The 72,089-nt window shown below is 34.0% G+C and overlaps 2 protein-coding genes and 6 non-coding genes across 8 annotated transcripts; 6 read left to right on the top strand and 2 right to left on the bottom strand.

The window, feature by feature from the left end:
* Positions 1-28,654: 28,654 nt before the first annotated feature.
* On the top strand, positions 28,655-34,733 carry LOC125073193. The gene is made up of 4 exons (XM_047683917.1): positions 28,655-28,793; positions 31,596-31,769; positions 32,730-32,892; positions 34,580-34,733. Exons 1-4 carry the CDS (start codon positions 28,701-28,703, stop codon positions 34,657-34,659), a joined length of 510 nt encoding a protein of 169 aa, XP_047539873.1. The 5' UTR covers positions 28,655-28,700; the 3' UTR covers positions 34,660-34,733.
* A 2,373-nt stretch (positions 34,734-37,106) lies between these two features.
* On the top strand, positions 37,107-49,543 carry LOC125072954. The gene is made up of 5 exons (XM_047683590.1): positions 37,107-37,193; positions 38,880-38,964; positions 45,532-45,641; positions 48,737-48,914; positions 49,488-49,543. The coding sequence occupies exons 1-5, from the start codon at positions 37,107-37,109 to the stop codon at positions 49,541-49,543; spliced, it is 516 nt and encodes a 171-aa protein (XP_047539546.1).
* On the bottom strand, positions 39,489-39,560 carry Trnac-gca. Its single transcript has one exon. It is a non-coding gene; the product is annotated as a tRNA-Cys (tRNA).
* Positions 41,497-41,568, top strand: Trnac-gca. Its single transcript has one exon. It is a non-coding gene; the product is annotated as a tRNA-Cys (tRNA).
* On the top strand, positions 44,978-45,049 carry Trnac-gca. The gene has a single exon. It is a non-coding gene; the product is annotated as a tRNA-Cys (tRNA).
* Positions 49,544-66,907: 17,364 nt separating the features above from the next.
* Positions 66,908-66,979, bottom strand: Trnac-gca. The gene has a single exon. It is a non-coding gene; the product is annotated as a tRNA-Cys (tRNA).
* A 1,980-nt stretch (positions 66,980-68,959) lies between these two features.
* On the top strand, positions 68,960-69,031 carry Trnac-gca. The gene has a single exon. It is a non-coding gene; the product is annotated as a tRNA-Cys (tRNA).
* Positions 69,032-70,797: 1,766 nt separating this feature from the next.
* Positions 70,798-70,869, top strand: Trnac-gca. The gene has a single exon. It is a non-coding gene; the product is annotated as a tRNA-Cys (tRNA).
* Positions 70,870-72,089: the final 1,220 nt, after the last annotated feature.

Here is a 72,089-nt window from a genome sequence, read left to right as displayed (position 1 = left end):
TTATTTTTTCTTTTTGTTTGATTTAAACCTCTTTTAAGGCAGTTATTTTATCGCGGGCTTCCACTACACGGTCGTGGATCTGTGTCAGAAACATGTGTAAAAAATTGGGGAATATCATTCAGATTGAAGATTGAAATGCGGCGTTTAATAAGGCTAATCTGTTAGTTTAATGTCTAATTAATCTAGTTGCCTGCGACGTTTATGATATATTTTCGCCATGCTTAATATAACTAAACTATGAAGATATAAAACCAACATAAGAAAACTAATGTAATACGAGACGACGATAAAATAACTTTCCTACTAGCGTTTCATCGTAAAACTTAATGTTGTCTTGAGTAGGCAACTGTTCAGTTTACGTCAATTACGTTGCGCACTAAATTCATTTCCAACGTATTTTGGGCCCTAATTCATTAGGATTAAACGCCAAAGTCCTGTGTCGCAACTTTACATAAAAGCATGCAATTTTCAGAAAGCATATTGCCGTATTCCATTACAGCCTCTGTAACTATTGCAATAAGAACTGAAATTGTCTATGCTAATGATATTTCATAATAAAAAAATAGTATGATAAGACTTATTTTATAATTGAAACAGTGTTTAGAAAATATCGATGTCTGGGTTTAATTCACGTACGTATAATAATATAATACAGATATAGACGTTAACTTTATTCGTGGAAAAGGTTTTATTTCCTTGCCGGTTCTCCTCGATACATAAAATACACAAGAACACGAAGATCATGCTTATCACGTCTATGCCATATGCTATAAGTGGTAGTGCCACACTGCATACCTTCGGGTTGCAGCCGAATGGGCCGGCACGCCCGGGGAAGTACCACTCTCTCACTTAAAATCAGCGTGAAGTGGTAGCTATGTTACCGCGCTTCGTCTGGTATGTGAGAGTCCCGGAGGCCCGATCCCCCCCCCCTAAACATGATGGTTGTGCAGAATTTGGTTACATTACCCCAGGAGGGTACCATCAGCGACTGCGGTGGAGAATCCCTCCCTGGGCATCCATGCTCAGGACGTACACCACCTGAGCAGGGATGCCCAGGCTGCCCTCCGAATTCTGGGGGGGGCAATTTTGCGCTCGCCACTGTTCGGGGCAAGCGGAGCAGGCATCATAAGGCAACCCCTACCACCCTCACTGTGGACTTCTGCAACATAAGGGGACTCAACTCGAACTTGAACGCCGTCCACTTTCACCTTGAGACGGCGAAGCCGGCCTTGCTCTTTCTTACCGAGACTCAGATATCTTCTCCTGCCGATACGACTTTTCTTTCCTACCCCGGATATAAATTGGAACATTCCTTTGTACCACGAGCTGGGGTGTGCGTTTACGTCAGAGATGATATCTGCTCTCGACGCCTCGGCAGTCTTGAAGGACAGGACCTATCAATTAAGTGGCTGCGTGTAGATTGTGACGACCATCCGCGAATCTACGCTTGCCTTTATAGGTCCCATAGCGGTAATGCCGAAACCGACCGACTGGTTGAGCACGTCCAAATGGCTACAGATTCCGTACTGCAGCAGATCCCATCCGCAGAGATCGTGGTTCTTGGTGATTTTAATGCCCACCATGCCGAATGGCTTGGATCACGTACTACTGATCATGCGGGTAGATCTGTTCTCGACTTCGCTTTAGCATATGATTTGACACAACTGGTCACCTCGCCAACGCGAATACCGGACGTGGAGGATCATACACCTTCCCTGTTGGACCTTCTGCTGACTTCTCATCCGGATAGCTATCAGGTTATCGTCGATCCCCCTCTGGGCTCGTCGGACCACTGTCTCGTTCGGAGTACAGTTCCGGTTATGCGGTACTCACGACCTCGTTTCATGGGCTGCCGCCGCGTGTGGCACTACAAGTCAGCGGATTGGGATGGGATGCGGTCCTTCTTTGCCTCCTACCCATGGGGGCAGGTTTGTTTCTCGCTGGATGATCCGAGCATTATTGCCGACTCTGTTGCCGATGTGGTGCTTCAGGGTATGGAACTATTCATTCCGTTTTCTGCGGTGCCCATCGGTGGCAAGTCCCAGCCCTGGTTTGGTCGTTTCTGCAAAACGGCCTCACGCCGAAAATGGGAACGTTACCATGACTGGGCTAACGCATCAGCGTCTCGTGATGTACAGACCAGCGCATTCAGAAAGGAATATAACTCTGCCTCTAGGTCCTTCAAAAATGTGATTGCTAAGGCGAAGACGGAGTACATTGGCAGAATTGGCGAGAGACTGGTGCGTCTCCCTTCAGGAACACGTGCGTTCTAGTCTCTCGCTAAAGCTGTTCTTGGGAATTTCTGTCAGCCTTCTTTTCCATCTCTGCACAAGGACGGTGAATCATTGGCCCATACCGCGAAAGAGAAAGCTGATCTTTTAGGCTCTCTCTTCGCGTCGAATTCGACCCTGGATGACCAAGGAAATTCACCACCAACAATACCGCGATGTGATACCACGATGTCGGAGGTTAAATTCCGGCAAAGTGCAGTTCGTAAAGCACTCTTTTCCTTGGACATTCATAAGTCGAGTGGACCCGATGGCATCCCTCCAATCGTGCTACGGACATGTGCTCCCGAGTTGGCACCGGTCTTAACGCGTCTTTTCCGACAATCTTACGCATTAGGCGTCGTCCCGATCTCCTCGAAGACTGCTTTAGTGCATCCGATTCCCAAAAAGGGTAACCGCTCAGACCCGTCCAATTATAGGCCTATAGCCATCACCCCCTTGTTCTCCAAGGTAATGGAGTCCATTGTAAACTAGCAGCTCCTGTGGTATCTAGAGGAGTACCAGCTGATTAGTGACCGCCAGTACGGTTTCCGTCGAGGTCGCTCAGCCGGTGATCTTCTAGTTTACCTTACTCATAAATGGGCGGAAGCAGTTGAGAGTAAGGGGGAGGCATTAGCAGCCAGTCTGGACATAGCGAAGGCCTTCGATCGCGTATGGCACAAAGCGCTTCTTTCGAAGCTTCCTTCCTATGGGCTTCCCGGGAAATTATGCAGTTGGATTACCAGCTTTTTGGCAGATCGGAGCATCAAGGTCGTTGTCGACGGTGCATGCTCCGACCAAAAATTCGTCAACGCTGGTGTTCCACAAGGCTGCGTTCTGTCACCCACTCTGTTTCTTCTGCATATCAATGACTTGTTGCAAATCAGGAACATTCACTGCTATGCAGACGACAGTACAGCTAATATTTCTCGGGAAAACGTCGAAGAAAACCGGAACAAACTTGTGTCTGAAATCGAGTCTTCGTTAAACGAAGTCTCGAACTGGGGCCGGCTAAACCTAGTCCATTTCAACCCCAAAAAGACGCAAGTTTGCGCGTTAACCGCTAAAAAAACACCATTCGTCGTATCTCCACGATTCGAGAACATTCCGTTAGCCGCCACAGCTAGTATCGGAATACTTGGCGTTGATGTTTCGAGCCTCGTTCAGTTCCGCGGTCAACTGGAAGGCAAAGCCAAATTGGCATCAAAAAAGCTTGGTGTGCTCAGCAAGGCAAGACAGTATTTCACGTCGGCCCATCGCCTAAGACTATACAAGGCGCAAATTCGGCCTCACATGGAGTACTGCTCTCACCTCTGGGCGGGTGCTCCCCAGTACCAGCTCCTTCCATTTGACCGTATCCAACGTAGAGCAGCTCGAATTATCGACGATCAAGCCCTTTCTGATCTGCTCGATCCTTTGGCGTTGCGTAGAGATGTTGGATCACTCTGCATCTTCTACCGAATTTTCCACGGGGAGTGTTCCGAGGAATTGTTTGGATTAATCCCGGCAGCTGAATTCCATCTTCGGACATCTCGACAAAATTCTAAATTTCACCCACACCACTTAGATGTCCGTAAATCCACAACAGCGCGATTTTTAAGGCATTTTCTGCCTCGCACAACCACTCTGTGGAACCAGCTTTCGCCGGCGGTTTTTCCGAACCGATACGACTTGGGAACCTTCAAGAAAAGAGCGTACTTATTTCTTAAAGGCCGGCAACGCACCTGTAACCCCCCTGGTGTTGCAGATGTCCATGGGCGGTGGTAGTCGCTTTCCATCAGGTGAGCCTCCTGCTCGTTTGCCCCCTATACCATAAAAAAAAAAAAAAATGCATAGTGTAAATTTAAAGCTGGTCGAAAGCTTTTCAACCATCTCAATATTTTGGCTCTGCGTAGAGATATGACATTTATCACGGAAAATATTTCGATTTGATATAATTCCGACCGCTGAATTTCACCATCGGACATCGTCTCAGAATTTCAAATTCTACTCTGCGGAACCAAATTTTGCCGACAGTTTTGCCGAACCGATATAACTTGAGAACCTTCAAGAAAAGATCCTTTTCTTCAATGTACTTGCAATCCCTTATGGTCACAGAGTTGCCCATAGGTAGTGGTAAACACTTGCCATCATGTCAGCTTCCTGCTCGTTTGCCACCTATTACATAAATTATGAGGATAAAATGATGAGTGGACTTGACTTGAGAGGCAAAAAGCCCTACCACCAAGATTATATCCTGCAGAGAGACTAGCCTCGTCCAATAGACGTCGGGAATGAAATCCGTCAGGCGGACCATATTTTTTTCTTAAGTTCCCCTAACGATGATAAAACTTTAGTCACTCCACCACCTCTGAATTAATTTCTCAATATTTCCTGTCATAATTCCGTGTTATTTTCCATTAGCAAATTTGATAAAAAATAAAAATTTAAGACTCACGTTTTTGTATCAAAATTTAAGTAGCTCATTTAATATTTATAGAATCTTAACTCTACAGGGATGAACCACGGAATTGAATTGACAGCTCGGCTCTCCCTGTGGTGAGCGTTTAGTAACGCGATTATTAAATAGGCTTATGGTCTAAAGGATGAGGGAATGCGAACGCAGATTCAAGAGCAACATCCATTTTAATTATATTTATACTTAAAGAGAGGGCGAGGAGAAAGGGGGGTTGTGCAGGGCTTAAGTTATCTACGTCTTTCGTTGTAACTCTTACAAAATGTATGCAAAATTTTAAGGCGATCGGTCGAGTATTAATAACGAACGATAATAAAGAACAATTGCTGCTGAAAATTTTAATTGAATGAAATATCAATTCAAGAGTAAACAGTTTCCACGATCACAATATTAAGTATTTGCTTCACAATCAAATTATTTCGATAACATTGTAAATTAACCACGACGATAATACAGGAAAATGAACGCAAGCAATTAGTTTCGTTTTGATAGCGTGCTTACAAAATGTGTATGGTGTCAGTATAAGCGAACTGTATTTTACATATAAGAAACTTATAAGGAATGATATTGAATTTTTAGAGAAGTTTAGGAGCTAATTTAAATTAAAGTCAACCGAACAATTAATACCATTTTTTTATGCATTGTATAAGCAATTAGTCTTAATTGCAATAATATGCTGTTTATTTTAATAAGTCTTAAAAAAACGTGCTGATCAACCGCATCGTTCCTTAGTAGCTAGATACAAGTCCGCAATACCTAGGTTATGGCAAACTCAGTTAGGACGATAAAAAAATATTCCGTCAGTTTTTTTCCGTCGAAATATTTTCAGTGTTTAGTTGCTCTTCAAGTTGGCCTCCGTGGCCCAAATCGGTTAGGACGACATCATCAATACTTTGGGATGGGAAAAATGAGTCACTAGTAATTTCGAGTGGTTTTTTTTAACTAAGAATCTTCTAAAATTGTTTCAAAAGATTCTCAGTTTCGAAAAAAAACACTTTACACACACTACTGACTGATAAAAAAATATATCTTAAAAATAAGTTTGTAGTTGAAGGCAGTTCTTTGTATTGTATGCATGGGTCATCACTTATTCTACCGCTAATAATAAAGTTTGTTGTTTTTTAATTACCCAATACTTATAGTAAACATATATTTTTTTTTATATAACGACTTAATTTTTTTCTCTAATTATAGAATCAAATGTGACACTTGCACCGTATACTAGATGTTTTTAAATTAAAAAATAAGACTCAAGCAATTAATACATAGAAAACCGGACGGAACACCGATCACTGTAGTTAAGCATGAGATTAATTTGGTTTATTAATATTTACTAAGGACCGAAATTGATATCAGGCCAACAACTGGAGATTAAAATCGATCTTTGATATCGTATTAATTGATAGGACGATCTTTAATCCGAATTCTAATTATGAAAATGATAATTGACATTCCTTTTTCAATCAAGCTTTCCTTTTAACGTCCAACCGCCGTTTTACCCCCTTAGTCTTGTGGCTCGATAAAGTTTTTGAGTTTTTCGAAAAAATGTCAGTATTGTTGCATATCGATCGAGAGCACTATCGATAGTTAAGGTGTTAGCGATATTACCGATAGAGTATCGATAGTATTGTCACGTGTCAATACTATCGCTTTTACCAATGGAATTCTTGACAGAGAGCTATCGATAGTATCGATAGTATCAGTATCAAAACGACACTATCGATAGTACTATCGATATCCTGAATAGTTTTCGAGGTCAACTAGCGATAGTTAAACTATCGATAGTTCTGCAAAGTTCAGCCCGGGTGTAATAATGTCCTGCGTAGTTCAAGCGTTCAAGACGACGTTCTAATTATCGCTATTACTAACAACGCAGCTTATCTTCGAATACTCTAATAACGAAATGAATCGCATCGCGTACTAAGTAATTTCAAATGTAAATTTCCTTTAAATATTGCAGCAAAATAATAATTTCTCGCGATCAACGAGAACCGAGCTGAATTAGGTCAATTATTCGGTGTTTTAATTACATTAAGGAAGTAATAACAACTCCCTATCATTCTAAGAATTTATATTAGAGTTTCATTGAAATCGCTCAGAATTTAACGCAAATAATTATTTTTATTATAAATCATATTTTAATGTGATCGTGGAACGAATTCTTATTAATAAAAACAATGATTCGATTTCTGAATAATTTTCAGAATGTGTTAATTAAGAGAAATAAATTTTGAATTTATCAAATATGCTTAAATTAATTTTATATTGAACTTATAATACAATATGGAAACACAAAAATGCACGAACGCAAATTTTGCGCAGATAATTAAAAATAAAATATATATGATGACCAATGTCCTATGTCCCCTAGATTGGGCAGAGGGCGTCCACAGATGTTCTCCATCGCGAGCGGCCTTGAGCTTCACGCTTCACCTCGCTCCACGTCATTCCGATGCTCGTCGCCTCTGCCAACACGGAACGTCGCCAGGTTTGAGTCGCCGGGGTCGGCCACGCTTTCTGTTCCCTTGGGGATTCCAGTCCAAAGCGGAGCGTGTGGCCAATTCATTTCTACTTGCGACGCTAGATCTGACTATATAGGTATATAGTCATTTTATGTATATTTCATTTTATGAAAAAAGTACTCGAACGCACCAATGGTCCAGCTGTCGGTGGTCACAGTCGTCATAAGAAATATATAAAACATCTCCAATGCACCACTAAACTTGGGAACTAGTATGTGTCCTGTCTCTGTATGTAGTTACACTGGCTTACTCAAGATTCAAACAGGAACGCAAAAAAGTTCAAAATTGTTGTTTGGAGAACATCTAATGAGTGGGTGGTATCTACCCAAACGAACTTGCACAAAGTCGTACCAAGAACTACTTCCTCTTTTTTTTTTTTAAATTGAATCTATCATGTACGTATTAGATTACGATCTAATTAATGATATCCATTCCGTTTTCAAATATAATAAAAAAAATTGCCAGTATTTAAATAAACATATAATTCAAATGTTAGTTTTAATTAAACCGCTGTTTATTTTCAATACCAATATTCATACTCGATTTTTATTTTTAAATTACTTAGTAATAAACTCCTTTGAGTTTTATATGCGTAAACTATATGCAGAAATTTAATTATTATTTTGTATTCAAATATCAATATATATTTGTATGAATGACTAGTTGTCGCCCTCCGCTTCACTCGCGTGGGGCTTAACCATCAGGTATTTGTCATAAAAAGTAACCTATGTTCATGCTTTCGTTATATCAAGTTTCATTAAATTTGGTTCAGTAGTTTGGCCGTGAAAGACAGACAGACAGAGTTGTTTCGCATTTATAATATAAGTATAGATATAACTATACATAAATATTAATACAAAAGGTCTACGTTACTAATTGTAAAACATATATTACGATGTTTAATGAATACTGCGAGATAATGCGTATTTCGTGTCATTGACCGATTTCGGCCACAAATTCTCAAGTGAGACTAGCTAAATGAACACGACATATTATAGTGCACGTCATGTGTGCCCAAACCCAGGTGTAATCTCGTTATCCAATGGGACTACAAATCCAACAGACGACCGACGAATAACAGACTAACGGTTTATCTTGCGTTCAGTGGCAAGAGAATGTACATGCTCATGGTGGTAGGTCTATGTGCAAGCCAGTCCGGATAGGTACCACCCACTGATCACGTATTTTACTGCCAAACGGCAAGAAATGATTATTATTTCTTACAGCGGTATTGTCTACGGGTTGTTTCACTTACTATCAGGTAACCCATTTTCTCGTCTGCCTTCGGTCAATAATAAACGTCTAGACTCCGGGCTTTTAGAGAGATATTTTGGACAGAAAACCCCCTATATTTTTTTTACAGATATGGATTGGGTTGGTCAGTTTGCGGCTTTATAGTCTAATCAATAGGGAATATGATCAACTATAAAATGTAAATTTTTCCGGAGTATGAAAACCATTGAAGACACCTGCCAAACCAACATACAAACGTGTTCATTTTAACAGATCCCGGCCAATGAAAAAAACTCATCAAAACTTTTAAAAAGAGTTTCGACAGCCTTAAGATAAAACTTCTTTACACAGAAAAGATAAAAGACCCGATATTTAAATAAAAACATCTTTTAAAACCGTCCAAAGAAATCTTTTGAATCAAACGCCGAGATCAAAGCTTAGATGTTATATTAGTACTCAAGTGTTCTCTTTCATTAAAACGAGTGACAAAGTAAAAATAGTGTTCATTTCCACTAAATCTCGAGAGAGTTAACGTTAAGAAAACAAAAAGTAAATCTGTCGATACGCTTCGTTCACATTAAAGCGAATAGCGGTAACGTTTTATGAAGCGATAGCGATTTTCGAGAAGGTAATCACATTGTCTAAGATACCTTTGCTGATAGACACTGATACCGTAGTAATAGTGTATACTGATGGTGATGACATATCCCATGTGCTTTCAATTATACTGGAGCACTTTCCATATAACCCGTAATAGCGTAAGCCGTAGCCAGATCACATAAAATATAACCAAATTAGCTTCAACCCGCTTGAGCCCAAGCCGGCACCACTGTGACAAAAGTAGAAGCAATTGCATATGTAAATTGAAAGAAGAGTCAAAGTAAATTTAATTTTATAAAATTAAAAAAATAGCTAATACATTTTGTTAATAATTACATCTTAAGGTGAATCTCATCAGACGCTTCCTATTTAGTTCAATTTGCATCTTCCATTTGCACACACAAAGTGACTCGTCTAAGCAAATATTCAAACAAAATTGACAAATGTGTGAATGATTCTTCAGCGAAGCGAGTTTATGTCATCCGCTCCCGCTCGCAGTGTAAACGCGCTTCACTTCAAGTATACCGCAGAAAGTCCACAAGTCTACGGATTTATTACAACAAATTGCTGTATAAGATCTTTTTATCTCAAGACTCGGATCTTGAATAAGCGAGTTAAAGTTACGCTTTTAAATGGCTTCTAGGAATCTTATTTACTTCAACATGAATCAGATGAGAAATGCGAATTAAATGAAGTTAAAATACGGAAATGTCGAATGCTACTACATATGTAAACCAAACTTAGTTGATTTACTACTAAATATAAAGTAACTACTATAAAGAATATTACATAATAATTATTTATATTAAGACCTTAATTATATACAAATAAGAAATAAAAATAGTTACTGTACAAATCATGACAAATTTTGGTAAGAATGAACCACACAACAGCGCGATTTTCAATACATATTCTGCCTCGCACAACCACTCTGTGGAACCAGCTTTCGCCGGCAGTTTTTGCGAACCGATACGACTTGGGAACCTTCATGAAAAGAGCGTACTTATTTCTTAAAGGCCGGCAACGCACCTGCAACCCCCCTGGTGTTGCATGTCCATGGGCGGTGGTAATCACTTTCCATCAGGTGAGCCGAGCTCGTTTGCCCTCCTATAACAAAACAAAAAAAAAATGATTTCCCCGAATCGCAATTCCGATTCTTCGGGAGAAATAAATAAACACGCAACAATTTCATACACTAATGTTCCTAGAAATATAAACTTATATAGTCTTTACACAAATAAATATTTGTAGCGGGCGGAGAATAATGCCTTGGCAGAGGAGGCCAGACAGCCGGGAGTAAGGGTGACAGATTGAGAAACTGGCGGATTATTATAATCTACCGCCGTTTTCTGTATTTGGCCGAGTGAACTGCTATGAATCTACTGTCTTAGATAGTGAGCGAATTAGATTTGCATTAAAACATTTGCAGATAGATATTACATTACATTAACAGCCTGTAAATTTTCCACTGCTAAGGCCTCCTCCCCCTTTGTGGAGAAGGCTTGGAGCATATTCCACCACGCTGCTCCAATGCGGGTTGTCGGAATACACACGTGGTGGAATTTCGTTGAAATTTGACACATGCAGGTTTCCTCACGATGTTTTCCTTCACTGCCGAGCACGAGACAAATTAAGCACATGAAAATTCGGCGGTACTTGCCGTAATCATCGGTTAAGATGCACACGTTCTAAGCACTAGGCCATCTCGGCATAGATATTACCAAATCAGAAACCACTATTATCTGATAATTACTTAGACGAGAGTGTTACAACTAACTAACTAATGATAATCAGAATCTGGAAATTGGTTTACAGTCCTGAGTCTCAAAAATCTTGAGCCGTTTCAAAAATATTAATTAGGCATAATCAATGATTAGAGAAAAGAATATTATAGTTGTTAAAACCAATAAGTTATAATACCATAAAATTAGGAATGAGCACAAATAAAATTCTTTATTGAACTGAATTTTTGGCATATTATGGCATTTATCATGACATTTGTCTAAATCTTTTACTTGATTACTAATAGTGATGTATAACAATGTTAACCTCGATATGATGGTTTTTTTCCTAATTGCGTTCTATATAATTTGGTTTAATTTAAGTGTATATCGTCTCTTGAGCTGACGCAGCTGAAGTCATTCGAAACGATGGCAACATGAATTGAATATAGTTGAGGAATTAAAAACAAATCCAAGATAAAATCCGTTCTGTTATTACGCGAATAAATTAAATTGAAAATGTTCCTTTAAATTTACAGAGTTAGACATTTTAGTGTCTATATTATTAAAATCCTTTTGTAATCATTGGAGAAATTAAATTTAAAATATTCATTACATTTTTTACAGAATTAGATATTTATTTAAGTGTCTATTTTATTATAAATCAACCGATAAACATCAAAGGATGTCTTGAGTATATCACGTAGCGTCGGAAAAGTCGATCCGAAGCAATTACTCGGCTTAAGAAATCTCCTGTGTGGAGAATTAAATTTGACAATGATGCTTACAAACTAGAAAAGACAATTGTACAGATTGTATATTAATTAGTAAAAATCTTTAAAAGAAAATAATGAGATTAAAACAAAAGAAGAAATAAAAAATATGATGAAATGAAAATGGTGCGCCAAGCCCTAGAAGAATTTAAAATTTTTATTTTAACATTTTTAGTGTAGGTAGGTATGCAGGTAGTGGTTAGAACGCGTGCATCTTAACCGATGATTTCGGGTTCAAACCCAGGCAGGCACCACTGAATTTTCATGTGCTTAATTTGTGTTTATAATTCATCTCGTGCTCGGCGGTGCGAATATTAAAGCGGGTTGAGCAAACTATCCAAACCTTAAATACAATTACATTATACAAATTAAGCTTATTAATTAGATTTTTTGAAAATTGTATGTCGCTTTTTATAACGTGAAGACATTGAAGATATTTATAATTTAGATCAAGTAAATTGTTAAGAAAGTTTCGTAATTTTAATTATTACAATTTCACGTATCAATCTTTAAATGCTGCCCAATTTATAATTCTCAGATTATTTATATAAATAGCATTCTTGCCACCATTCCACGCGGTTAAGATTTATACAGTAACTATTTTTAATTCATATTATGTATACATTTAGGCAATTAATGTTATTAATTCTTATGTTAATAATTTTTTTTTAATAGTATTAAAAAATAAATAACACAAACGGACCAACTAAGTTATCTTAGTGTGCGTGACAGCTACGCTTAACGTTTGACACTCGTCACTCGCCAAACGTCATTGTCTCAGTACTTAAAAGCCAGGGGAAATGAAAGGTTCAACCCCAAACGCATTTATGCAAATATTAATGACTTATATTATTCAAAAAATACATAACGATAGCGCGATTCAATCAACTACTAACGCCATCTAATTTTAGATAAAGCAATTAACACATCTTAAGAAGTTATTAGACACAATTATTAAGAAGTTATTAGACAGTCATACTACTTTACTTGTGTGCGCGCACTTAGTGACCAACAGCTGGCCACAATTTTTTTCGATACGTTCTCAGATTTCATTGTCTATCCATCCAAATAAATAATCAAATATGTAATTACATGGATATAGATATAATAAATAAAATTACTATATATACTACAATACATAAGATTAATATCGGTTTTAATCATCTATATTAAATTAAAAATATGTCATTAATTTCTAGAATGTTTCAGGTTCAAATGAATATGAGAAATTTATGTTTATTTAATATTATAGCTACCGCCCGCGGCTTCGCCCACGTGAGGGGAGTGTGTGGGTGTAGGGAAAGCCTTTTCCCTTTTCTGTACCCTTGTAAGCAAAATTTAATAATGATCGGTTGATCAATTAAGCCTTGAAAGCGTAACAAACAAATTTTCGCAATTATTTTTTTTGATTTACTAATAATAGTTAAAATAGTTTTTTTTTTTTCATTTTGATGTTTCTTCCATTGACCAATGATATCCGTTGCACAGCCTGAATTAGTACTTCATCCGTAGCTTTGTGAAGTGTCCTGTAGTATATTTGTTCGAAACAGCCCTAAATGAAAGTGCCCGGTAGACCGTGACGGTACGATTTTGACGCCTCTTCGATAATCGTCGGGAATTCACTCGATTAAATTTCGTGCTCTCGATTTAAGCAATTATTCGATTGGATAATACCGATCTCGAACGAGTTATATTTAACGGTTAAAATTTAATGTTTTATTATCAAACGATTTTGAACTGAAGAGAGATTAAAGATTTGGGATTCAAAGACAGCTTTGAAGCATGTTAATGTACTACTGCCAACTTTCAAAAACTAAAAGGCAATCATACCATTTGTACCCAAGGGTTTAGTCTTTATTTTTATATTGCAACCGCTAAAAGAAACAAATATACAATAATAACACATTAAACACACAAGAACGATAAACGTAAACATTACTGTCTAAAATGTTTTATCAATTTGTGTGTCAAATATAGAATGAGTCAGTTACTTTCCAGTGATGATTATGTTCCACTATTATGAATTTAAAAGATTTAGAACGTATCTTGTATGTATGTGGCAGATTTTGATCTAATTTATTCAGCTTTTGCTTAACATGTTAGCTTTTACTATCAACCACAACATAAATACTCTTTTCTCTGTCGCACCGCCAATTAATGGAACTCTTTACCAGCACACGTGTTATAAAAGGAGGGGTCTTATAACCTGGGTGCCTTCAAATGAGGCGTGAAGAGACATTGCCGGCATGGGTGACTAATTCAGCACATTCTTGCTGACTGTACTAGTCGTCTTCGCGTTTGGACTCCACTTCCACTTACCATCAGGTGGAGGGGAGTCAAATGTCTACCCGGGCAATATAAAAAAAAATACTAAGTGTCAATAACGCAATGGTTGACGAGTTGTCTAGCAATGTAAAAACTCGTTCTATTGTTGTCCCCGCTCTTTGCTTAAGCCTTAAGCTTAATTCGAAGTCCAAATATTAGACATTCTTTAAAATTAGACACCACAACTAGTCGTCAAAAAAAAAGAACCACAGAAAAATTTGATAACACCTAGATATGAAATTGTAATCTTCAGTTCAAATAGTCATGTTCTCAAAACTAAGCTATCACGATAGCCTGTCTCTTTCTACTTCTTCTCATTTCGAATTTATAGTCTTCTAATCTAGATTTAAACTATTAATCTCTGGAAGCTTTTCGAGTTATTTATAACATAATCGGTTCATTGTTTTGTAGATTCTACCTATGTATAAATAGACCAATATTTATACTATTTATAAATTAATTTAATTAAGAGAATGTATGAACATTGACTAGAAAAAAAAAAAATATATATATATTCTGAAGTCGGTTCCCTTTGCAAATATTGCTCTTTAATAGCCTAAAATGATTTTTAAGTTACTTTATAATTATTTTTAATGTCATAGTTATCATTATTTAAATGTTATATCGATAAATAATTCTTGGCCGGATATTACGAAATTTATGGATTACGCAAACAGGCGAGAACGGCAGAACGGGTTTTAATGTAATTTGGAAATGAGATAGATTTTAGTTTGGAATACCACATAGGTTACTTTTTATCCCTAACACTTACGAGCAAAGCCCTCAACACACGCGTTAACTAGTCAGACATAAATAATTAAGAAATCTTATTTTCCGCAAATGTAGAGAGTTTTTACATGATGGTAGGATTTTGTGCAAGGCCGTCTAGATCGGCACCACCCACTCGTCAGATATTCTACAGCCAAACAGCAGTACTTAGTATTGTTGTGTTCCGGTTTAAAGGGTGAGTGAGCCAGTGTAACTACAGGCACAAGAGACATAACATCTTAGCTCCCAAGGTTGATGGCGCATTGGTGTAATGTAGGGAAAGATTATTATTTCTTACATCGTCGATGTCTATGGTTGGTGTTCACTTACCATCAGGTGGCACATTTGTCCGTCCGCCAGACTATTACAAAAAAAAAATGCTGAAAAGTTTTCTCTATAGCAGCCAAAAGCTAGTAAATTGACTGTATTTACATTTCCATGCCTCAGAACGCCTCTCTCCGATCGTACCCGATTGCTATCCCATAGGACTATACACACGACTGTACACCTCTGTTTGCGCCTTCACTTGTGGAATACATCCTGCGTAGTTGATTAGTTTCCCTTTGGAATATCTGAAATATTCATAATACATCGAAATTACGTTTAGATCGAGCTCTATCTTGTATCAATTACTTAATTTAATTATATTAGCTACATAATGAAAGTACACTAACAAAATAATAACACAAATTAATCTATTATATATTTCTCTATGTTTTATTACCCTGTGTACAGCCGTGTGCGTGTGTGTGTGTATGTGTGTGTATACATTTATTTTAATCAGATTATACAGTATTGTTCACGTGTTAATATTAAATGTTTGATTGTAGATATATCGTTATTTATTTTTAGTTCTATATATATAAAAAAAACTAAACGATTATTTATTCGAATTTCGAATATTGTTGCTTAGATAGAAATGTCATTATTTTACCGAGCTTCGGTAAAATTAGGGTAAAGCTGGAGTTTTGGATGAACCTTCTTTTTGTGGTTCTAAACAAAATCCCAAAAAGTCCCCATTGATCCATGTGCCGCTAAGAAAGATATCCAGGGTCAAAGGTCACGACAAAAAGTTTTTTGCGATAATTTTGAATAAAATTGTATTTATTAAATTTGAAGCTAATAAAATTTCCATTAAAAAAGATAATATCACATTTTCTCGGGAATCCACTCGTTTTCATGTCTTTATTCGCTGGACTAGATAAACGGTTGTAACGTCATCTATTAAATTTGTTGATAGAGTATTTTGTGATGTCGTGTCGTGTGATTTTCGTATTGAATGCAAATGAGAACAAAAGGCTCGTAACTGAATAGTAGGAAACAATTATCCGCTGATCTTTGAGAAAGAAATCACTGCTATCAGAGAATCGATGTTGATATTGATAAAATTAATTACTCTACGTATTTTACTTTAAATATTTAATTTCTTTTGTAGCTCTACTATCTTTAAGTAACAACCTATCTACAATAACAATGTTTTTTTATCACAGAAGAATAATAAGTATTTAATCGTAATAACAGTAGACCCCAGATTAAGAATGAAATGGTAGTTTGTCTTTCAGAGAACGCTAAGAATTTCTTTCATTCTATTGTAGAAACAGAATTTAATACCCGTATCTAGGGCATCCTGAGTGACGTATCTATTTGTATCTAGACCTAAGTGTTAGATTGAAATACATTTCAATGGGCTATTTTAAAAGTTCTTCTGTATAGAAATAGCAGACACATTTCGCGAATGGAGAATCTCGTCTTCAGAATTTTGAAATAGATATGAATTTTGGCTTAAATCTTTTTAATTTAAGATTATTTGATTCATAAAATCTGCTATGATTTTAAAGCCTTGTTGGTCTAGGGATAAGATATAAGGCCGAAAATAGGGTTTTTCTGAACAGAATTTCTCAATGGAATCTCGGAGTCTGAAAATCTTAAAGATGAATGTATATGCTCTTCTGTGCACGTAAAGCCGTTGGTTTGCACCTGGATTTTTTCCGGTCGTTTCAGATTTACCGTTCCTTTAGATTATGAGAGTGAGGGAACATAGAGTGCACCTGTGTTTGCATATACAGGAACAGCCTGTATACTCCCTAGTGCTGGGCTCCATCCCGCTCCTCCAAAGCTCACACATGTGGTAGAAATTTGTTGATATTATACACATGTCGGCTTACTCAAGATGTTTTCCTCCACCGCCGAGCACTAGATGAATTATAAACATAAATTAAGTAAATGAAAATTCAGTGGTGCTGGCCTGAGTTTGAACCTGCAATCATCGATTAAGATGAACTTGTTCTAACCACTGGACCATCTTGGCTCGGTTTGCGTATACATTTATGCACTATAATATGTCCTGCATACTTGTCTAGTCTCTCGTGAGATTGGATTGAAATCAGTTAGGACGACATCATCACATTTAATATACTTTTCAATTACGTCATATTGTATAACATTGCGAACAATTCCAGGTCTCTATGTTTATTTTTATTAAATAAAGATGTATCTTGGATTGGAAAAGTAGATTACACAAAAGTGTTTCTTATTTTACTTTTATCTCACGAGTGCTTCAAACCTGAACACAAGTAAATACAAATAAGTAAATATTGGACAACATCACATACATTACTTTGATTTCAATGTAAGTAGCTAAAACGCTTGTGATATGGAAAATCAGAAGTAACGACGGTACCACAAACACCCAGACCAAGACAACATAGGAAACTAATGAACTTTTTCTATACCGCCTCGGCCGAGAGTCGAACCTGGGACCTCGTGGCGTACCCATGAAAACCGTTGTACACACTACTCGACCACGGAGTTTGTCAGTAATATTAAATATTGCCCTTTGGCGGTAGAATATTTATTAAATAAATTACGTTTATTATAAAAGTTTTTCCGTAGAGAAATCAATATCAGAAAGAAGACATTTTGTATCTGGAAGTTACCAATATTAAATGTGCTCGGTAAACACATTAAGCTGTCCTATTAAATACTAGTTGTCACCCGCGGCTTCGCTCGCGTTTGTCATGTGTTCAAGTTTGCTTCATACCGAATTTCGTCAAATTCGGTTCATTAGTTTGGTAGGGAAAGAGCGACAGACAGACAGATATAGTATACAGAGTTACTTTTACATTTCGTCGTCACGCCTGCTAAAGTCGCTGTGTGTTTTTTTCTCATTTTTAGAATCTTATGCTGTTTTAATCGTTATTTCAATTTATGTAGCTGTCGATGTATGAACGTCACATAGCTAAATTTTAAAACTTTTAAATTATTGAAGTTATCACAAAACTGGTTTTACTGTACGTGCGTATTGAAATAATGATTAAAACGGCATAACAATCTAAAAATAAAAAAAAAAACACTAAGTGACTTTTGCAGACGCATCGACGATTTATAATATTAGTATAGATTAAACTCTTATTCACATTATATTGAACGTACATATATTTTTTGAGATAAGAGCCGAGGTAGCCCAGTGGTTAGAACGCGTGCATCTTAACCGATGATTTCGGGTTCAAGCCCAGGCAGGCACCACTGAATTTTCATGTGCTTAATTTGTGTTTATAATTCATCTCGTGCTCGGCGGTGAAGGAAAACATCGTGAGGGAACCTGCATGTGTCTAACTTCAACGAAATTCTGCCACATGTGTATTCCACAAACCCGCATTGGAGCAGCGTGGTGGAATATGCTCTAAACCTTCTCCTCAAGGGAGATTAGCCCTAATATTCAAATTTTAGTTCATTGCTGCAAATTTTCGGCTTAAAGAACACTTGACGTTTCAAAAGTTCTTGTAAAATAGTATTTCGATTTAAAAATATGTTAAATACGATGCTAACAACATATTCTAGTTTCTCAACCATTGTTATATAACGTCCATATGTTAGACGAAATCTTCGTCAAAGACAGGCAGACTTTCTCATAAGACTTTATACTAAACACAGTTCTCAGTAGAATAAAATACGCAGTACGATGCATCAATTTTATTACCTTACCTTACTAAGTAAAAGTTTTATAAATTTACTTATCTATGTCTCGACTTTGCAAAGGTTTCAAGTTCATACAGAAACGCAGTATTTCTTTTCAATTTTCACACAAAACATGGCACTTTCATGACGTAATATTCCTTTACCTTAGACTTTGTGACCAAATGATACATTATTTGTGATTTCATTATTCAATTGCAAAATTAATCTTTTTATTTTCGTTCTCAGTCGTGTATCTTTTAGCAATAGCTTTTTATATAAAAAATATTTGTCTAATATATAGTTAAAGTAGGTATTACTAAAAAAATCTCCCCATTTATTGGTGTGAATATCTTGGTTTGCAGTACGGAACATCACAGATAACTCGAGAAAGAAATTTCCTATTAAATTTACCTTCAACTGCATCTCCAACTTTAGATTGCGTAAGTTTATTTATCCCTCATGATATATATAAATCATAATCCAACTGTTCAACTTACATAGATGGCCTAGTTCATAAAACGCTTTCCTTTCAACCGAAGATCGTGGGTTCAATTTCAAAGCTATTATGATTTTGCAATGTGCTTAATTTGTGTTCATAATTCATCCCCTGTTTAGTGATGAAGGATATTGAGGCCTGCCCTAAGCTAAATTGGAGTTTTGTAGTGTTGTAATTCACTGCCCTGCGTTGCGTCACTTAAGGACTACTTTTAAATAGTCCTATTATTGAACCTATCTCGGGAGGAAACTATTTAACAAAAAGATTACCAGTAAATAATAATTTAAAAAAAAAACTAGAGCCTACAAGTTACTTGTAAATCAATTTGCATATAGCTTACAAAAAAATAAATGTGCCATATTTACATGTAATAGTAATTATTTTAAGTTATAATTCCTTTTATAATACAAAAATATTTTTTTAACTTATTTTACTGATATATTTACTGATAACATTTGTAAGTTTAAAATAAAAAAAAATAATTAAATAATATTTAAAACAAAAGTTAGGTAATTGTTCCTTTTTTACTAACTAATGTTGCATTAAGTCTTTACTAATTATCGCCTGCGGATTTGTTCGTTTTATTGTTTGGTCGGCACGAGTTCGGTATGATAAAACGATGTCATCCCTTGGGATTCAAGCTTGGCCCATACCAAATCTAATCAAATTTGATTCAGTACAGATACATACACAGACGGATATACTTAAATATTTATAATATTAGTATAGATGTTGTAACGGCATGATTAGCAGATTCTACCTAGAATAATCTACGTTCCGAACCGGTGGTAGCTTCACTTATTGTAGTTTGTTAAATGACGATTCAAAAGTGCTCGTAAAAGCCTACTTGAATGAAGAATATTTTGATTTATACTTGGATACAGTGCATACTTTTTTGGTATTCTATTAATTCGCTTTTTTTTTGCAAACAAAATCGAACTAAGGTCGTAGGTAAAACGGAACGTAAAACGCCACATAATGTATAAACATCTCCGTAAATTTAATACCTAAGACCACTGGAGCGCGTAATTAGACGTAGCGTTGGCATAAAAAGCTTTATTTAATTTATGTACCAGGTATATTGTTTCTATTTTTTTATTTAGAATATTATCTACATTTTTTTATCTTTTATGTTAATATGAAGCAAATGTGAACGCGTGCATCTTAACCGATGATTTCGGGTTCAAGCCCAGACCACTGAATTTTCATGTGCTTAATTTGTGTTTATAATTCATCGCGTGCTCGGCGGTGAGGTACATCGTACATATGATTGTTGTGAGGTAAAACATCGTGAGGAAACCTGGATGTGTCTAATTTCAACGAAATTCTGCCACATGTGTATTTCACCAACCCGCATTGAATCAGCGTGGTGGAATATGCTCCAAACCTTCTTCTCAAATGGAGTTGAGCCCTTAGCCCAGCAGTGGGAAATTTACAATCTGTTAATGTATGTAAAAAAATTAAAAATTTTAATTTACTAAATTTTGTTTACATGGGTGTTTATTTTGTTTATAAAATAGGGAGATGGACTGACAAATGAACCGTGTAAGTGTTCGTCACAGCTTATTGACATTGGTGCTGTTGGAAATATAACATTGCTTAAATCGCCAATGTACCACCAACCTTGGAAGCTGAGATGTTACGTCCCTTGTACACGTAGTTACACAACCACCATTTAAACCGAAAAACAACAATACTGAGTACTGTATTTGTCAGTGAAATATCTAATGAGTCGATCGTACCTACACAGTCTGCCTCAAAGCCCTACCAGTAGAAGTATGTGTAATATGTTTATATGAATATATAATATCCGTCTTTATGGCTTGAATTATTAGTTAAATTAAATTAAAATAAATGCTCGAAATCTATGTATGTCTATTACAGTTAAGGCATCTTAATAACTGAAGGATAACATCATGAGTGTATACCCAGACTATAAAACAAAAAGCTCACGGAGCGTGTGGAACAATATAGTGATGCGACCAAAGCGAATACAAAGTAAAAAGCTTATGCAAATTCCTAATTCTAAAAGAATGAATGTACCGTTTTAAATTAAATCATTTTTTTTTATTTAATATAGCGTCATCATCATCGTAAGACTTACTTATTGATTGTCAAATTATAAACTCACACCAAATAAAATTATTACTTTCCATTAGAAATTCGACCAATTATTCGACCAATTATTTATAAGTATTAACTGTTAAAAGTTGGTTAAATTTAAATCAAAATAAAATATAATATTATAAATTCATATCATCCACAGATAAAATGTTAAATACAATACCCTTAACGAAGATCAAGACCAGAAGACAGATAATAAAAGAATTTTTTGGCTTAAATCCAAATAAGTAAGAGGAAAACTAAAGACAATAACGACATAACTATATCTCACAATGAAGTTCTCGTTCCAAAGACACGAGAAACGTCAGTTGAATGACTTAACTTGTTCCGTCCTATTTCGCAATAAAATGTAATAAATGGTGGAAAATAGAAAAAAATAAAGTTTCAGGATTAAATTTAAAATAATATTTTTTTTATATTTTGTATAAAGGCAACATTAATACTGAAAACAATTTTATGAGTCAAATTTTATGTTTAAGACAGATTATAAGTAGGCGTGCACTAACCACGGTATTAAGAAAATAATATTTATTTATAAATTATTTTAAATGTATATTTAAATATTGGACATATAGATTAATGCAAGATTTGAGACTCTATTTATAGTTCGGCAATTTTTTTTCTCTTTTCAAAGAGTTTTGGACCTTAATAGCATATTTAATATATTTATTAAATATGCTATTAAGGTAATTATTTCTTCTTTAATTCAGTCGTGTTTTTTTTTCTAGATACTTGTTCTCATACAAAATGCCTCAAGTAGAGGTTTTACTCCAAACTCAAAACAATAACCAAATAAAAAACAAAACCCTTTTTATGCTGGGTAATGCATTTATCAGAGTATATGAGACCCATTAAAAAACCATCGGTACCCAATCCGGATATCCTGGGAGCGTCATGAGGTCGCTTCCGTGACGACCCGACGACTAGCCTTTGCTGCAATAGCTAAGAGGTTGGAAAAAAAATTAACCAAGGCATTTCAAGATTAAAAAAAAAAACACGACTCACTGACAGTCACGGTTTGTGCGGGAATTATGATTAATTTTCATTTTTATAATGGAAATTAAAAGTAAATAACAAGTAAAAAGAAAAAAAATTGCCTATATTATAAAATACAATTGAAAAACAAATAAAAATAACTCTGGTAAGTCTACTTTGAAAATGTAATGTTTTTTTTTTATCATTTTATTGTTTTTCAGTCGGTACCAACACGTCTCATTAAAAGTGATCACGACCGCATGAAATGTACCGACGCGTGTCGCGGAACATTGAAACACGATCGTGTTACTATATTCAATAATTATAATTAGGAATCTTGAAACGAATACCTACTAAAAATATTAAGTTGATAATATTTTTATATGGATAAAATAATGATAGCAATATTTAGTTCCTAGATATGACGATAATGATAATGTCGTCCTAACCGATTTAAGCCACGGCAATCAATCTTAAGAGAGGTACCCAACACTCAGGATATTGCCTTACTGCCATAACCCGATGAAACATGAAACCCGATACTACCGCAACGAGTTTAGGCGCAGAACCAATGTCTTTATGGTCTTTGTGAGACATGGGAATATACACACATCCAACTTCTAGATCCCAAAATATTACCAAGGCTTTTTCCACAAAAAAACTCAATTACTTTTATTGTCACGACCTGGGACTTAAGTCTAGGACCCTGAGATCTACGTCCATATCTCTTGCCACTAATGAAATATGCTGAAAACTGAATTAAACTGATTCAGCAAATTATCGATAGAATTTTAAAGTTCTGAAGTTAGTAGAAGAATTCTCGTGCCTCAAAGAGCACGTAAAGCTGTTTATACTGAGTCTGAATTCCCTCCGGTGATAAGTTTAAAGTCAAAATAACAAAATTGTCAGTGCCTACTAAGCGTGAATCTTTATTTATCAAATATAGGAAAACTTAATAACAAAAATTACATTTTTTGGAAAAGACCTTTGACATGTATATTGGGAAAAAATTTTTGGAATAAGATCCAATTCTTATCCGCTACGAAAACGCTCCAGCTCAACAGCTCTCAGTAGCAGTTGGATATTCATTAGTAGTTACATTCTTACTACTGTTCTAGAGTATATCTTACAGTTAGCTAGCGTAATGTTCAGAATTATGGATAATGACTTTATACAAGCACAGTCTTAGTTGATAATTGGAAACAAAACATTATAAATCAACATCCATGTATTAAGTGACAAAGACCTCTCTTAGTCAAGCATTTTTATAGTAACTATTGAAAAGCTTAGTGTTAGCAATTGTAATTTCAGTAGTTCGGGATGGCAAAATAAAATTATGTTGTGCAATGATGTTTCAATCTCTCTCTATATTTTTACAATGATCCCAATCATCCAATTGTTTTCCTTATCACAGCTCAATCACTTTTAAAATAACAAATAGTGTTACATGCCAGTTTTATATGTTATTTATCATATAAAATAATATTAACTAAAGTTGTACAAATTATCGATCAATTAATTACAATAATAATTGTATATATTTATAATATGTAATAATAATAATGTGATATTATTAATGATATAATTAATTATGATATCCTATGACGTAGCACCGTATTGGAGGCTAGGGCTAGTCTCGTAACACAATACAAAAAAGTTAATCGGGATTGATTGTTAATCACTTTTCGTCTCGTAAAATAATTTTGGCAAAAAATAATTGTTAGATACATGCTAATTCATAATTGTATAATCTTCAATAAAATTTGATATTTATTTACATAAAAATTATAAACTTTTAGATCTTAATAACATACAAATAAAAATTAAATAGTTACTGTTTTTCCCAGTTGAATCGCAATTCTGATTATCTGGTCAAAAAATAAACCAGCCCGTCACCAGTGGAGGCAATAAGTCGAGGTGTCATTTTTAAACAAATGTTTTTGCGCTATTACTCCAAGGTCCACGAGTTTCAACCGTAAACACATAATTTGGAATAAGACGAATATTTGGGTCGTATTATAAATATTTATCTTTTCTATAGCGATAACGGTCAAATTTTGACCATCGTGGTGCGAAAAATAGTATTTGTAATTTTGTTATCTAAATTCCTATTAAATATTATAATATTAATACCAAGATAGAATTATCGAAGGTCTCTAAATCAGTTATGGTTATTTGAATGCAAATTCTAGAGATAGTCGTTAGAGCAATTTTATTTTACTGACATGCGACTATTTTGTCGCAAGCTCTTACGACACAGTTGGAAAGTATGTTCATTGTAAAGAGAATGAAAAAGCCTGTTTGAAGTATGAGTGCGGGGTTCATGTTACGCTTGTTATGTTTTTACCGACAACTTTTATACTCCTGCATGAGCGCTCACTCTGGCTCACTGCTTCAAACATAAAAATATTAAGTATTGTTATTCAGCGGTAGAATATTTAACCTACCCAGAAGAATCTGGCCAAGTAAGGGGAAACGTAATAATTCTCTAACGGGATTCTCTTTACTTGGAGTGCAATAAAAACCTAAAAACATTATTATAATTTTCTATTATAAGCTTATTAGTAAGCATATATTTATAACTGTTAGAATTTGAATAGATGGTTCGAAATTTGGTTAAGACAGTTATAAAGAAGCATTATGGTAAATATGAACTAATTATTTATTTTATAATTCTATTGTCGCAAGTCTACGACTTTTCAATTCTATGGAGCCACTCTATATTTTGAATTGTAAATTACTCTAAGCGTATAATTTCATCGACGTATTAGTCAGGTGAGATATTAACCTTTGTTTACAGGATTTTGTAATGAATTCGAACCTCAAAATTGTGTTCATAAAAGTTTATGACTAAATGTTATTTACTGAAAAATATGAAGAGCCTGTAAATACACTATGTAGGGCTCCCTTCCCTCCGAGGAGAAGGTTTTGAAGCTGATTCTACCACGCTGCTCTAAAGCGAGTTGTGCTATTATTATTACAAATTGTACAGTAAACGATATTCGCACAATTTTAAATAACACAATTAAAAAAAAAATTTTGATTACGTCATATCAAAGCACAATTACTACTGCACTATCAGTATTTCGGTTAGGTTCGGGTAGATTATAATCTACCGAAAATTAATGCGTTAAATTGTAAGCAGTATGTTACGGTTCAATCTTTCGACAGTTCACTATCTCGCAAGATAGATTATAATCTCACAGTATTGACAATTATACGGTGACATACCGATATCGTAAATAAATGATCGTGATAGATGAAGTGAGTAGATAAAATCTTATTAAATCTTATTTTTTCTAAATTGTTTATACTATGTTTAACGTTAGCTCCGACAAAGGACGAATAAAATCCGCCGCTTTGATCGTAATGTAGCAAGCACCACATCGTGTCTATGTCGGTGTTGAGTGACGACTAATACCGCCGCGCGGCGTTGCCCTTTTTATAGGTTTTAATATCTGTGTGATTAAGTTAGTTCGTAAAATTATTTTTTTTATATTTGTTAAATTGATAATCTTATCAGTCTTATATAAACGAGTATTAGTTTTTGTTTTATTTAAAGTAATGACGTCCCCGCCATTCAGTATATAATATTTCGTGTCTATAGCTATAGACTGTTGAGGAGTTCCTCCACCTGGAGCCAATCCAGGGCTTACAATCAAGTCATGTCTAACATCAATATTCACTGTCATTGGAATTGAACCAGCACGTGGTCAAATCTCCGTGGAATAGGAGAAAGTGTTTCCAATCCAGCGTGCAAGATTTGATCTAGACAAACCAATATTGCATGTTAAATAACTGTGGTTGTTGGTGTTTAGTTTAATGTGGTCCGACGACCTGGTGAAGGTCGCGGGAAGCCGCTGGTTGCGGGCTGCACAAGACCGGTCGTTGTGGCGATCTTTGGGGGAGGCCTATGTCCAGCAGTGGACGTCCTTCGGCTGATAGATGATGAGATGAAATAAATGTAAATATAAAAAAAGAAAAAAAATACTTATTCATACAGATGCTGTATATATATTTTTATCAAATTCAATTGATATAAAAGAGATATTAATATATATAAATAAATAACTATAACATACACACCATTTAAAAATATATATATATAATAGATTTTTATATTTTTACACACATTTTCCAAAGTAATCAACGAAGCTTCCGAGGAATATATGTTAAAAATTCATATTTTACAATGAATTTTAAATCGCGTACAAAGCATTGTAAAAATATCCGATATCAAAAAGTACTATTGAGAAACAACTCGATTGAGTTTATTAAAATAAGGTTTTATATATTCTACAAAATTTTTAAATTAAAGTATTTGTTGCGTAAATTTGTAATATAACGATATAGTTTATATTGTTCCGTATTCGAAAATAATTAAAAAAATAAGTTAATAGTTATTTGACACGTGCTTAATAATTAGAAATAATTAATATAAATAAATTATTATTATAAACGATACAACATTCTAAATATAATAAAAAAAACTATGATACTTTACTTGATACTTTCATTGTACACAACACAGAGAAAATAAATAAATACAACTTAGATCCAGCCTTAATAAAAGACGCGTATTATGTTGGCGACCTTATCAATACACAGCGATCTCTTCCAGGCAACCAACGGTGTAGGTTAGGATACCTCATAGAATATGAGGTGGTACAGCACCACCCACCTGATAAAAACACTAATCTATTATTACTAGAACTAATAAATAAATTTAAATATAGAATACACAAATTATATATCAATAAATAAATTATATTATCATTTACATACATTAGCAGCCTGTAAATTTCGCACTGCTGGGCTAAGGCCTCCTCTCCCTTTGAGGAGAAGGTTTGGAGCATATTCCACCATGCTTCAATGCGGTTTAGTGAAATACACATGTGGCAGAATTTCGTTGAAATTAGACGCATCCAGGTTTCCTCACGATGTTTTCCTTGACCGCCGAGCACGAGATGAATTATAAACACAAATTAAGCACATGAAAATTTAGTGCGGCCTGCCTGGGCTTGAACCCGAAATCATCGGTTAAGATGCACGCGTTCTAACCACTGGGACATCTCGGTATATTATAAGCGCACGGTACTTATAATATTATCAATACATATAAAATACGAATATATAATCAAAATACAAACTACATACAATAAGTACGAATACATGGATTATAATATGAATGTTTTGTGTTTCCTGTTTAAATATATATTAAGTGATTTGAGCCGAAAGGTTATCAATATATACAACATTTATCTCATCTAAGTTTTCAGATGAATATTCTAGATTAATCACTAAATCAATTTACTTGCTACAATGAACTAGCGTGTCGTAGATATTAATTACAATATAATACATAATAATAATAATAATTTCGTCCTAACCGATTTCGGCCACGGCTTCCAATCTCTAGGGAGACCGGCCGACTACGCAAGACACATTATAGTGCCATGTGTACACTCTCGTGCCTGTACGCACAAGTACAGTCACGAGAGTGTAGACACTTCCGAATCGAAAATCGAATTCGAAAAATTGAGAATAGAGATAGAAAAACAAAATAGCTTTGTATAGCCTGACTTTGTTGTATTTTATATACTTAACGGGAAGACGACAAATTGTTGGGTTCGGGGTCACCATATTCGTCATACATATTCACGAAATAATACAACGAATCGATAGCTGGTTTATCGTATATGTATTTAACATTATTTCATAGGCCGCGACACCATCCGTCATCCCCTCCTTGACAGCTGACACTTTTTGTTTTTAACATGATAAACAGCGTCTGACCTCACTAGCGCCATCCAGAATCAAATCTCAAAACTATAGGATTGTTCGACTATCGTAATGGTAAGAAAAAACGGGCAAGTGAGGGTTCCGTAGCACCACACAATACTGAAAGATACACTGACATAATAACAAATTGGATGGATGTTTTCCTATACGTGTGCTACAAGATATAGCTTCTTGACAAATTTCATGACTCTAAGTCAACAAGAAGTACACTATAGGTGTATATATTCCCTTTGTAAATGTATGAGAAATGCGACTGATATATAATTTGACTGCCTAGACTTAGATATTTGATGTTTCAACAGCTGTAAGGAGATGCGGAATTCAGAATTTGGAATTAATTTCAACTTTATATCTTTACGAGTTCCTGAGACAAAGACGGACATCAAAATGATCTTATACGGGTTCCTTTTTTCATTTAGATCGATGGAATTACAAATATTTACTAAGGTAAATAATTACAATAGTATACGATCCTACCAAAAGTAATAATAAGAAAAAAAAAAACAAGTTAAGCTTTTATATTTTAATCACTAGGAAACAAAATAACCTAAAACTGACCGCAAAACCAATTTAGAAGATTAAAAATTGTCACAGATTAAAACGTCAAACGTCAATGTCCCTTTAGGCTTTAGACGATGTTTGTGAATTAATAAATTTTCCGTGTTTTGAACAAACATACAAAATGAAGTACATGGATAAATTGCCAACAGTGATCAGCTGTTGTTTCTGCTGCTTCCTAAGAGCTGGAACGGTTATGATCGCAGTATTCTCATTCGTAAGTATATACCCATACCAACTGAATTTCTATGAAAAAACAAATCTTTTTTTTTTCAATACTTGTTGTCGCCCGAGGCTTTTCTCGCGTTTAGAGGTTGTTCGTTAGGTGTAGGTATAAAATGCCTATGACCTTCCTTGGAGTTCAAACTTGCTTCATTTACTTCACCCAATTTCATCGAATTCGACTTAATTATTGATTATCAAATTAAACACAATCAGTGGTTCGGAAAAGAAAATAGTCTAAGAATCGGAGTAAGAAACAAGACAATTTTTTTGACAATTTATTGATTGTTCATATATATTCTATATAACAAGTAAGTAGCCAGGAGACAATCATTTAATTCCCAAGGTGTGCTATCAACCATCACTAAATACTATATTAACTGACGAAAAAAAAAAAAAACTTAAATTTGGCAACCGAGACATTTTGTAATGTGGGATCACATTTGTATCTTTGCTTGCAATGTTTTCCTTCGCCGCTGAGCACGAGATGAATTATAAATACAAATTAAACACAGTAAAATTGTTAATTGAAAACAAGCCTCTACCTTCGTTCAGTTGCAAAACTGTCACGAGTTGCCCTCCTGATTTAGTCAACGGTCATTCTTAAAGGTTACTCAGACATATCATAGTGCACAACTGTGTGCACAAACAAAGACGCACTCAATTTTTTTACTTTCATGATTCACTTCTTTACTTTGATGAAAATGGAAGTTCACGGATAGAACATAACATGCCGAACATAGGCTACTACTAACTATCAACTAGTTAAACAGTCAATATCAAAATTACTTTTGACAAATTTGACGTTAATGATAATAGTAACATTTTAGACGAGCGATAGAAAAGTCAAAATCAAAATATACTTTATTCGATTAGGCTTTTACAAGCACTTTTGAATCTTCGTTTAACAAACTATTTAAAGTAAATTCACCGGTTCGGAATATAGATTCTACCGAGAAGAACCGGCAAGAAACTCAGTGGTTACTCTTTTTCAACATTTAAAATACAGTCATGTTAGTTAAATACAATTATATATGTATGTTATGTCTCCTGCCTGGCAGTCAACAAGCATTAACTCCACGCTTTTTTATCATCAATATTTTATATGATGATACGTGGAGCGATGATAAAATGGTATCGAATAATATGCCTTCATTACCAATGTATTTTTTACAAATGACTTGAATCTTTGAAACGGCAAAATTAAAAATGTCTGCGGAATTTTATTAAAAGTCTATTATTAAATACTTACGGGAACATAAAAATGTTGTAATATTGAGATAAACAATAAATACGAATTCAATCAATACGATTGATTCTTGTAACTAGATCTTGAAATAAGGATGTTTCCTGGTAAAAGTGGGAATAAAACCTAAAAGTAATGGTTTGGTTTTAGTATAATATAGCCTAGTACGCACCAATATATCTTCCTCCACACGAGTGTCAATGTCGTCTGAGTTTTAATAAATATTAAATATTTAACTCGAAGGTAAACGATACAGACGAATTATAAATTAATATTATATAAAATATACCAAATGTCAAATCAATTATATTTTATTCTAGTAAACTTAACAAAAAAGCGTTTTTGAATGGTCAATATTTAAACAATGGAATATTAGAGACTTCCTTACTCTAGAGACTGCTTTCCGAAACGTACCACCGTTGCACAATAGAAACTTCAACAAACTCGCATAGTTGCTCTTTCCAAATAAACAGATTCACAATGATGTTATTCACAATTATTGTAGAATCAGTCCTGTGATGGAACATGAGCCTAGATCCAGGCGTTTTTTTCTAAAAAGTATTGTTTTAATGTATAATAAGATTCATTGATTAATTTAGTCTTAACAAGAATTTTAAATAAAATTTCCCTATGACTTAAAAATACAGTAAATATAAAAATATATAAAATTTGGATTTATTATTTTAAATTTAAATAAAAGTATATACGATTTCAAAAAGGATTTTATACAAACAAAGTCCTTTGTATTTTTACGTTTGCGTTAAATAACAAAACGTGAACTCTTGGTCGCTTATTTGAAAAGGCTCCGATATCACGTTACATGTTCCGTATAAAAAGTATTCACAAAACAAATGTAATATTAACTTCTATTTCGTTTTAAAATCACTATTAATTTAATTTTTGAAACGTGTTTGTGTATTTTATATAATTTAAATAATCACCGACTAACTTAAAGTCAAATTTAGTATTTTCAATAAATTTTTGCACTACACTTATTTAAGGTTGTCAAAAAATATCAATAGTTCGGAAAGATATGTATTATATATAACTCCTAGTAATTATGTTCTTATTTATACATACATAACATTATACCTTTTAAATGGTCGTGGTCGTATAAGGGATAGAGAAGTAAATGTACCACTGCTGGGCTAAGGCGCTCTTCCTTTAGTCACGGTAGCATGCGTAAGCGATCGAAGACGGAGAGGGTACCGCTGGTTTTTTAGTGCGCACTCGACTTCCAGGGCTCCGGGGAGTCCCACACCCGGCCCCACCTCACTTTCCATCACGTGAGGAAAGCGCGTAATGCATTTTTCTAGCGAGAAAAAAAATAAAAGGCGCTCTTCCTTTGAGGAGAAGATTCCGGTTCCAAGTGACCGAGATCAACCCAAATGAGTTATATCCGAATATTAGTTGAAGAATAAATTATTTTCAATATACATATATCAGGCTTAAATATTATAGAACAAATATCCACGAAGAAATAGAAATACTCACAATAGGGTAGTGCATTGTCAAATCTACTTGATTCAATAAAGAACTTGTCTTCAACAGATATCGGGTTTGATCTTCGCGCCCAATGTAAGTCATACGAAGGGTTTCTGGAACATGGATCCAGTTCTCTCGTACCACAGCGCAGCCACTGAACATACCATACAGATAATCTTAGGCGTTGTCTCGATCATGCTGTGCTTGGTCAGCGTGATGTTACTCGTTGGAGCTATTTGTGTTAGTAGTTTTATATTTTTTTAAATATTTTTTTATGGCGTTGGTTGGCAGACGAGCATATGGGCCACCTGATGGTAAGTTGTCACCACCGCCCATAGACAATGGAGCTGTAAGTAATATGCGCCACCGTCTTTAGAAACAAAGATGTTATGTCTCTTGTGCCTGTTGTTACACTGGCTCGCTCATCCTTCAAACTGAAACACAACAATACTGAGTATTGTTGTTAAGCGGTAGAATATCTTATGAGTGGGTGGTACCTACCCAGACAGGCTTTTGTACCAAGTAAAATTTCGAAATATATTCTGGAAATAGAAGGTATGAATGTTACTTAACGTATATGAATTCCTTCGTTGTTCGAATTGTTGCTCTGGTTGGATGAAAGAAAACTAAAAATAAGGTACCTTTCTTTATAACTACTCGCTATTCAAACTTTAAATAGAATTTCCCGGAGATATTGCTGTATTAAGTTTCAGATTTTAAAATTATGGTGAGTTTAAAAAAAAATTGTTTTGCCTCGTTAAAGGTCAATTTATTATTTTACAAATATAGTAAACAGCGAATAGCCTGTAATATCCCACTGCTGGGCTAAGGTCTCTTCTAAGCTGATTCTACTACGCTGATAAACGTGTGGTAGAATTCCATCAAAATTAGGCACATGCATCTTCATGATATGTTCGGTTAAGATGCACGCGTTCTGTAGTTACGCTGGGTTATCCTTCAAATCAACCAAACAACCCAAGAACGTGCATGTGTTGCTGTTTGGCGGTATAATATCTGACGAATGCCACCAAACAGCAACACATGCACGTTCTTGGGTTGTTTGGTTGATACCTATCCACAAAACCCTGGTAGGGTTCCATCCAAGTAAATTCGAAGTGAAATAAGAACTAAAAATATATTATATATGCTTTATATTTTATTTATTAACAAGTAATTCAACAAAGATTTGTGTCTCAACAGAATATACCAATGTTAATCCTGATATACCAGTGGGGGGCACTTCTGTACAGTGCAACAGTCTTCTTGTTGCTGTTCATTCTGGCTGTTTTCTGTTTCTTTGTGCATTCGAACTGTGTGCTGGCTGGTGCAGCTCTGTGTGCGCTGATGGTGTGTGAAGTATTAGGTAAATATAACCTACACAATATTCACTATTATTTATTAATAAAGCGACCCGCTCCGGCTTCGCACGGAATGCAATGCTGATACTAAATATACTACAGAATGTCTTACAACGTTCACAGTTTTTCAGTTGTTAGACAATATAAACCGCTATGTGACTGCGTATTTAATCTGTAAATTATATTCTAAAATATTCATTTAAATTACATGATGTAAATGGCCATATTGATCTATATTAAATGCACAATGTATTTAAGGATTACAATACTGTAGTACAACATTTTGATCTATCACGTAGGGTTCAGCCAGCGTTTGCAATGTAAGCGCAAAAAATGTGTTTATTTACGACATCACTTCAGAAACCTCTAAAATTATCAGTGTTTCTCTACTATATTGTGCATGTATTATACATATAAACCTTCCCCTTGAATCATTATATCTATTTAAAAAATACGGATAAAAATCCGTTGTGTAGTTTTAAAGATCTAAGCATACATAGGGACAGACAGCGGTAAGTGACTTTGTTTTATACTATGTAATGATGTGTAAAGTTTATCTGAATATAGTGTGATACGAGTATCTGTTCTCCTAGTACATTTTCTTAGAAAAATGTATAATTATAAAACGAAATAGTACTGACTAACTCATCACGAGATCTCCGAGACTATCTACATTCGAGTGATTTAGAATTAAGCATAGTCTTTCGCAACTGTGAAATATTTTTTTGGAAAGTTTAACTTAAAGGACGGGGAGTGGGGGACGAATTAAGTTTCCATGAATTTTATCCGTACAATATTCGTACTGGGAAATTATTGATTTGAGTTCTTACTGGTACATTTTTCGTTTTGAAATAAATATTTTTTCGATTTGGTCCTTTTTTGTTTTGGTACCGAGAACAGTTCTTAAAAGATTTTAAATTAACATGGTTATTTTTATTACTAACAGTATTTAAAACGAGATTTATTTTATCGATAATGTCGAAATATCGAGCTCCACCAAATAAAAATAAAAAACATGGTAAATATCCCGTTTTAAATACAATTCTTAAAAGTTGACAGTTACAAATATTTGTATTTAAGGTTCTTAATGGCTAATCCGCGTTATCATCATCATTGTATCTGAGTCCTTGTTATTAAAGGTTAATTTTGGTAGAATGTGCTGTAGGATATATGACATATTCTAGTTATAATAGTAAGTATTATTAAGGGATTAGAACATTACATTTTGAAACCAATGTTTGATAACGCATTAATGGTGTAAGCGGTAAGGAACAGAATAAACTAATTATTTTGTAGTGTTAATAACCTTGTCAGCTCGTTCATTTGCCAGTTCGTATTTCAATCTCTACATAGTATAAAACAAAGTCAATCTACGCAACAGATTTTTTTCATCAATAAACTGAATGATTCAAGAAGAAGGTTTATATCTATAATAATTTATATTATATATGTATAATATTATAGTCGAAAGAAAGCAAGAATTTCAACTACCATAGTCGGATTTAAAAAAAAATTCTTTAAGTATTTTCTTTGTTCTAAAATTTTTATGTAGACCTTTATAATACCCATGTGAAGCCAGGACGAGTAGCTAGTAATAAATAAATATTTTCTGTTTTATTTTTAATTACCATAGACTCATAAATAAATAGAAATGACAAACGATATTATTGTTATGTAATTATTATTTTTCAGTTACCGTTTATTTTCTAATCGTCGCGAACAGCCTACGAATGTCTCTAAAGTATGCGGCGAGCGATGACATCTTTTATTAACAGCAAAGAAAGCAACGCGACTTATTTATTACTCTGTGAAAGAACCTATAAAGAGGTTCTACGGTATATTTGCTTTGTTTGAACGAATAAAATGTTTAGAGTGGTTCTTCATTTTGCTTTTATTCCCCTCTTTGTTTAAGACTACAGAAAAATACACGGACTATGTTCTGACATTTAATCGCTACTGTTTTGAAATTCAAAATAACACTATCAAAGGATTTATTTATAAAATATTCTATGAGTTTAATACTATATTGTTGATCATAAACACAGAATCTAAGTGTAAATTTAAATAATAATTTAAATACTGGTCAGTATTATAGTTAGTATTTTATTGAGGAGAACATTCTAGAACTAAAGGTAAGTACCACAAAGGTGCAATAGGATTCGGTATAAGTGTTAGAATTTAATTCGAAGGTGTCCTTCGCAGTAGTTACAAATTGAAACATGATATAATCATATGACAGATTTGAATATAAAAAATGCAAGAAAGTCATGACTATAATAAAATAATTGTTGAAGAATCGCAACGTTTTATAACAGTTTAATCAATTGTATGTTTACAAAAAAATATCATGTTGCCAATAGCCTATTAGTGTAAGTAGGACCAGTGGTAGCAGCTGTTACCGCTAATTGCTTTATAGTAATATCAGTATAAGACTCACTCGACACATCTGGGCGAACGAGGCCTTGAAAATTAAGCTCATCAGCTTATAGGTAATGTTTGAAATAGAAAGTTCAAATATGAGCTCCTAGTTTTAAAATTGAAGCTTTACAAATTGTATTTTTTAAATTATTTTATATAATAATAATAATGTTGGAAATAATGGTTATTTCGAATTAAAATTTGTTGTTATTATTTATACATGTAATAGATTTTGTAAACTACTTAGATTGATAAATGAGACTGACTTTGTAAAGCCTAACTGAAACATCGACTAAACGAATATTCGTATATACTATTCATGATGTCCATCGGGGTAGGATACTCACATATATTATTTTCTACCGACATAAAGCAATATTTATATAGCTGCGTGCACAGGTACAAGTAACCTAACGCCTTACATCCGCCATTAAAATAAAAATACGTGTGCGTCTCGAAACGACCGACAGTAGAAGTAACTTAAACTGTCCGAATACTAGCGCTGTGAGTTAGACTGAGAAAGGAGAAGCCTGCCTACCGCTGCTGTATGCGTAAGAGAAAGGGAAGCCAGACTGGCGCCGTAACGCGTTACGTAACGAAGCGGTTTTCCTTCCCATAAAAAGTTATCACTTTTAAAAAAAACATAAAACTTTTACCGCAACATGTACCGCGTTTTGAAGAAGGGAGACCATGTTTTATTAGGTATTAAGCCTAATAATATTTGGTCAACCTCTACCGATGGTTTAGTTTGTAAGTAGTATAAAATAGTAACAACTGATTAACTTGCTGATTCGTCTCCCATCAATCTCCATTTATAATAGTGATAAAATTGTTTATAAATAAGAATCAGAAAAATGAATTTTAAAAAATACTTGTGTTGAAAAGGTCGTGCAAGCAGCTCGCAGCGGATTTTCTGCCCACACCAACACGAATGCTGCCAACGCAATAGTTATTCTTAAGTTTATTTAATTATAATTATTTTTATCCTGTATTTAATATCCAATGAGATTACGTGCTTTTCAGTATATCAATGTGGTGAAAATATAATATCGGTACAACCATCATCTAAGCTAAAAACTACTCAAAATAAAAATATTCTCAACCAAAATAGTGTCGTTCACTCCATAATCATTCATAAAGTTTACTAGTTATTTATAACGAATGCTGCCGTTGTTGTTAGATCTAATTTTCCTGTTCCATGACTAAAATTATAGACTTTTTAGATATGCTCTCCAATGTTTACATACATCATAATAAACCAATGCAGTCACTTTATAATTGACTACGTGGAAACCCGTCTTCGTTCGATATGTATTTATGAAATAAATAAAACTAAACAAATTTAGTTTATCATTAACCATTCATTTAACTTTTTTTATCGTTTGAATCATCTATATTTCCTATCTAAGTGGTGGAAAATTACCAAAAGTCATTATTTACACAGCTTTCTGAACGCACCCGTAAACGTCAAACATGGCCGCCCGTTGAACTGTCATGTCATTGAATTTCATGGATTTAATATCGAAATATCTCGATTATAAGAATTTTGCGGGTGATTTTGTCGACTAAATATAATTATTTTTTAATAATATATAATTTTGAATAAGTTTCGATCGCGTCTATCGTAGACCTGCACGAAATTATTAATATGGATACGGTATAATCTGCAACTAAACGACGTTGTAACATCAGCCTTATATCAATATGTAAACGTCATACAATAAAAAAACACACGTTTCGTTTATATTCTTTTGTAAATAATATTCTATTAATGTAATTAATAGTTTAGAGAGAAATTAAAATGTGCGATATATTTCCGGACGTGGACAATTGTTGCTTGGTAATTACCTTGCGGATTGGGATGCTTTTGATATCGGTATTGGCAATTGTTAGTAATATTCATGTTACGTTTTAAATTTATTCATTTAAATACTATAATGCACAACATGTGAGCATATGGTATACTAAAAATAATAATATTTAATAAATGGTGCGCGTAGGCGGTTTTAACGCTTATAGCGATCTCTCAAAGACAACCTTTGGTGATAGAAGCTTAGAAAAACAGATACGTGCAAATATAGACAGAGAGGGGAAATAATAACGTATAATAATAAACTACACACATGTTCAACCTAATTATAAAAACATACATATATAATAATATAATACATATTATATTATTATAGTCTATCAAAACACATATATATAAATATGAACTACATATATATTATTTGATACTTTATTTATTTAGTATCAACACAAAGAGAAGAATGGATATATTGAAGTACAAAGTATTTTTTTTTTTGAGTTTTTCTCGGATGTACTCACTTAGCTCATTTTCCTGTCTATTACGTTATTTTTCACATTTTTAAATCATTCATTCAAAATAATCAGTCCGATCCATCTTCCATACAAGCTAAAATGTCTTAAATTGTAATCTATATTTTAATGAAATTAATATTCTTTTTAAAGGACATTTGAACAGAGACTCAGTACAGTCATGATAACCCAATGAATAGTTTACCAACACATATAGGACAATAATATAAATATTATATTTTTTTATTGAGAAGATCTTTTATTAAATAAATTGTAACCTAAACCCCAAGAAAAAATCAGTTACTGATTTAAATAATTTATTTCTCTCTTAGGTTATAACGAATCGGTTGACGTATCGCCTGCCCGATTCCCGCCAATTTTCAAGTCATTTGCCATTCCTCTTTTTTTTTTAATTCAGATTGCAAACTAGTTAGGCAGTGATCGAAATTTAAAGTAACATTTACTCATACAAAAAATAATATAATTATTACAATAGTTTTAGTTGGTATTTGTTACTATTCGATTAGTAAACCCTACAAAATTCTGATACATTAAATCAAATTCGCAGTAAAAAATCTTTATTAATATAGAAGAATTATCATCACTTATTGATGTTAAAGAAAAAAATCTACCTCAAGCTCGGAAAGAAACACCTCAGGCCCTCAACGGGACATTACCATTTTTAACAATTGTATTTACAATAAAAAATCATATTTCTATTTGAAACGGCCATTCATTCCCAAGATGTGTTATCATCATAGCAGTCATTAGTTTTACTTCCAAGACACACAAACGTTCCTTAACGATTTTTTTTTTTTTTTTTTCATTTAAATAATTAGGCAATGAATTATTTAAGCATGATATACACAAGGGAGTCAGGGGCATTTACTAAGAGGAAACTTGTCTCACGGGTCTTAAATCGTCTTCCGATTCATCAATGCCGTTAAAGCGATTCCAATAATGGACTGATGAGGAACATCCGATTTAATTTCGACGACGCCGGCCAATATGCGACAGGCCATCTGTAAAAGAAATATGATAGTGTATGTGTGTGTGTGTAAGTGTGTATGTGTGTTTAAATTCTTATGCCAGTTTACTATTGGAAGATTAGCCGTCAATTCAGACCTGTCTATGACAAACTTTACTTGGTGGTTTTCAATGTGCAAGCCTGTATAGGTATCACCCACTCATAGTAATTTATTCTACCGGAAAGAAGCAATACTTTTTATAAACACCTTGATTTCTTTTTTTTCAGATGACTGGCGTAGTTGGATTAAGCACGGTTGAACAAAAATCGCATATGAACTATCAAAAGGCTAAAGATGCTACTAATATTTCAAGTAAGTTTGTACTAAGTGGTAGGGGCTTGTGCAAGTCTCGGTGTTCTTTTCTCAGATATTCTATCGCCAAACGGCAATATTTAGTATTGTTGTGTTCCGGGCGTTTGAGCCTGGTTACTTTTTATCACCAAAGTTATAAAAAGTAACCAGGCTCAAACCTAAGTGCCCTAGATTTGTGACGATGTAAGGAATCGTCAATATTTCAGCGACAATATCTAGGCAGTTGTGACCACTAAATTTCACGTGACACTTTTTCCCGTCCGCCCAACTATATCATACAAAAAGTGACATTTATACACCTATTTAAAACTTTTATAACATGTCTATATTTTGAATAATTTATGTTTAAGCTAAAGTTAAAAGATGGCAACTTTGCAAATAATTTACGTTTTTGGAATGTTGATTTAAAAATGCTCGCAAGAGTCTATTTGAGGAGCATATTTCGATTCAGGTGACCTTTAGACAGATAGCCTATTCACTACTCAAACTTCGTAAAAAAAAATATATAAAAAGAGGAATTGTTAAGGGGACACCCGGGTTTGAACCGGGGACCTCTCGATCTGCAGTCGAATGCTCTACCACTGAGCTATATCCCCGTGTCAAATTAAAATGAAAATAAAGATATAATTATTTTGATCGATCTATCTTATCTTAATGAAAAAAGATAAAACAGACTTATCGGTGAAAGTTAATTAAAATAATGATTACTATTGATAATAAGATGATAAAAAAATCGGCTTTTCTAATAAACTTATTTTAGAAGAAATTCTGAATTACAACCTAAACATAGAGATCCATAATAGAGATGATCGAACTGACTGGCGAAATACCGCCCATACCGGCTAAGGAATCCAGAATACCTTGAAGACAAATAACACCCTTTTAATAACACATTCCGAAACGAAGATGTCATCTGAAATCCAATACACTTCAAAAATAATAAATAGTAACAAAGGCACGTTCAACATATCTCTGGAGATACAAATCTAACAATAATAAATATGAACATTATGTAGTGGATGTTAATAAACAGCTGTTTGTCTCTTTCCATCATCACTGAATTTACTAATTAATGAAAAGGACACAACATTGTTTATCTACTAATCATCAAAGATTAACTATATTGCCAAAGTATATCTGAAGATCCTTATCCCTTTTTTAAATACCTAAAAGTATTATTATATACAATATTATTTATAATAAATTTAATTCATTACGAGATTATACCGTAGCCCTATTCAAAGAAGATTAGTTTATAAATTATTTCCTAATTTTTCCACTGTAAACAAGTATTATAGGATTTTTGGTCAATGATTTTGTCTTCGTCATGGTGGCTGTAACATACCACTGTGACGTCACAGATACGATTCCCATCTATTAAGGCCTTACACCAATTTTTATTGTCAATTATTATTAAAAAACAATAGAAACGATTTTAATTACAATCATCAGGTCATTAACCTCTGCTAATCTTTAAACCCACGCCTATTTTTAGTATGCGTTCATTCATCTCTCGATATCGAAAGGCCCGAATGAAAAAGATAAAATGACATGAATGTAAAATATTTTCAATTATTATAACTATATTTAGCAACGTAAAAATTATTCACACTGTTGGCTTCTTCGCTCATATTATTTGCAGCTTCAACCACCACTCCAATACGGATTTGTGGATATTGAAGATTTTCATGATACTCGTGTAGGATTAATCGTAACAACTCAGTAATAGTTGGTCAAGTAAAACTTAAGCACACAACTTTCAGTTAAGTATCTCATGTTGTAACCAATCTCTGAACGCCTTTCGAAATTGGATGCCTTTATCTAAATCTCTGCTAGTCATACTCTGCTGGAATCGGCCGATGACTGACAGTCAAGCAAAAAGAACACCTAACCACAATAACACAGAGAACCTTCTCCTGTACACAATAACGCAGAGAGGTGTCATATCAATCTTTACACTAAGGGCCAACGATCATACTGTTTCACTCTTTAAATTGAAACCAAACGTGTATGCATTTTTTCCTTTAAATTCTTACGTAATAAATATTAAACAGGAGGGGAGAGGGTCGGCCTATTCTTAATTTTTCTTATAATAAGGGGGGGAGGGGTCAAAAACAATCGAAAATAGTCTTACGTAATAATTGAATGGTCCCCTACTGGATATCCGGAAATCCACTTTAAGGCATTTTCGGCCACACACAACTACTCCATGGAACCAGCTTACGCCGGCTGTTTTTCCAAACCCATTGACTTGGAAACCTTCGAGTAGTGAGCCTACTCTCCTTAAAGACCAGCAACGCGGCCGCATGCCTTCTGGTATTACACATGTCCATGGGCAGTGGTAGTCACTTTTCATCAGATGAGCCTCCTCCTCGTTTGTCACTTATATCACCAAAATATACACACACAAACGTACCACACGATAAAATGGTTTAGTATATTATATTAATATAATGAAGGATGACGCTACGAGTGCGTCGGTCAATGTATTCTTTATCTAATACAACAATAATATTTAGTATATCACGCATCGGGGATATAGCTCAGTGGTAGAGCATTCGACTGCAGATCGAGAGGTCCCCGGTTCAAACCCGGGTGTCCCCTATGTTGTTTTATTTTTTATTTTTTAAATAAAATATTTATTTTACGAAGGTAGATGAGCAAGTAGGCTTTTCATACAAGGTGAAATGGTTGCCCAAAAAATTTACTCACTAGTCATAAGCATTACCGTCTTTACCATAGGGCACATGGGGCCCATGCCCAGGGCCCCCATGCAGAGAGGGCCCCGAAGAACCAACAATTTACCAAATTGAAACAAAAAATAGCTAGCTAAAGGGCTCCAAATTCATGGGTGCCCAAGGGCCCCAGCATAGCTTGAGACGGCTCTGCTCATAAGCACTTTGAAATTGGCATTTTACAATATTATAATATAATTTAATATAATATGTTAGTTATAGCAACATTACTTCTATGTAAATATAGAACATTCGCTGGAAATATTGTGAAATTATGATTTTAAAACTTTTATATAATTTCATTATGATAATGAACGCACATCGATGCGTCAACATACGAATATAATTAATAGGTATTTCAATAAACTATTGCGAAGTCTATCATTATTAGGTTGAATGCCTTATTAGTTTAGCTTATATGGCAATAGTTCTCGAAGTGCAAAGTCCGTGATTTCAACCCCAGGTCTAGTTAATAAAAAACATATTTGATAGAACTGTGTCAGTCACTATAAGGTCAGTATAAGGTGACAGCGTACTTACTTTAATTGAGAGATATGTAAAAAATTAAATTTATATGTTTGTCTCAGTCAAGTTTAAGCAGAAAAAAGAAAAAATTATATATATGTCTCGGTCAACTACTTTTAATAGACTTTCAATTAACAGCCTAGCCATTTTTGGAAAATCAAACGCTGAGCATTGTTAGGCCACTGATTGAACGTCGCTGATTGGTAAAAAGGCTAGGCTGTTTAATAGCTAAGTGAGCTGTCAATATTGATTGAACATGCCGGTACGAGCCTGGGGCAATCGAATATAAGTCATTGAAATTAATTATTGTTTCCATAGTTTTCAACTCCACATTTCACACAATTGAGCACTATAACTTAACTGGTGCGCAGTTGAATAGTTTCCTTGGAGAGGTGGGGGGGGGGGATATTTTATTATCATTATTATCATTTAACCAGATTGATAACGTAATTTACTGGTAACACGATATTAATTTACTTGGTGGTAGGGCTTATGTCAGTGTATCTAGGTAGGTACTACCCACTGATCACGTATTCTACAACCAAACAACAATATTTCGTATTGTTGTGTTAGAGTTTGTAGGATGAGTCAGTATGATATCTTAGTGACCTATGTTTCGTACAATGCCAAGATTATTCACCATCAGATGAACCAATCATCCCTACGCGTAACTTATTAAAAGAGGAGACTATTATTTAAGCACACATCAAGTTAAAGGCTCTACTCACAATTTTACGACTGTTGAAATTGTGCTTGATATATTATTGATTCGCGGTAAAAAAAAAAAAAAACAAGAGTAAATGATTTTAATATTAGTTTACACGACATTTCGAGATTTACATTATGCACGTACGTGTTGTTCTAAAGTTATTAATTTAATTTATTTTTATTTAAATATGTTTATTATTAGAGTTGAGATAGCTTTGTGACTCGATCGATCGAATCTTAATAGAACAGCACTGGTTCAAGTCCAGGCAACTGAAATTTTTTATTAGCATAATTTTGTATTTGATGTGTGTTAGGTATAAAAAACTGTTTCTAGTTAATGGTAGGGTTTTTGCAAGCCTGTCTGGTTAGGTACCACCCACTCATATATTCTACCGCCGACCAGCAAAACTCAATATTTTTGTATTCCGGTTTGAAGGGTGAGTGAGCCAGTGTAACTACAGGCACAAAGGACATAACATCTTAGTTCCCTTGGTTGGTGGCGCATTGGTGATGTAAGGAACGGTTGACCACTTACCCATAAAAAAGAGTAAATTTGGCACATGTGGCAACATGTGTTTCCACCAATCCGCATTGGAGCAGCCTGGTGGAATAAGCTCCATACCTTCTCTCGTTTACACAGTGTTACTTTAAAAAAACTAACCAGTAATTTCTGAAATAATGATCATAATCCGATTAACTACTCTGATTAATACTGAACGTTGATTGGTCGAATATTGCGTCATCGGCTGTAACCGACCAATTAGCGTTTAGGTTTTTTTTGTCTGATCTTTGAAATCTCTACAGACATGTTTTCCATGTCTTTTATGCATCTTTCTGTTATTGAATTTAGAAATTTTATGTATCTGAATGGTTTATGTTGCATAAATATTTATTTAGATTTAAATTAATTAATCTCTCTTTGTTCAGCGCGAGCGTCACAGAAAGAGCAACAGAGACGGATATATGTTTGTTTATGTCACGTTTCGCAATATATTTGCAGTTAAAGATTTGATTCAAATTATTGTTTATTCGTTAAATAAGTGATTATTATTTTTATTTTTTTTTATGGCATTGGTTGGCGGACGAGCGTATGGGCCACCTGATGGTAAGTGGTCACCACCGCCCATAGACAAAGGCGCTGTAAGAAATATTAACCATTCCTTACATCACCTATGCGCCACCAACCTCGGGAACTAAGATGTTATGTCCCTTGTGCCTGTGATTACACTGGCTCACTCACCCTTCTAGCCGGAACACAACAATACAGAGTACTGTTATTTGGCGGTAGAATATCTGATGAGTGGGTGGTACCTACCCAGACGGGCTTGCACAAAGCCCTACCACCAAGTAAATTGTTGTTAGAATGTTTGAATAATTATACTGCTTGGCACAATAAAGGCGAGACTAGAGGATTAGTCATTTGTTTTTAAAAGCGTTTCATGTATATCTATACTAATTATGAGAGGTTAAATTTTTTTGTTTGTTCATAGGGGATAATCTCCGAAATGTATGATCTAATTCTAAATATTATGTCATAGATAGGAAGCTATATTATTCCTGCGTGCTATGGGGTATCAATTAAATTTATATCATAATACATTATTAGTATAATATAAATCGTACTAGCACGAATCCAGAGCGGATCGCTAGTATTTAATACCCGAACTATAATGTTTATATATCAAACGTTAATTATTATTTTTTTATGAAAATACGTACTTGTTATCTTTCGCCGGTCTTCTCAGGTCCGAGGTGTTAAATTCCGAACCGGTGGTAGATTTTTGACTATCAATAAGCAAGTGTAAACACTTCTATATTGAATAAAGATTTTTGACTTTGTACTTTAAACTAACTTTAAAAAATAATTCTAAGTAAATGTGAACAACATATTTATGATTGCTTATCAAATATATATAATACCTACTAACATATATAATTACATATACATAATATAGCTTAGCGTTAAAAGTGAGGACTAAGCACGATCTCTGTCATTGTCATATATTCAATATGTAATATATTTACGATTCAACGTGATTCATAACGGGGATATAGCTCAGTGGTAGAGCATTCGACTGCAGATCGAGAGGTCCCCGGTTCAAACCCGGGTGTCCCCTAACCCTTTTTTAATATACACTTTAGATTTAAAAACAAAACACGACATTTTTATATGTTTCTTTTTATTTATAAACATTTAAAAATTACCTTTTAAATGCTTATAACTTTTCCACGACGAGTATATGTATTAGTTTTATCCCAAATTACTAACTTTACCATCGATTTAAAAAGGCGAATTTACAAATATTCACTTTTAACTATTTTTGTTTCAACTTCCAAGAACGATCTAATAGAAATACAATTGATATATTTTGCTTACTAATACTTTAGGTAAGAAGATTTGTGATCGACGTAAATAATGTATATTTTGCGCAATATTTCGTGATGCATAAGCACCCTAGTTAACTAATTATTAAGTCAAGGGTGAATGACCCCCCCCCACACACACACACACACACACAAACATATACATATGTACATGTGGACGCTATGCGACCAGAAAGTATTTAGGTTTAATGTTGATTTTCTTTGAATTCCATAGAACCTGAAGAAGCAATGGACAAACTCGGTGTGCTCGTATCCACAGGGATCAGCGTGATGTCATACCTGTTCATGATCACTGGTGTCTGCTTATTGTTTGGTACTTTAATCGTAAGTCACTTTATTTAATAGCCCGTGTTCTTTTTTCAAATAATGTTTGGAACCTGAAACCTCATTGAAGATTACTTCAAATTTGGGAATACCGTAACTGCCTGGACAACATCTTAACAGAATTAGTTGATTGTATATACATATCAATTGAAATTAAAAATACTGAAAACGTGATTCATGTTCATTATACATCTGCAAATTTCGTCAACGTATCATAGTCCAGTCGTCTTAGTAGTTTCACCTCAGAATTCACGAGATACCTGGGTATGAACTTTTATTTTTTTATCCTAAAACTTGTGTCAAAACCCATATATAGTGTACGCGACTGCCCTTGAGTAAGATCAAAGGTCACTAAAATCGAATTCGCGAGATATTTACCTAATTTTGACTTAGGTGACTGGACTATCACGTAAAAACTGTAAATATGATCTGAATAGGACCTTCGCTGATATGTTCAAGTATAGATGTAGTGAATAATCCTTTCCTTTCGTATTTTCTCGGAAATGTTCGTTTTTGTCTTACTACTTCACTCGCACTCAGTACCCATCGAGACAACGTAGGGAATGGTCGCATTGCAAGAGGAAGTATCTATATAGAGTAGTTAATACCACAGAAATATTTTGTTGATATTTATGTTAGATTTTGTGATAAACTTCATGGACTCGTGTACTAATGCAGGCCACCTATATTTTGATATACTTTTTACATTTTACTCTTGTCTGTCATTTTTGTAAATAATAAACATTGATTTTATTCGATCCACATTAACAAATCATATTTATTTATATTAATTTCTCTGCTGGTATTTTTTGTTTTATGTTGAGGTGTCTTTTTTGTTATGTCATAGTATTTTTAATTAATTACAAAAATTTATTGTTATAAAAAGATCTGCAAAATCCTACTGTAGTTTTGACTTATAGTTAGACTTTTGGGGTTCCAATCCTTATAGAATCATTAGATCATGTCAACCGGAATTTAGTTTTTATCAGTGCGTTTTATTGAAATAAAACGTCCTCGGTAACTAGTTTTATTTTTGTTTACCTAACGAATTCTTTATATTATAGAATCGTGGTGGTTTTAACATCTCATTGTAATATACGTCAAACGGGCAGTTTGACATTTGACATTGATAAATAAAGTATGCGATTTATTTGATACCTAAACGTAATTTAATAATACAGTAATTCATAGACACATCGGCACCATTCGGGTGTTATCGTTGTTCCGAGTTTTGCCGATAGGAAAGGATTATTCACTACATCTATAACATATTTTAATGCATTACAATTGGTTGAGTATAATAAATTAAGCTGTGTATGTGTGTGTGTGTTATATATATATATATATATATATATATATCGTATACATATAACATGTTGTCCGAAAATAAATACACACCGGCACATCAAAATTAAAATGAATCAAAGCCATAAAAAATATACTACATAATACTTACAAGAAAATTGATAATTTTAAGAAAAATAAACTATCCCATCTATCTAATATACATTCAAATTTCATTTCTTTTTCTTTTTTTTTCGGTGTTCTGTTCCATAATTTTGAATTTATTTAAAGGTGCTTATGATTAACAAAAAATAACCTAAAACGATGATTAGCGTGACGACCGCAATCAAAGCCTAAATATAATTTAAAAACTGTAATGTAATTAAAAATAAACTTATTGCACGTAATATACATGCAATAAGCATTCTTTTTTGGAGAACTTAATGGCCTTTCATGGGTAAAAGGAATGGAGTATTATAATACATTAAAAAAACTGGTGACGTTCAGAAACCATATATCGGACTCTCAACCCCTTACGATTTTACCAACTCGAATTAGAATAGCACTGTGTGATAATGTGGAAAATTTAAGATCTAAAGGAAATAAGACATTAGCCCAGCAATTCAACATGTATACAGCCGAGATGGTCCAGTGGTTAGAACACGTGCACTTTACCAACGATTGCGGGTTCAAACCCACAGACAAGCACCACTGAATTTTCATGTGCTTAATTGTGTTTATAATTGATCTCGTGCTCGACGGTGAGAGAAAACATCGTGAGAAAACCTGCATGTGTCTCATTTCAACGAAATTCTGCCACATGTGTATACACCAACCTGCAACTCCAAACCTTCTCTTCAAAGGGAGAGGAGATCTTAGCCCAGCAGTGGGAAATTTACGAGCTGTTACTGTTTGAACGTGTATAAATTTATTTACTAATGTAAACTCGCTCTTCCACATTAAAATATTATCGGAGTACATACGTGTGAGTGACGCTAGTACTAACAAGATGTCTTAGTGTGCGTGACTACGTGTAAAGACAGCAAAAAAATACAAATATAATCTATTTGTTAAGTTTATTTTTCTTATTCTTAAAATGCTGATAATGCAGGAACGCGCCTTCCTGAATTCATGAATGGAAACATCCGATACTAGCTATATCTTTACTGAGTTTAAGAGAATAAATTGGCAATCTAAATTGAATATCAAATAATATTTGAGACGAAGTTTTTGTGAAACGAAAAACATTGTTAACAATTTTCGGCCTCTTCAAAATTACGTTCCATTGAAAATTTGTCGCTAAATTTCGAACTAATACTTGATCGTTTAAATCTTTGGTAACTCTTAAGCGACATTCCAATTTAGAATTCGAGTGTATTTTCGTTTACCCCGAACCCAGTCAAAGTTTTGCCTTATCGATTACCTTTGAAATTATCTTTAGGTAAACTTTGAAGATTCCATAACGAATAATTGTACTAATATTTGACTTGTTTTTATGAAATAGATAGATGGATGTGCAAATGGGCCATCTGATGGTAAGTGGTCACCATCGCCCAGAGACATTGACACTAAGAAATATTAACCGTCCCCTTAAATACCAACCTTAAGAACCGAGATGTTACTGAAGTTATACTTCTTCACTCACCCTTCAAACCGGAACATAATATCTAATGAGCGGGTGAAACCTACCCAGACGGGCTTGCACAAAGCCCTACCACCAAGCAAAAATCATGATATAAATTATTGACACTAATTTAGTATTAAATTTTTGTAGTATTATTTTTGTTTTATTTGTTTCTTCTTTAATCCAGGATGAAGAGGGACTTGTCCAAATATTCGTCTGGGTGACATTCTTCAACGTCATCCTTGGTTTCGTTATGGTTTTGGGAACGGCTATCGAGTGCATTGCGAAAAGCAGCTGCATCTTAAGCGAACTGGATTGGCTGTCAGGATCCGCTTTGCTGGTTTTAATTATCGGATATTTGTTCTGTAAGACAATTTTTATATATGCATACAAATATTTTAACCCTATTAAAATACTCACCAGAATAGAGAATTACAAAAGAAACCAATTTTACAAATGCGTTTCGTGTTAGCTTCGCTTTCAAAACCTTTATTCAATATAAAAGTTGATCAAATGATATTCATGAATGATCGATAGAGTGCGGGAGTATCTTCTACTGAATAACGTGCCTTTTTTTGTATTGTCTTACTAAAAAAAAATACTAAGTCAATGTGCATGAAACTTATATCAGAAGATACAGCATGTTTCGATGAAGGATTTATTATATAATATTATTATTTAAAAAGGTGCGCTTCAAAGTTAATAAAAAATATATATATAATATCTTTATTAATATTATAAATCCGAAAGTAGCTCTGTCTGTTACCTCTAAGCGCTGAAGCGATTTAGATAAAATTTAGTACGGAGATAGTTCGAGTCCCGCTCGAAGTAGTTTTTCACCCCGCGAGAGGTATATATGAAATAGGGGGTGACAGTTTTGTCTTAAGCCGCAGGTTCAGCTAGTATTCAATAAAAATAATGATTTTTTTTCATTACAGTGTGGATATATTTCATTTGCGTCGCAAATAGTTACGTTTTGGGTGTTGTAGGTTAATTTGAAATCGAAAATAATAATCAAGGTGATTGTTAATACCTATTTTATTTAAAGGTAAATGTTATATTTACTCATTTTTAAGTGCTACATATATTTAATACACGCATCCTGGACCCCTACACAAACAATAATTCTAAATTAGCAGTAGACATAATGTTCTAGTATAAATAAGTAAAATTATTTACATAAAGCGCATTCAAATTAAATATAGTTACTTTATTTATGATGGAGGAAGAAACGGAATATTTTCTTGTTTACATTTAAAATTGTATTGGTATTGATACGTTTATTATCTTTGTATTTTAGTTTTGTTTATATTGGGTATTGTTTTTAATTAATTTTGTGGGAATTTTAAAGATCGAACTTTAGTCCGAATTCGTTCATGTGCGAATACGAATTTCCACCAGCGTCCTTTGTGGTCATTTTATTTCGGTTGTTTCGGAATAAGTTCCTTGTTGTTATACATTATTGGATAGCTAAGAAAATGGTTATGTTTTTAAAATATTCTGCAGGTAAAGTTTCATAACGATTTTTTTTGTTTTAAGTGTTATTTTTTTATTTCACGATCAATGTTATTACTGAATAGTTAAGTTTATTTTCGTCTTTCCTTCTTTGTCGTAATATGCATTGAAACGAGTGGTACTATTACTTTTTATAAGACTCGTGAGCGCGACAAATTTCGTAATAACATATTGCTATAAATTCTTTAAGATTGTCCGTCGCTCTGAACAAAAGTCGCTTAAAAAGATTAGTTAAATAGTTTTAAGCCGATGTTAGCGACTTAAATAACTTAAAAAATAAATTTTAAATTAATAACATTATAAATTATTTTTGTTCAAATGTTTTACAAAAATATAAATAAGAAAATTATAATAATTTATATCTTAAATTCTAATTAAAAACCATAGATATTAAATTACATCTCTATGTATCGGTAACAAACGTTTGTGTCTATGCATTTTTTTTTACTATATTACTTTTTTTTGGCTAATTCATAAATTTTAATTATTTTCAGCTAGTTTGAACGTGGAATTATTAGGATGAAATGAGACCACAGACTGTGTTTTCGTGGTCCAACTAGGAAGTGACAGATGACGTCACAATCGATCGCGGTTGGAAGAAATATACCAAATGCTTGTCACGTCTCGAAATCGAATATTGAACACGATTTCCAAATTTAAAATGAGATTGTGAATTAAAGTATTCTGATGACTGGATACGTTTAAGGCCTGTATTAATAAACTTCTAGCCTCTTCTAGCGTGGCCTCTACTAACGTTAGTTATTTTGTCATTTGCTTTAATTTCAGTAAGTAGCAGTTTATTAATATATTATTGAACCAGCGTGACGTCATTAATAAGGATAAAATTCCCTTAGGTATATGCAGTCAGATCGCTATCTTGAGGTAGTCTTGAGACACGGGTTTTGGAGTTGCCGACAATTGCCGGATTTTGAAAGCACCAGTAAGAGTAGCACGTTCTTCAAGACGCGTTCGTACCAGCTACTGCAGCCAGTGGAGAGCTAGCTTTAGATTTATCTAACCATTAATACTGTTTTGTCTACCTGATAAAAACGATACATCTGTAAAATAATTTTAAAGGTCATTAAACTGGAATATCGATTTTAAGATAATACTTATGTTCCATCAATTATTGTTTGTGTTCTATATCTGAATTTGTTATTTTTGTTGTGGTATTCTTGATCACAGAATTACTGACTCGAAATTCACCTGTAGTTATTTATTCACTTGCATTCTCGAAGTTTAAACCTTTCAAGTCCGTTTACACACACACGAGTTACAGAAAGAAAATCATTTTGTAATAATGTTTAAATTCGAATTTTGGTTCAAATACATTTTTATACATTAACATGAAAACGGAAAAATATTTTTTTAGTGAAATCATCAACATATTCACAATTATAGCATTATTTTACTATCATGATATTATACATTTTATACTTTATACTTTTACACATTGTTTTAATCATAAATTATAAAAAACGTTACTATTTTTTTTTATATCTATATTTTATTTGTATTGTTAATTTAAATAGTAATAAAAATGTGTTTTCGATTAAAACCTTTTTTTCATTGCCAAAAACATATTTAACCCATATCCAAGGAGTAATGTCCGCCTAACCAAAAAAAAAGATGCATGTACTTATGTACGCACATTAGAAGATCTACATCGTCAACGTAATTAAATATAGTTTTCGATAGTATGCATAAGATTATTATTATTACAAATTTAAATCTGTAATAAAAACTATTGTTTACTAAGATAAGGCGTGAAGTTGTCTATTTTGAGCGATTTGACACTTGATTGGCGGTTTAGCGAGCAACTTCATCATGTACTTTTCATGTGCGCGCGCACCATAAAAATACACTGCGATTTTTTTTAAATGCTACAAAAGTGATACTTACTTCAAATATATAAATAACAATAAAATAATTTTAAATTCGTAAATCAATGATTTTAAATAAGGTAATTACACAAAAATTGTAAAATTATTTAGTTTAGCGCCAAAAAATATCCGGAGCGTATATGCGTTATATTTATTTAATCGTTTGTATGCTTGAGAAAGTATATATGTCAATATCAATTTTGTATTTGTATGTCAACATAAGACCGATGGTAGGGATGAATGATAGTCACTATATTTAAATTTAGAATTGCTGATAGACAAACTTCACTTAGTTATAGACTTCCTTGAGACAAAAAATCAACGCGTAAATTAATCAGATTAAATTCCGATACGAAAAATCGTTAGCTATAAACGATCCTAAATCAATGTACGACGACGACTATAACTAATGCACTCTTGCTTCCGTGTCGTGAAACTATGTCAAGGGGATGTTAGGAATTTCCGTTTAACCTTTACGAAGTTGTAATAAATTATATATTAGTGGTAAGAGCATAGGATGGTCCAGTGGTTAAAACGCTTTAATTATGATTACGGGTTCAACGCCACTGAAAGTTCAAGTTCAAACAGTGCTTAATTTGTTTTATGAATATTTTATAATTATTAAAGGGCTTACTTGGTTACATGGTTATTTTTTCAAGCCCACCTGGGTAGATACCACCAACTAATCATATTTTCTACAGCCAAACAGTAATATTCAGTATTGTTGTGTTCCGGTTTGAAGGGTAAGTGAGCCGGTGTAACTACTACGGCCTGTGTTAAAGACACAAGAGACAACATCTTAGCTCCAAAGGTTGGTATCGTATTGGCGATGAAAAAGATTGGTTAAAGACCGATGTCAATCTGTGGTGGTTACCGCTTACCATCAACTCCATTTGTCAATCCACGTAATATTAAAAAAAAATTAAGAATATTTAGTAGCAGCGTCACTGTGAGAAACGAGTATTATTATAATATTATATATTATATTCTGATGAGAAGAATTCACGTCAGGGTTTAGAAATGTTCATCTTAAGATGATTCGACGTTATCAGAATAGTTCTTCGATATAACTATGCGGAACGTGTACGTTCGTCACGTCGTGGACAAGACGTCACACTACTATCCCATACATACTTATTTTAATAGTAAATTATGATTGGATCATTATTTTTGACGTTCTTAAACTGTATAATGTTCTATTTTTAAAATACAATCAGAATTACACATTCACGAAACGTGCAATATTCGTACAATTATTGTATGTATGTGTGCTTTTGTGTGCGTGTGTGTGAAATTTACACACACATAACTAACTACCGCTAAAACATTACTCTGTACTGCTGATACAAAAAAAAAATGTTTTTAGAATTAAATATCTGCATTGTATGGCGATAGCACCAGATCTGAATATAAACATTATCTAGCCTACAAATAATTATAGCTAAGATGGGCTTCGCACTGGTACTAAAGGCTATATTAACGCTTGTACTTGTATGAAAGCGTAGTAACCATACGCCTCGAGACACCCCCGAGGCGCCGTAGAAGTGTCAACCTCATCATCGCCCTGATCGCATTATTATAGTATTATAGATTGATGTTGGTTTGTAGCGTCAATGCATTTAATTGACTGCCTCGTTGGTCTAGTGACTGGATATGCGTCCGCTGATCCCGAGGTCTTTGCTTCAAACCATAGGTCGGGAGGATAAAAAGTTTTTAGGTTATTTTTAGTAATAGCTCAGAGTCTTGTAGCTGGATGTGTTCACACTCCCGCGCCTCGGAAAGCACATAAAACTGTTGGTCCCGCGCCTAATCTCTTCCCAGTCGTATTAGATGTTCCGTCCCGTCAAAGAGCCGAGATGGCCCAGTGTTTAGAACGCGTGCATCTTAACCGATGATTTCGGGTTCAAATCCAGGCAAGTACCACTGAATTTCATGTGCTTAATTTGTGTTTATAGTTAATCCCGTGCTCGGCGGTGAAGGAAAACATCGTGAGGAAACCTGCGTGTGTCTAATTTCAACGAAATTCTGCCACATGTGTATTACACCAACCCGCATTGGAGGAGCAACCTTCTCCAAAAAGGGAGAGGAGGCCTTAGCCCAGCAGTGGGAAATTTACAGGCTGCTAATGATGTAATGTATGTCCCGTAAATTATCAGTGTGATAATTATCAGAGTGCACAAGTATTTGCGCACATAATTGTGCACTATAATGAGTCCTGCAAATTCGGTCATCACGCCATCATGACATTTAGTATTGCTTTCAGTTATGCCATATCGTTTGACATTACAAACAATTGCAAGTTTTCATATCTTTGCGTTTATTTTTAATCTGTCTCCGCATCTCCCAATCTGATTGAAGTTTCGTTGCTTTGTTATTTTCGCTACTGTCGAAATAATTGCAAAATTTACATAATATTCATAACGTAAATATTTTTCCGTGTCTCGAGTAAAAAATGAATTTGAATAATGATAATAAAATATATTTATACTTTTTATTTAAATAATATATTTGAACAATGTTAATCGAAAAACCTCTTGGCTAATTCTTCTTCTCCTTTAATATTCGTATAAATGTATGATTAGTGTCTTATGTAACTAAACTAAAATACTTGTATATGAACTGCTTTTTTTTTAATAAAACTTATTATTAAATTTATTTAGCGTCAATAGCTCAATGGTTTATGATCTTGACCCATTGGGCTTTTATCGGCCCCACTCCTAACACAAGTAATAAGCTTAAAAGGAGGGATGAATAGTAATATTAGTAATTCCTTAATTAGTTTTGGGCATTGCTACAAATCTAATAAAAAAAAAATCATATGCACAATATATATCAGCGCATCGCTGGACCCATCTTTTAAATTACGAACAAACAAGATTTGACAGCTGTAGGCCTATTCCGTAACAAGAAACTCGAATCTAACAGCAGAAAACGAACGTGAAATGTCATAATGACATATGTGATATTGGTTGGCGGGAATGTTGAATTCCGCCATTATTGTATCCCTCTGACACGAGTATGAATCATGCTCACTAGAGAGACCCAACCTTAAATATGCTATGTAAACTGTGGTAACGAATAAATAAAAAAATAAACAGTCATTGTATTGTTTACTGCAAGCGCTACCGCGTCTGCTACGAATTACCTTTATACTATGGTACTGTAATTGCTTACGATAATAATAAACAAATGGCTTATCCCGCTAGAGGGGGTCTGCTTTTATATATTATTTATATTTATCAATTTTATTTATACTTATTACTTAGTGTTACTAAAACTATAAAGCTATAAATGGAAAAGGAACATTTATGGTGAAAAATTAATTCAAATGAAATAAGAACTTACTTGGTAAGGCTTTGTGCAAGCTCGTCTGGGTAGGTACCACCCACTCATCAGATATTCTACCGCCAAATAACAGTACTCTGTATTGTTGTGTTTCGGTTTCAAGGGTGAGTAAGCCAGTGTAACTACAGACACAAGGGAGATATAATCTTAATTCCCAAGGTTGGTGGCGTATTGATGATGTAAGGAATGGTTAATATTTCTTACAGCGCCTTTGTCTATGGGCGGTGGTAACCACTTACCATCAGGTAGCCCATAAGCTCGTCCGCCAACCAACGCCAAGAAAAAAAAAATACTAACTGCATTATATGGAAAAAAATATACACACAGATAAAGTAAAAATTCGGATGAACGTTAAAGATAGTTTTTAAAAACAAAATGACTCCAAACTAAATTTCATTTCTATGAAGTTGATAACTTGATTAGCTAGTATCAAATAAATTCGTGATAAATATATATATAGTATCAAATAAATTCGTTAATAGAAAAGTTTGCTTGAGTATATTACCTTAATGGATTCGATATAGCTTTACGCTCTTAGCGTTTTAAGTCTTGTGGTTTTATATTATATATTAAATATAATAATTAGTAAGATTGAAAAATATAGTTCACGTGTACCGTCCCTCAAGGACATTTTAGTTTATTTGACATTACTATGGAGGATGTTCTTAAAACTATTTGTAACATTAGCATTAGCAGCCTGTAAATTTTCCCACTGCTGGTCTAAAGGCCTCCTCTCCCTTTGAGGAGAAGGTTTGTAGCATATTCCACCACGCTACTCCAATGCGGGTTTGCGGAATACACATGTGGCAGAATTTCGTTGAAATTAGACACATGCAGGTTTCCTCACGATGTTTTCCTTCACCGCCGAGCACGAGATGAATTATGAACACAAATTAAGCACATGAAAATTCAGTGGTGCCTGCCTGGGTTTGAACCCGAAATCATCGGTTAAGATGCACGCGTTCTAACCACTGGGCCCTCTCGACTAACTACTAACCTATTTAACTAACTACTGACTACTAAACTATTTGTAAAAGAAATACATTTGAGTGTCATGATTTCAACATTGATTAGTGAAAAGAAACTATATTAAGGTCAAGATTGGTTACCTTATTTAAATCATTTAATGTAACAAATAACTAAGTGAACTAGCTAACAAGCGAGATAACAAGCGAGATTTCTACGTGTATTGAAAATGCGTTTTGTCAATGTTAAATATATAAATCAATCACAAAATATAGTGTGTGTAAAACCTTATAAACTATATACTATACTAGCGGCAAGATACGATGGCCGTTTTGACACATTAAAAAAGTGATGTGAAATGTAAATTTGTTATCGATATAATATATTCAAATCTTTGTTTTTTTTTTTGCAAGTAATTTAATTCAAGTTTTTGTTGCAAGTAGTATCTGATTAAAAAGTTTAATAAAAAGAAATATAAAATAAGTTTAAGTAATATATTCAAACGAAATCAATTTAAATCAAAAATTGGAATTAGAATGAATAACTTTATAAACACATTACATACAAGAAATACCATGATACAAAAAAAGAAACCAAAAACACAAGTGGCTATATTTAATCGGAGTCGTCCATACTGCTGCTTTCAATCTCACTGCTATCATCACTCACATTAATTATAAGTTCATTTTCTAAAATATTATCTATTTTCACATTTATTTCATAATCGTCCTTTATTAATTTAATAGTTAAAAGTTATCTTCGCGGTACCTTAATATTTGTAGTTTAGAAATCACATTCGATAAATTTTATGACTAACTGCACGTCACTATTGACAATAAAGAACAACAATTTGCTCCTTTGATGTAATTATTTATTAAATACGAATCTTCATGAGCGGGCAAACGTCAAAACGGCCATCATAGTGTGCCGCTACTATAGGGCATCGAGATAACGAACAAGTGACGTTAACTATCATACTAATATACCTACCTACCTACCTACCAGCTGGTACCCAACTGATTTGTTCTCAGGATAAACTTTAGATTAGAAAAAAGGGGATAGGATCAACGGAATTTGATTCCGATACGTTCAGTAGTTTTAACTTTATGACGCACTATATTTATAATAATATAAATACATATATATATATCGTCAAAATAATACCAATGAAAAAAATGGAACGTAATAATGTCTAATTACATATACTTAAGAAAAATAAAAATAAAATAATTACAAATAAACACAACGCTAAAACAAAAGATAAATCAGGCGCAGAGTTTCAACGCCCTCCGAAGTAAATTAGGGAATTCCACAGAGTATAACAAAAAATACGACGAGAGAAAAAAAAGATTAAGCAATAAAACTTTGTTTCTTTATTTATACCTTTTTACGTTTGTATTTTCTCCGAAATCCGAAATGCTGTTTCACACGAACAAAGCCACAACAAACGTTTGATAGTAATCTTTACTTAATTTAGAAGTTCGAAAGTACCTCTGTCTGTCTGACTGTTGCTCTTTCACAACCAAACCACTGAACCAAATTAGATGAAATCATCATTAAATAGTATAAAACAAAGTCGCCTATCCCTGTCTGTCCCTATATATGCTTAGATAGCAATCTCTATATATATTTAATACATGGACAATATAGTAGAGAAACACTGATAATTTTAGAGGTGTCTAAAGTGATATCGTAAATAAACACTTCTTTTGCGCTTACATTGCAAACGCTGGCTGAACCCTACGAGATAGAACAAAATAATGTACTACAGTATTGTACACCTTAAAAAGGTCATCAAAAAAGTCAGCAATGGTACATGTCTGTCTCTTAAGCAATACAGCATTCATACTTATCCAATTAAGTATAGAATGTGCATTTAATATTAATATGACCCTTCACAGCATGTAATTTAAATGAATATTTTTGAAAATATTACAGATTTAAAACCCAGAGCACAAAGCGATTTGTGAATGACTGAAAAACTTTAGGCGTTGTAAGACATTCGGTAGTATATTTAATATCAGCATTGCACCCGTTCAAAACCGGGCGGGTCGCTAGTTTGGTATAAAGCAGGCTTGATGAAGCTCTTTTTACGTCTAATAGCTGACGCGCAACCCTTAAAATGAGAGTAAAGCCGCGGGCTATGCCTACTTATTTATATATAATTGATATCAAAACCTGGCATTGTTGATGAAGATTGCATGGGATTTTTCAGACAGACCTTTTTTTTATATTGGGCCAAATGATGGTAAGTGGTCACCACCGCCCATAGACAATGGCGCTGTAAGAAATATTAACCATTCCTTACATAATCAATACGCCACCAACCTTGGGAAATAAGATGTTATGTCGCTTGTGTCGGTAGTCACTGGCTCACTCACCCTTTAAACCGAAACACAACAATACTGAGTACTAATGTTTGGCGGTTGAATATCTGGTGAGTGTTTGTTACATACCCAGACGGGCTTGCACAAAGCCAAACCACCAAGATATGTTATACATAGAGCGTGATGAGCGAAGCAAAAGATGTGAAATTATGAATGTTAGATACACAGACGGATGCGGCGAGTTGTCTTTGTTTTATAATAAATAGTGATTTTGAGCTAAAACATATCACATATATATATATATATATATATCCACAATTTCCAAACATGTGTAAAGGTTTTAAATTAACATGGTTATTTTTATTACTAACAGTATTTAAAACGGGATATTTACCATGTTTTTTATTTTTATTTGGTGGAGCTCGATATTTCGAAATTGTCTACGAATGTCTTATCTCGTGAATTTTTATTTAATAATAATACTGACTGTCCGGAACTTTTATCAAAATTCTATTTAAACGTCCCTCACTATAATTCCCGTCATATGAGCCATTACTTTTATACCAGATAATATAAAACGCAACTAGGTAGGAATTTCATCATATTGAGATTATCATTGTTATACATCACCATCAGTATTAAAGTAAAAGATTTAGACCTATGTCACGATAGTCGACCTCAGTTTAATCGAAAAAAAAGAATTTCATTTGTGCTCAATTCTAATCATATGGTTTATCTTATTAATTATTATATATTAATAATAGTTTAACAAATGTATTGTATTTCTTATTTTTAATTATTATGCTTATGTTTAATTCATATTTTCAATAATTACATTGTGTAATATGATAATGCATGGTGAGACTACCTGTAAGTAGTAGATCTTTTGCCTTGATAATTTTGAAATGTATTTTTTTATTTTGGATGTGATATTGTATCTACTTGGTTTTCCTAATGAAAATTAAATTAAAATAAAAGTCATTCGTAGATAATGTCGAAATATCGAGCTCCACCAAATAAAAATAAAAAACATGGTAAATATCCCGTTTTAAATACTGTTAGTAATGTGTAAAGGTTATCATTAAGTTAAGGTACAAACGGTGTGGATAAAACTCGATGTTTCAAAGCGTTCTAGTGAAATATTCATGACCAACCTCGTTCGCTCTTGAATCGATAAATCTATACATATAATAAAATTGGAGTGTCTGTTTGTAATATTCCTCCGTGGTCGAGTAGTGTGTACACCGGTTTTCCTGGGTACGCCACTCCGAGGTCCCGGGCTCGATTCCCGGCCGAGTCGATGTAGAAAAGGTTCATTAGTTTTCTATGTTGTCTTGAGTCTGGGTGTTTGTGGTACCGTCGTTACTTCTGATTTTCCGTAACACAAGTGCTTTAGTTACTTACATTGGGATCAGAGCAATGTATGTGATGTTGTCCAATATTTGTTATTATTATTAATATTAAAATAACTGTTTTTTACTGAATGCATATATACACGTTACATATACCGAAATGTAAATGTAGGATACCGCTAAACAGCAGTACCGAGAACTGTTGTGTTCCGGTTTGAAGGGTTAGTAAGCCAGTGTAACTACAGGCACAAGGGACATTACATCTTAGTTACCAAGATTGGTGGCACATTGGCAGTGTACGAAATGGTTAATATTTATTCCAGTGCCATTGTCTATGGGCGGTGGTGACCACTTAACCTCGGGTGGCCCATTTGTTCGTCTGCCTACATAAATCATAAAAAATATATTATAATAGTACACAAGTCTGTATGCAAACACAGATGCACTCTCTTTTCCCTCACTCTCATACTCCGATGAAACAGCAAATCCAACACGACTGGAAAGTCTTCAGGCGTAGGACCAACAGCTTATTGTTCTTTAAGAGGCACGGCACGGTACACTTCCAACTTCTAGACTCCCGGCTGACACTGTGAATTTTTCTATAGAAAAACTCAATAAATATTTTTTGAAACCAAGGACTTCAGATTCGGTCTTATATCTGGTCACTAGATCAACGAAGCAGTCATACCAAATTTGGTATATAGGTTGCTGACTCCCTTCCCCACGCCAGCGAAACCTCAGCCAGAATCTCGTTACTTATAAACAATGAAATAAATTCAAAAAGAAGGCATATAATCAAACTCAGAGTACAGGAGTTTCGGTATTGGCAGCCAGCCACGATATGCGCTTAGCAAGCGATGCAGACGAAGTGCTCCATTTTCTTTTTCTTAATACAGAGCAGCATTGCCTCTCGGCCATTGTAAGAATACAATAAGCGAGGACTATATTACTTATTCATTTTAAAGAACCCTAGAGCTAGCTAGTCAATAGCGGACAGTCAGCAATATTGCGATAAACGTCTTAATGTAGGCTTTATGTAGGCTTTCTGCACTAATTCCTAAAAAATGAACTTATAATACTTGCTTGTACTACAGTTCTATTCTGCAAGAACACCGTTCTTGTCTCACTCGAATGTTGAAAACCGACACACACTGTCTCATTTGAATTAAAAATTTCGAGTTTGTTGTTATAGAATTACAACAGATTCATTATTTAACCAAAAATATTGACAGTGTTGAAGCGCGTGTAATTTATGAGCTGACCTCAAAAGAGGTGTTTCCTAATTTGTCTGTATGTTTTTATAAGTCCTAACTTTTATTATTAATAAAGCGGAGTTTAATTCAGTTTAGATCTCAGGTGGTCTGTATTTGGATTGTATTAAAATTAAATAAAGAACTGCTTAAATTTTCATAAACCGCCAATGTCCACGGCATTGAGTTCACCGCTTAACAGGAGGCCCATTTCTACATCCACCTACCGATACCATAAAAAAGTAAAGGAATTCCGTGTTTTACATAGCCATAAATATTTTCGAGACTTGTAAATTAATAATAAATGAATTCAGTGCCAAGGGAAAAAGTAAATTATCTGGGTTCAGCGTTACCATTGTCTATTGGCAAATAAGGCTGATTATGTATTATTTTCCGTTCGTACTATAGTGTCTAGGACGACATATCAAAGGGTATCTTTAAAATACTTTGTATCCATAATTATGTCTTATTGTTGTGACGTCATAATGCAGATTCATATCCATACCACAGAACACACGTGCAAATAACAATAATTGCTCCGCAGATCATTTCCTTCCAAGAAAACCTATAAAACGTGAAGAGAATACAGAGCGATTTATTTTCCGTATCTGAAGGAAATAAGATACAGTTTTTCCGTTATAAAGTCATCTTCATAATAAATATAGTAGTTCCTACTTTCTTGTTAGTAAAATTAGATGGTTTCGAACCACTAGAGATATCGATGTAAATGAAAAATCATATTTCAAGGGATTGACTGATCCAGAGGGTCAAGTTCAATTAATGGGACAATAGAAACTTAAGGTTTTAGGAAGAGCAGTTTTCTGAAATTCATATCATGCTTGGCGGCGAAGGAAAACAACATGAAGGAACCTGCATTTTTTGAATCAAAATCTGCTACATGTATCATGCTGATCCTATTGATGGTACATCCGCTTGTGTAAATAAAAATATTCTTAAACCTATTTTTGTATAGTGGCTATTTGTGGTGCAGTTGTGATGTACATTTTCTAGGGTAAAAAGTAACCTATGTGTTCTTTGAGACAGTATAATCTATCTCTGTGTCAAATAAAATTCTGCAGTTCCGGCGTGATTGTGTAACAAACATTCATCCATCAAAACTTTCGTATCCGCTTTTCGCAATAATTACTGAATGATTGTTAAAAATCTACAACGGCTTTGGAAGATTAACTATCCAACGTAAAAGATTTATTTTAATGGCGCTATAAGTGGCATCTACATGTTTTAATAAAAAGGTAGGCGGACTTTCGAAAGCCACCTGATGATAAGTGGTCACCATCGCCAATGATGCTGTAAGAAATATTAACCATATCGACAATACATCACGAACCTTGGGAGCTAAGATGTCACACTTGTGCCGACGTTACTCACCATCATACTGGAACACAATAATACTATTTATTTTTTTGGCGGTAGAATATCTGATGAGTGGATAGTACTAACCAGGACAGACTTGCACAAAGCAGTACCACCAAGTAAAAAAACAAACGAAATAAACTCACCACCTTTATACAATACTACAGTTTTAGATATCAGATAATTTTTGCAAATATAAAAGCAAATGGATAAGGAATATTTTCCATATCCGTAAAATTTGCGAAGAGGAAATGAGAGGCTGGCTTCCTTTACACCTAAAGAATTAATTCATTGTTATTGCTCCGACACACTTTAATTGTGCTGTTTTTATTATTTATGTTAATTTCAAAACGTTCTTTGTACAGATGTTATCTCTGTGTTATGGAGATAAAAAATTGTCCAATTCCAAAATTCGCGCTTCTGTGTAGAAAAAGTTTTATATATTACAGTCGTATATTATTGTTGCTGGTATCATAGAAATACACATTTTTTTACGTTAATTTAAATTTAAAAAAAAATACACTAAAATGGCCCTGGATCGAATCATTGGCGATGGTGACCACTTATCATCAGGTGGCTTTTGAAAGTCCGCCTACCTTTTTAATAAAACATGTAGGTGCCACTTAACCGATGATCTCATGTTAAACCCGACAAGCAGCACTGAATTTGCATGTGCTTAATTTATGTTTATAATTCATCTCGTACACGGGAATGAATAAAAACCTCTATGTGACTAATTTCAACAAAATTCTTCCACATGTGTACCAACACGCCTTGGAGGAATAAGCTCCGAACCTTCTCCTTAAAAGGGAGGGAGGCATTAGCCCAGCAGTGGGAAATTTACAGGCTGTTACTTGACTTTTTTAATGTATAGTTGTGAGTTTTAAAACATACTTCATAAGGAATGTAACCGGCATTATACCGTCTATACTGATACTTGTCTTTATAACGGAAGTAAATTTGTCTGTCTATCCGTCCGTCCGTCTGCTGTCTGTCTGTCTGTCCGTCTGTCTGTCTCTTGCTCTTTCACGGCCAAACCACTAAACTGAATTTGATGAAATTTGGTATGTAGCAAATTGGAGCTTCAAGGAAGAACATAAACTATATAATTCTGCCAAACAGCTGTCGACCAACCTTTAAAACGCGATAAAAGCCACCGGCGACTACTAGTACCGAATTTTATATTTTAAAATAAAGTATTTTAAAGAACGAATTTCTTCCCTTTACATTATCGGGCAAATAATCTTATCGTTTATCTAGTTTATGGTTGAAATCATATAAGTATTTACTTTACATAAATGTATTTATTATATTTGTAATAAAGAAATAAAAACAAAATTAAAAAGGGCTTATAATTATATTAATGTATCAGAAAAACACTAAGTTTCAACTAACAGACGCCAGTTTGCTTATAAGCTACTTTAAATACAACAAGAAAAACAAAAGTACAGAAAAACTCTTCATTGAATTTTTCCTCAGATCTCTCTATCTGTAAATAAACATTTATTTGATACTCGAAATAAACCCTTATTCCGTCTGTATAAAGTTAACTTTTACTTGGTAGTTTATTTTACGATTGACTTCCGATGATCATGTTTGAATAGCTCTCACGGTTTGTATGTTGATTTGTAATGTAGAGGGTTAAAGAAGTTGCATTTTTATTCGCAGGTCGAAATAATGTCGATACGCTTGTTACATTTATTATGATGATAGCTTTATTGTCTTATTCTCTAATGATTTTTTTAAATAATGAAATTTGAAAAATGAAATATTTTTTTTAAGTTAAGTGATAATAAATTATTCTATAATGTGATAAATTAGTTATATAGAAGAACTGGCTGTTGCCCGCGATTCTTTTAAAATATTACGTTAATTTAAGAAAAGATTATTTGCCTTACCAGAGAAAGTGCATTTATATTCACTTCTTATATTCCCTAATATCATAAAACGAAGTCGTAAAGACAATATAAAAATCTGATTTATTATTGCCGTATTCAAATTTGCTCAAATTGTTTCATTCCAACTATAAATTATATTTTTAAAGAAAGCAAAAAGTTTATATAGTGAAATCTTTTGGTACCGATCGGTACCGATGTATCAAACATGAAATTTTATGAATAATAACTCCACGCATTTTTATCGTCTCATTATTATATTATCGAGTACTACACCATATTTGTCAATGATGAAAATGGTATTTAGATAGTAGTAGGGTTCTACCTTTAATGAAGGAGTGAATTACGGGAATGCACCCGCTAATATCTTAAATTGAACTACTCTTGTTCGTAAAAGCCAACTCGGGGCTTCCAACTTTGCGCGAATGCTGTATACGTGGAACTAACGCGGCGATATATCGTCTAAAAGCTTATTTCCTGACGACGTTCCGGCTTCTGAACGAAACGTGTATCGAGTTTATATAGTTGGTACGTCTAGTTAAATTAAGGCGAATAAATGAATTTTGAGACTCAGCAAGAAATTAGTATGTTTTTTTTCTTATAAAATCCCTTCATTTCTTTGGTAAGTTTTTGTTTTATGATTTATATTGATGGACGAGCAAAAGGGGTACCTGATGGTAAGTGGTCAATATCGTGGAGATGCATTAACGATGTAAGCGTTGATCATTGTTTCTTCCAATTTCTGTTGGTGACCACTAACCACCAGGTGACCCATCGGCCATTCTGCATATCTATTTTAAATTAAAACAATAGTAATAATTAGAATTAAAATGAATTAATAAGGTCTGATTGTGACTTTGTATTGAATAAACATTACGAACTCCAAGCCGCGATACCCTCAGACGGGTTCCGGGTACCTACAAAAGTCAAACAAACATACACCGTTAAAGCCTTTACAAATATTTGTAATGAGCGAAACTGAGTTGACCATCTGTCATCATTTGTTTCTACCTATCTATATTCATATTATAAAGAGTTTTAATTTGTTTGTTTGTATCTAGAGGAGAGGAGGTTATATAATCTCTGGAATTAATAATGAAATTCCGTTTTTTTTACTGGTAGCTTCCTTTTCTTTTGTTCTGAGTGTTTTAGGGTGTTAATTATATTTATATGACATAATTTTCCTTATTGATAAACGGTACCAATGAAAAGCGGGTGGGAGGGGGTACTCGTGTCGCTAGTCTTAACTAAGTATGATGTTCATGAATTGTTCTATACATTTTGTTTTCAAATAATATATCTTTGTTCACAAATGAGGCGACGTTTTTATGTAATGCCTGCCTTAAAAAAATTCTGAAACAATATTATTAAAACTTACATAAGAATATACAGCGCATTATGGAGAAATTTTAGAATGTAAACTATCATATTACGGCTGCACTTCTCAATTTAAGCCGCTATTTAAAGTCTAAACTTATTTAGACTAATGACTTAACAAGCATGATTAACATGCTTTTGTAATGGCCAAATGGCCATATGTTCTAAACGTGTAAACCTAGGTAATATGTTGTATGAAATTTTGTAATATGTGAATCTAACAACACCCAGCATGGGAACAGCGTGCTGGTAAATCGGAAACTTTTGTTAGAAGTCAAAAATCATCACTTCAAAGAAAATATACTAGTGCAGATGCGGAAAGAAACACCTCAGACTTAAAAAGAACCGGCGAAAGACTCGCTGAGTTCAGCGAGTTTTTAATTATAATACTCCTTAGGATAATACTAAAAAACATATCATTAGCAAAGTATTTACATCAAAACTTAGCTTATTATCCTTGCTTTTTGTAAAACTATAAGCTACTATAGCAGGTTATAGTTACTAGCTTGGTGAGCAATAGCTAAGATAGCTAGGACAGTACCAGAGATAGGATTTATCTAGTTCATACGGTGACATTGAACCTGTCGACAATACACTTCCCATAACACTGCGCAACGTGATGTGACATACACGCATCTGTAAGATCAAAAAATATTATAATTCTAGTCGTGTACCTGATTAGTTGTTCTTTCGGATATCGGACAGAAGGCGTCAGAGCTATGCATTTCATCTCCCCTGCCATTATTTTTATACCCCGGGCACCCCCTTAGATATCTGAGTAACCGTTGGGGCGTCCGTATAACATGCGTCCTGTGACGCCCCCGAATAGACGAAGTAGGTATTCCGGTGCATTCAGTGCCGGTGAATCCTTCTTATCCGCTTCATGTGAGAGAAGCGCGTAAATGCTTTTTCCAGCGGAAAAAAGGACTGTGTCAGTCAGTAATTTTTAATTTTCATTAACAGATATAAGAAAAATATAATAACTTCAAATAGGTCATATAAAATATCAATATCCATGCTCATTTTTGAAAAAAAGGGCTACTAAAAAGAAAGCCATTTAGACAATGACAGCTTAGGGGACACTCGGGTTTGAACCGGGGACCTCTCGATCTGCAGTCGAATGCTCTACCACTGAGCTATATCCCCGTTACTAAAGAAGTTAAATTATCAAAATATTAACAAATACATTTATAGGATATCATAGGTATTAACGCTCAAATATAACAATTCTCTTAGAATATAAAAAAATAAATATAAAAGATATTAGTTTAATGTATTATTGTGCTTTAATTTATTAGTACACGATGTTTTGATTAATAGTATATAGACTAAACATAAAAAAACCCTTCAAATTTTACAACAAATTCCAGTGAGACCAAACGGTAAATACACTATCAGACTATAAAAAAAAAAATACAAATCGGTACATCAATAGCGATATTATGGTGACGAAAAGTAAACGAGATCATCCTTAATGTTTGAAGTCAGTCAAAAATAAGACAAATCAGACTACCTAATAGAATTTCATGAGGAAAGACGGCGAGTAAATTAAACATAACAGCTTTTAATGTGACATTTATTCCACGAGACATGCCTCCTCCCGATGTTTCTTTATCGCCAAGTAAGAGTAGGTGACGCCACTGCTGAAGAATGGCGCTGCGAACGAGGTATAGTATCTGACATAGCCTTTAAATTTCAAATTATCAGTAGCTATATATTTTTTTCCTTTAAACAAACGGGATTTTTTATTTTATTTTATTATTAAGGACAACTTACAAAACATACACCATTTTTAGGTTAAAAATAAAGGTAAATTTTTAGCTAAGTGTTGTTTCAAATAAAAGTTATCACGGCATGGAAAAGGACTGCTTTATCTATTAACCTAACACAACGTTTTTCTACTATGTTATACAAAAAGGGGGAGAAAAAACATACTAACAATAATAATACAATATACATGTAATATGAGATTTTAAATTAACATGGTTATTTTTATTACTAACAGTATTTACCATGTTTTTTATTTTTATTTGTTGGAGCTCGATATTTCGACATTATCTACGAATGTCTTGTTCACGAGACTGACGTTTGCGGGTAGATGTTGACGGCATTAGAAGTGTCCATATCGGACTACCTCCTTTCTCGTACGTTTGCTGCTCGTATATAATATATTACCATTTAAAATAATATTTTTAACTAGTAGATGACCATCTCGTTTTAATCAGATTGCTGAAGGCGTCGTACAACGTCTATAATTATAACTCAACAAGAGTTTGAGTTTGTGGTTTTATTATTTGATAATAAACCAGCAAACAGTTCGCCTATGGAAACATTTGCCACAAGCAGTACTATCCAGTAAGAACTCACTTCGTATCTCATTCATAAAATTTTCAAAATCGACTTACTGTGTACGCTATTTTAGTGCGTGTAGCTTTTAAATGTTCTAGTTTTAAGAGTTATTGTCGCATAACACTATCTGACAAACCACGTGTCTTACGGTGAAATTCTAGTTTGGCAGCTTTACTAATAATGATTTACTCAAACTTACTTTTTACTTGGTGGTAGTGTTTTGTGCAAGGGTCTGGGTAGGTAGCGCCAAGCAGTAATACTAAATATTGTTGTCTTCCGGTTTGAAGGGTGAGTGAGCCAGTGTAACTACAGGCACAGGGGACATGACATCTTAGTTCATAAGGTTGGTGGCGTATTGGCGATGTAAGGAATGGTTTTTGGATTATTCTTAAAACGTTAACGTCCATATGCGGTGGTGACCCATTTGTCCGTCCACCCATCTATGTCATTAAATCAAAAAAACCTTATCATTAAACACCGTTTCCTGTCTCACTCACTTGGATCTCCATTTATATTTTTAGTTCGTATTATTAATAGTAGCGCTGTGTGTAGGTACCTTTATGTAACCTACTTTGTGTAGGCAGGGTATGGTTGATGTTGTATTATATAATAAAAACTATATGTTTTCACTTCTTATAATGCACGTTATAAAGAAAATATTCGATTACTCTATAATTACTTATAAAAAGTAAAATGATTTACTTTAAATATAAACATTGTATACTATGTTTTAAAGTTACGCTGATGTTTATTATATAATTCAACCTGTTTTATAACGGGGATATAGCTCAGTGGTAGAGCATTCGACTGCAGATCGAGAGGTCCCCGGTTCAAACCCGGGTGTCCCCTTAATCATTTTTTATTAAACGTAGCACCATTTTAGAACTATTATACGGGTGATTTTTGTTTGTTTGTCTTTTCAGATGAACGTAAAAACTACTAATGCGATTGATATAAAACTATCATATTTCGACAGTTTTAAATATACTATGTTATGTCAATGGAATCGAGGACGAGTCTAATCGAAATTACGAAGAAAGATTGTATGTAAATAAACTATACTACAAGTGTGCCCGAAATTTGTGTTATTATTGACGCACTAATACTTCAGTTTGTGTACGTGTAATTGTACCGTTATATACTGTAAAAACTCTCCTAGGGTAAACCAATGGAGATCTTACCTGTCATCAGTAAGTAATTTTGTAGCTCAAATATCTGTACTGATTTTCGAATATTTATTATGATGTCCAAGTATGTCTGGGATGACGTCATCGTAGATATAAAAACGACACGTTCGGCTTTTATTCTATCTAATGAACATACGTTATCTTGTACTTTAAATCTTTGATTATAATATATTTAGTTTCAGTTAATATTAAATAAATAAGTAAATCTTTAAAAGAGCTGAGATGGCCCAGTCGTTAGAACGCGTGCATCTTAACCGATGATTTTGGGTCAAAACCCAGGCAGGCACCACTGAGTTTCCATGTGCTTAATTTGTGTTTATAATTCATTTCGTACTCGGCGGTGAAGAAAAACATCGTGAGGAAATCTGCATGTGTCTAATTTCAACGAAATTCTGCCACATGTGTATTCCACCAACCCACATTGGAGCAACGTGGTGGAATATGCTCCAAACCTTCTCCTCAAAGGCAGACGAGACCTTAGCCCAGAAGTGGGAAATTTACAGGCTGCTAATGTATGTAAAAATGTAAAAAGTAAATCTTTATTTCTCCTTACAAACAAGATCTTATGTTACACTATGCTACCTATCCAGATGGGCTTTGAGCAAGCCCGGGTAGGTAACAAACACTCATAGTATATTCTACATTACCCGCTTCGTCAATGGCTTGACATAAAGCCACACATCCCGAGGTTCTGAGTCCAAAGCCCAGATCTTGCCAAAAAAAAATGGTTTTTCCGTCGAAAAACTCTCAGAAACAGCCCGAAGTCTGCAAGTTGGAAGTTTATACACTCCTGTGAAAAGCACGTTAAGCCGTCGGTCCTGCACCTGAACTCTTTCCGGTCGTATCGGATTTGCCATCCCATCGGATTATGAGTTACAGAATCGAGTTCACCTAATTTTGCGCACACGCTCTTGGACTATAATAAGTCCAGCTTAGGTTGGTCTCCCATTAGATTGGTAGTCGTGACCTAAATCGGCCAGACGACATAATCATCATATATTCGACCTTCAAACAGCGATAGGTACTTAGGTCCAGTTTGAAGGGTGAATGAGCCAGTATAACTGCAGACACAAGGTATATCTTAGTTCCCAAGATTGGTGGCGCATTGGCGATAAAAGAGATAGTTTACATTTTTAAAATACCAATGTTTATGTGCGGTGGTGACCAATCACACTCATTGGCCGTTGTGAAAAAAGTAAATATAAATTCACATAAACACATAAATGAAAGGTATGTACTTTATTTAATTATAATGAAATTAAAGGCCACTGAGACAAATACTGCATAATTCATTATAATTAAGTATGATTTAGGGCTGACTTTAGCGATTTTTTAACGTAACTGTGTAACTTCATATTGGTCTAAATTTATTCCATAAATAGGCTATGGGGTTACTAAATATTTTTATAATTCAATAGAATTGTCATCGGGGATATAGCTCAGTGGTAGAGCATTCGACTGCAGATCGAGAGGTCCCCGGTTCAAACCCGGGTGTCCCCTTAAACATACTTACTTTTTATTGTATAGTGATTGGATATGTTTTTTTTCTGATTTCGAGCAAAACCTGCTTGATGTGGGACTTTCATCTTATGATAATTTATACTTTTAATTATATATGCTATAATAAAATCAAGGTAGAATTGTTTTAAAGCAACTTTATAAAGTTTTAACTCAGACGTCGAATAGAACACTGCGCCGATAGCTCCGCAGGAAGGGAAGTTTTAAAACAACACCCGAAGGTCGACTCCGTATATCCTCAAAGTGGCACTCGGATCTAAATTGCACTGTACAAACAATTCCCTTCTGTTTTTAGTTACCAAGTTAAGAACAGACACGTAAATTTATTTAAATGTTTCTTTAATATTATTCGAGATAAAACTGTTTAACTTTTGAAATTAACAATATTCTTTAAGCTCTACGGGTATACAAGCAGCTGGTTTACCAAGCTGTGTTTTTAGTTCGAAGTTTAGTTTTAATGCAAAGAAATAAATAAACACGGTTTAAAAACAAGCTAAAAATGATTTTGAAAGTGTATTATTATTTTGTTAAACGTAACTGTTACGCGTGGTTACGTTACGGATAAGCGTTAAAGTTACGCGCTACGCTATTTGAATAAATTTTGTAGTACACTGGTAAACATGTTCTAGTTTAAGTTAGATACATTAGAACTGTTAGATATTCCTCCAAGAATTTGGTTTTAATTGTGACTCATCTATTGACGCGTCTTAGCGTTACGACCGACTCGTATCCTACGACGGTCTTTTATGGTGGCGGATGATGCTCTCTTATGCCATGATGACCTTTAACTACGGCAGGATCTCCTCTACTCGCCTGTGTTTTTTTTTAATGGCATTGGTTGGCGGACGAGCATATGGGCCACCTGATGGTAAGTGGTCACACCGCCCATAGACAAAGGCGCTGTAAGAAATATTAACCATTCCTTACATCACCTATGCGCCACCAACCTTGGGAACTAAGATGTTATGTCCCTTGTGCCTGTGATTACACTGGCTCACTCACCCTTCTAACCGGAACACGACAATACAGAGTACTGTTATTTGGCGGTAGAATATACGATGAGTGGGTGGTACCTACCCAGACGCTTGCACAAAACCCTACCACCAAGAAACGTATACGTTGACGCGTATACGTTATAATCCATATATGAAAATCAAAATATTCTTTATTAGTAGGCTCATCAAAACACTTTTGACTTCATG

The sequence above is a fragment of the Vanessa atalanta genome, chromosome 23 (genome assembly GCF_905147765.1).
Source record: "Vanessa atalanta chromosome 23, ilVanAtal1.2, whole genome shotgun sequence".
Lineage (NCBI taxonomy): Eukaryota > Metazoa > Arthropoda > Insecta > Lepidoptera > Nymphalidae > Vanessa > Vanessa atalanta.
The sequence above is the reverse complement of the archived record's forward strand: the minus strand, read 5'-3'. Positions and strand labels throughout refer to the sequence as shown.

What these genes read in the sequence shown, in the direction of transcription:
- LOC125073193 (XM_047683917.1), top strand. Translation starts at nt 28,701, where the DNA reads ATGAAGTACATGGATAAATTGCCAACAGTGATCAGCTGTTGTTTCTGC. An exon ending in TGATCGCAGTATTCTCATTC is followed by an intron (nt 28,794 to 31,595) that starts GTAAGTATATAC and finishes TGTCTTCAACAG; the next exon opens with ATATCGGGTTTGATCTTCGC. An exon ending in GATGGTGTGTGAAGTATTAG is followed by an intron (nt 32,893 to 34,579) that starts GTAAATATAACC and finishes ATTATTTTTCAG; the next exon opens with TTACCGTTTATTTTCTAATC.
- LOC125072954 (XM_047683590.1), top strand. Translation starts at nt 37,107, where the DNA reads ATGTGCGATATATTTCCGGACGTGGACAATTGTTGCTTGGTAATTACC. An exon ending in AGATGCTACTAATATTTCAA is followed by an intron (nt 38,965 to 45,531) that starts GTAAGTTTGTAC and finishes TGAATTCCATAG; the next exon opens with AACCTGAAGAAGCAATGGAC. An exon ending in AATTATCGGATATTTGTTCT is followed by an intron (nt 48,915 to 49,487) that starts GTAAGACAATTT and finishes TTTTCATTACAG; the next exon opens with TGTGGATATATTTCATTTGC.